We start from the raw sequence: 67,852 nt of genomic DNA, 5'->3' as shown, positions 1-67,852 counted from the left end.
TAGGGATAGTGAATCAGGAAGTTCAGCGGATTAGCAAGGAGGAAGTGAGGGCAGCTATGAAGAGGATGAAGAATGGAAAGGCAGTTGGTCCTGATGACATACCTGTGGAGCATGGAGATGTTTAGGAGAGATGGCAGTGGAGTTTTTAACTAGATTGTTTAACACAATCCTGGAAAGTGAGAGGATGCCTGAGGAGTGGAGAAGAAGCATACTGGTACCGATTCTCAAGAACAAGGGCGATGTGCAGAACTGTAACAACTACAGAGGTATAAAGTTGATCAGCCACAGCATGAAGATTTGGGAAAGAGTAATAGAAGCTAGGTTAAGAGGAGAGGTGACGATCAGTGAGCAGCAGTATGGTTTCATGCCACGAAAGAGCACCACAGATGCGATGTTTGCTTTGAGAATGTTGATTGAGAAGTATAGAGAAGGCCAGAAAGAGTTGCATTGTGTCTTTGTAGATTTAGAGAAAGCTTATGACAGAGTGCCGAGAGAGGAGGTTTGGTATTGTATGAGGAAGTCAGGAGTTGCAGAGAAGTATGTAGGAGTGGTGCAGGATACGTATGAGGGAAGTGTGACAATGGTGAGGTGTGCGGTTGGAATGACAGATGGGTTCAAGGTGGAGGTGGGATTACATCAAGGATCGGCTCTTAGCCCTTTCTTGTTTGCAATGGTGATGGACAGGTTGACGGACAAGATCAGGCAGGAGTCTCCATGGACGATGATGTTCGCGGATGACATTGTGATCTGTAGCGAGAGTAGGGTGCAGGTTGAGGAGAGCCTGGAGAGGTGGAGGTATGCACTGGAGAGAAGAGGAATGAAAGTCAGTAGGAGCAAGACGGAATACCTATGCGTGAATGAGAGGGAGGACAGTGGAATGGTCAGGATGCAAGGAGTGGAGGTGACAAAGGCGTATGAGTTTAAATACTTGGGGTCAACTGTCCAAAGTAACGGGGAGTGCAGTAGAGAGGTGAAAAAGAGAGTGCAGGCAGGTTGGAGTGGGTGGAGAAGTGTGTCAAGAGTGATTTGCGACAGAAGGGTATCAGCAAGAGTTAAAGGGAAAGTTTACAAGATGGTTGTGAGACCAGCTATGTTACATGGTTTGGAGACAGTGGCACTGACGAAAAGACAGGAGGCGGAGCTGGAGGTGGCAGAGTTGAAGATGCTAAGATTTTCACTGGGAGTAACGAAGAAGGACAGGATTAGGAACGATTATATTAGAGGGACCGCTCAGGTTGGACGGTTTGGAGACAAAGCAAGAGAGGCAAGATTGAGATGGCTTGGACATGTGTGGAGGAGAGATGCTGAGTATATTGGGAGAAGGATGCTGAATATGGAGCTGCCAGGGAAGAGGAGAAGAGGAAGGCCAAAGAGGAGGTTTATGGATGTGGTGAGGGAAGACATGCAGGTGGCTGGTGTGACAGAGGAAGACGCAGAAGACAGGAAGAAATGGAAACGGATGATCCGCTGTGGCGACCCCTAACGGGAGCAGCCGAAAGTAGTAGTAGTAGTAGTAGTAGTATTGTTTCCTTATGGGGCCTCACTCAAGATTGCAATGTGCAAGAGTGAGCCATCTCATTATGAACTGCCCAATCCTCAGTATAATTTCTACTCTCAGAAATCACAAAGTTCTTGCCAAATAAATTCTTAACTAGGCTACCCATACCATGGGAATACCAAGAAGGGCTACTCATCAAGGTAGCCTTCGTGGTATTCTCAACCTAATATACACCCTCAACATTGCAATACTTAAAACTCAACTATGCCTGGTCTTTTTTCTGTTTATCCAAAGAAAAACAACATTGCAAGGACATACAATCAGGACAGAACTGAACAGACTGCAAAAAAAAGGGGGGGGGGGCTGGTGAAAAATATAAACTGTCCTAATCATGACTGTCCACTTTGTATTCCACCGCAGCACGGCGCAGGAAAGTCTTCACTGTTTCATCCAAGAGGCTTCCATCCAAGAGGAAGCCTCTTGGATGAGAGGCGAAACGTCTTCACGGATATATACCAAGTCCAGTTGCACTTGATTCAACTCCTTTGGATAACCATACCTGGATGAATGAGAACATTCACAGACATGTATAGTCCTTAGTGCCTGGGTTCTGAATACGCCATACATCAAGTAGATTTAGCTTTCCTATCATGGTGTTCAAAGCAACTGATGCTGATTGTTGTGTGTAAGAGGCCGATAAGGTGGCTCAGTCCAGGTTGCGGTCACAGACCACGTTCATATGCTCTCCTACAATTAACTCATCCTCTGACAGGGATAACAATTCTTTAATGAGTCCAGGGAAAAAAATTAGAATTGGCGACTAGGTCCATATATTGACACAAAAGCTATTTTCTTACCATATAGGTATGCTATACGACCAGATGTTTCTTTACTGGTCTTCTCAACCACTAAAGTCAAGTCCCTTTTGATCAAAATAAGTCCCCCTTGAGTTAGAGCTACCACTAGCTGAAGCAGCAACTTCATACAGCTTGTCCTGGGAATGGGGAACGTCCTCTGCTCGTAAATGCATTTCCTGGATGAATGCAATATCCAGCTTTTTACAACGTAATAAGTCTAGACATTTCACTCATTTGATTTTAGCATTCATAGATACAAATAGATACAAACGGTTGATCTTTGAGTGTCTTCAGCCAGCGAGCAATATCAACACGAAATAGCCTCTGCACTAGCTGGAATAAAGGGAGTTGGAAACATTTCAGACGATGTCATCGTTCATGCACCAGACCAAAAGACACATGACCAACGGCTACACACTGTCACAAAATGTCTGCAGGAGTGTGGACTTACCTTGAATCACACAAAATCCATCTGTCCCATCCATTATCTTAACCACTTATCCCTGGTGGCCTGTCCAGGGTGTCTCCCTGCCTGCCGCCCAATGACTGCTGGAATAGGCTCCAGCATCCACGCGAACCTGAGAGCAGGGTAAGCAGTTAAGGTAATGGATGGATGGATGGAATCACAAAATGTGAATTCAATCTGGATATCTTGATCTTCATGGGAACTTTGCTGAAAAACAAAGCCATTGGACCTACAGAAGAGAGAGTTAGAGCAATAGTGGAATCCAGAGAGCCAGAAAATGCCTCAGAAGTGAGAAGCTTTTTAGGTCTTGTTTGCTATAGCAGCAGATTCATTCCACAATTTGCAACTCTGGCAGAACCGTTAAGACACCTAACCAGAAAAGACACCAAATTTACCTTCAGTCCAGCGCAAAGAAGACCATTCAATGCACTCAAAGATGGACGGGTGAAAGCTGGAACTCTAGCATACTTTGATAAAGACGCTCCAACACAAGTGATGCAGATGCAAGCCCAGTGGGACTAGGTGCTGTGCTCATAGAACGCCAGCAGGGGGAGATGGTTCCTGTGTGCTATGTGAGCAGAAGGTTGAGCGATTGTGAAAGGAGATATTCTCAAACGGAAACGGGAGGCTCTAGCTCTGGTGTGGACCTGTGAAAGACTTCACCCATACGTGTATGGCAGACAGCTCGGTCTGGTCACTGACCACAAGCCTTTGGAGTCAATATACAGCTCATGATCCAAACCCTGTGCCCGCATAGAAAGACGGGTCTTGCGTTTACAGCCTTACGACTTCAAAGTTGTCCATGTGCCGGGATAGCGAACATAGCTGACTCATTGTCATGCCTGTTGGAGAAAACGGCTATGAAAGAACAGTATGCACATGGCTCAGATGAATATGTGTGATTTGTTGCCGTGAATGCCATCCCCAAAGCTCTGACTACAGGGGAGGTGGAGGAAGCATCAAAGACTGATCCAGAGTTGATTGAGGTGAGAAAAGCAATAGAAATTGGACATTTTGAAAAATGTATGGCATATGCACATGTAACTAGTGAGCTGTGTGTAGTTGGCTATATTATCCTACGAGGGACATGTATAGCCTTACGGCCAAGAGCTCTCACATAAGGGACATTTAGGGATTTAAGGAACCAAGAAACATCTGAGAAGCAAAGTATGGTGGCCAGGCATGGATAGGGCCGTAGAAAGACACTATAGAGCATGTCATGGGTGTCAAATTACATCACGACCAGCCGGACACACCAGAACCATTAAGGCCAACGCCATTGCCAGATGGACCATGGCAAGATTTAGCTGTAGACCTACTCGGACCTTTACCTTCAAAACACTCAATGCTAGTTGTGGTAGACTACTACAGCAGATATTCCGAGTATGTTGTGTTTACCTCCACAACAACTGAAAAACTGACTGACAGTCTTTAGTCAATATTAGTTAACATGGATTACCTGTCACATTGAAATCAGATGAGTTCAGAAACTATTGTGCTCAAAATGGAATCACACACATGAAAACAACTCCAAAGTGGGCTCAAGCTAATGGTGAATTGGAGCGCAGAATGCTTCAATTATGACACGCATTTGGATTGCACAGTCAGATGGACTGGACTGGCAGAAAGAGCTTAGGCGATATGTTGCAGTGTACAGAGGAATTACACACAACACAACAGGCAAAAGCCCAGCCAGAACTCTTGTTCAACAGGAAAATTAGAGACAAGTTACTGGAAATCACGTCTGCACACATGGATTTGGATGTATGTGATAAAGATGCAGAACAGAAGGGGAAATACAAGTTGTATGTTGATGAGCAGCGAAAAGCAGAATATTCAGATGTGGATGTTGGAGATCATGTCCTGGTGAGACAAGAGAAGGTGCATAAGTTCAGTACAACTTTTGGCAAGATACCATATACAGTAGTCAGTAAAAATGGAAACAAAGTAACCACTGAATCACCTACCAGAGCTCAGTACAGCTGAAACAATCTGCAAGAAGAAGTACATCACAGAGGGAACAGGAGACCAACACGGGACAGAAAAATTGGAAGATGGGAATGCTGGTTTGAACCCAGGGCAACAAACAGCTATAGACTCTTCCAGATGTCCTGCCACGCAAGCTGAGCAGAGCAGCAATCTTTAACACCTCCTCTTAGGCCTCTGTGGCAGAGGAACCCACCTGAAAGACTGAGGGACTTTGTCCTTACTTAAGTCATATGTTTTCATTGTAGAAAATTTGAAGTAGAAGATAATTCCGGAGATTGTTATTTTGGTTGCATTTGTAATTGGAAACTTTACTCGGTTGAGAAATTTTGGTTATTGCATAAGAGTTTATATCCAAGTAAAAGGGGGATGCCATGTACTGAATGGTGTACTGTACCTTTAAGAGGAACTATGTGATAGAGATGAGTAACCAGAGGGAGACAATTTATGTAACACACATATCCACAGTTGAGACGATCAGTAAAAGCATTGGAGTTCAAAACAGGTGCCCGTGATTTGATTCCAAAAACCTAATTAAAAGAATTAAGGTAAAGGAAGTAGTTACGAGGGAGAAAAAGAAGAGGCATCGATGGTGATGCGTGGTGGTACGGCGGCGGTCTTTCAGACGTCACACAAAGCTGTCAGTGGTCAAAAGTTTACAAGTGAGTAGAACTAGGGAATCATTCGATGAATCTGAGAAGAAACGGAGGTTGACATTGGGAAAGAGGGATTTCTCTGGTAAACATGGGAAGACCTGACAGAGCAGCGTAAACTAGGACGGGTAGGCACAGATATGCTGTGAATGGGCCAGAGTGGTGGAGATTCAGAGGGAGTTGAGAGTGAGGACAGTATGGAAGTTGGCCTGGAATCTGAGAGATCAAGAGAGAAAGCGAGGAAATACCTCTGCCGAAGTTGGTGTGGGGAACCTTAGGAAAGTAAGGACTAGTGCTGAGGGAAGGAGTGGTGAAACGGGGGATGGGGGAAATGAAATCGAGGTGATACTCAGGTTCAGCGAGGGGAATGGTGTTCAATCCATGAGCCCAGTAAACTACGATACTAAGAAATCAGGTTGGTGAGGATAAACTAGCTAAAGTGTTGAGATGGGAATCTGTTGATTTTGTGTAGAAGTGTAGAGCAGAGAGAAAGGGCTTATAGGATGAAAGAGGTAGGGAAGTATAAAGTGATAAGTGCTAGCTGCATTGAGAAGGGAAGCAGATGGGATAAGGGAGTGATATGGGGAATACCAGTTGAAGTCACCACGGACGAAACAAAAGCAAATTTGAAAGGTGGGAAGCTGAAGGAAGCAAGGAGGTTGTGTGTGTTCAGGGAAGGGGTGAGGACAGATAACGAAAGTGTGCTGTTGGAGTTTTGATGAAGCCTCCCACAGAAAGTGGTGCTAGGATACATGACCTACTCTGTCAGGGAGTATGTGCCAAAACCTGTAAGATGCTTTAATTTTCAGAGATTTAGACATACTGCTATGACGTGTAAAGGAAGAAGAAGGTGTGCTAGATGTGGTGAGGATCATGAGTATGGACAATGTGGGAAAGAAAAACAACCAAAATGTTGTAACTGCAGAGGCAATCATAGTGTGGCATATGGAGGATGTGAAGTCATGAAAAGGGAGGTAGAGATTCAACAGGCCAGAGTGCAAAACAAGACCACATATGCAGAAGTGGTCAAAATGGTGAACCAGAGGAGAGGGCAGGAGACACAAATGGTAGCCAACATAACAAACAAAAGAGGGTACAGTGGGGGTTGATCTAAAGAGACTGGTCACTTTCATTGCAGGAGTGATAAATGTTACAATAGAAACAAAATCAAAAACAGAAAGAATACAAATAATAGTAAAAGCTGCAACAAACCACCTGAATATTAGTGAACTGACATGGGAGGAGGTGAGAAATGACCTCAGTGCTCATCAGGCAAGCCAAGGGTCAGCATGGGTTGGTTAAAACAAGTATGATTCTTTTATTACAGAGGAATGCAAGAAGTTTGGTTGCAAACGGACAAAAACTTAAAAACTTTATTGACCAATTACCAAGGACACTGGAAGTTGTGTACAGGAGACATGGTTAAAACCAAATCTTGATTTTAGAATTTTCAGCTATACTGCTGTGAGGTGTGATAGGGAAGAGGGGACAGGTGGAGGGTGTGCGACATTTATTAAGGAAAATGTACCATTTAGGGTTGTTAGAAAAGGGACAGAGGGGGAGTATATAGTAGAGAAATATAGATAAATGAAGGTCAGTTCACCATCATAAATTATTATAACCCTTGCAGAAACAAGTTAAAAGCAGATCCAAGGACAGGTTACATATCATATTTTTGGGTTGGGGGTTTTAATTCACATAGCACGTTATGGGGAGAGAAAAAGACAGATACAAACGGGGAATTAATTGAGCAGCTGGTGGAGGATAACTTGGTGTGTATTAATGATGGGAGAGGGACAAGGATAGATGTACACACAGGTAACAGCTCAGCACTGGACTTGACACTAGTATCACGAGAGGTGACAGGGATATGTGAGTGGGAATTATGGGAAGGCTCAACGGTCGGTAGTGACCGCTATCCAGTATTTAGTAAAATACTGATAGACCAGGAAATAAGGGGAGAGAAAGGAGAGCCAAGGTGGATATTTAGTAAAGCAAAGTGGGATCACTTCGAATATTTATGTGAGAGGGAATGTAATGAAATAGACCCGAGTCAGGATATAGAACAAGTTGATGGAAAGACTAGGGAAATTGTATTAAAAGCAGCAAATCTATCAATTCCCAGAAGCAAAGGGAAAATGGGGAGGAAGGCAGTCCCGTGGTGGACTGAGGAGCCATTAAAGCAAGGAACAGAGCTTTTAAAGTATTAAAAATAACCCATAATTTCCACAAAAAAAACTAATTGAATATAAAAAGGGCACAGGTGCAAGCAAGGAAAAATGTGAAGGAAGCAAAGAAACAAAGTTGGAGGGATTTTTGTAACAAGATAGGCAGATCAACACTTAGAAGTGATGTATGGTGAATGATAAGGAAGAACGAGGGGAATCAGAAGAGAGTGGCAGTACCCAGTACTAATAGAGGGAGATGAAACAGCTGTGTCAAATTAAGATAACGAAATATTAGCTAAGACATAGATAGTTCTCACAATCTAACAGAGGAGGGGAAACGAGGGAGGGAAGCAACTAGAGAAGCATGGTCATGTTTTGCAAGATCGGGAGAGCACAAATTGTGCATTGGATCAAGTTGTGCACTGTGCTTTTGCTATACAGGAAATAAGGAGAGCTATAGCAAAAACTGGCCTAACATCTCCAGGGAAAGACCAAATCTGTTATATAATGTTAAAACATTTATGAATTCAGACAGAAATTAAGCTTTTAGAAATATATAATGACGTTTGGGAAGAGGGAAGCTTACCTACCATCTGGAAAGAGGCTGTCATTATACCCATAATAAAACCAGGAAAGGACCCAACAAGTCCAAGCCACAGACCAATTACACTCACTTCACATTTAGGGGAAATAATGTAAAGGATGATTATAGAGAGAAGGACATTCTGTATAGAAACTAGAGGGTTATTATCCCCTTACCAGAGTGGATTTAGGAAAGGTCGTGGAACAATGGATCCAGTAGTTTGTCTGGAAACTGAAATTAGAAAAGCCCAAGCTAATAATGAATCGGTGATGGCAGTGTTCTTCGGTGTAGAGAAAGCTGATGATATATGGAAAGAGGGATTGTTGATCAAATTAGGAAAAATGGGAATAACTGGAAGAACTTTTAATTGGGTCAAAAAAAATTATTTCATAAGATTTATTCAAGTTAACATTGAAACAGCATTATCTAATAGATACAGGGTAGATAACAGAACTCCTCAGGGCAGTGCTATCAGCCCAATCCTTTTTTTTCCTATTATGATTAATGATGTATTTGCTGATATAAATTATGACATTTGGAAGTCAGCTTGCTGATGATGGTGCTTTATGGAAGAGGGGGAAGAATTTAGCGCTACTTAGAGGGAAGATTCAAGAAGCGATTTTGGTGGTAGAGAAATGGTCACCCTCATGGGGATTTAAGTTTTCTGTAGAAAAGACAAAGGTTGTGGTGTTTAGTAGGAAGAAAATAAGGGAAGCAGGTGTAAAGATGTACAGGGAGCACTTAGAGCAAGTAAAGACTTTTCGGTTTCTGGGGGGTTTATTTGACACAAAGCTGACCTGGAGCGATCATATAAGATAAATAAAAAATGCAAGATGGTGCTCAATGTAATGAGATGTTTGACAGGGTCAGAATGGGGAGCAAATATGAGCACTTTGAGGACTACTACTACTACTACTGCTACTTTTGGCTGCTCCCATTAGGGGTCGCCACAGCGGATCATCCGTTTCTCCCTGTCTTCTGCATCTTCCTCTGTCACACCAGCCACCTGCATGTCCTCCCTCACCACATCCATAAACCTCCTCTTTGGCCTTCCTCTTCTCCTCTTCCCTGGCAGCTCCATATTCAGCATCCTTCCCCCAATATACCCAGCATCTCTCCTCCACACATGTCCAAGCACTTTAAGACTATGTTGCGTTAATAAGATCAGTGTTTGATTATGGAAGTGTAGTGTACAGGTCAGCAGCAAAATCACAATTAAAAAAGTTCGACGTGATACAAACTCAGGCACTGAGATTATGCTGTGGGGCTATTAAGACTTCTCCTAATTTAGCCATTCAAGTGGAAATGGGAGAGATGCCATCTGACTTTAATATAAGCAGATCTGTGAACATGCAAACTCCACACACAAGACGACCCGGGATGACCCCCAAGGTTGGACTACCCCGGGGCTTGAACCCAGGACCTTCTTGCTGTGAGGCGACTGCGCTAACCACTGTGCCACCGTGCCGCCCGCTTCAGTACACTTTAACAACAGATATTAGTGCACTACAGAAAATTACAAATAAACATTTAAACATATAGTATTACATTAGATACACTACCACTGTACCAAACTGAGCTGAGTAAGGCAGCGTGCAGAGCAGGTCTCTATTGCATAGAAGCATAAAAAAAAGAAATAGCCAATTTTTTCTTTGATTGTGGCTGTAATTAAGGGAATCGTGTGAATGAACATATCTTCCTCTGTGTAAACAACAAAGTCACACCATTCAAGTCCAGAAATTAACAGCTGACCCTGGATCTGCCAAAAGTACGGATGGGATTTCCTTGGTGTATGTGTGCCCTCACTGATCTTAATGTATGGGCAGTCCACATAACTCGAAACATTTGTGCATTTAATTTCAACAAGGCCGAACATTGGCTGCCCTTTTGGATCGTACACTATGACATCAGGTGATGAACCCCATCCAAGGTGCGTCAGGGTGGATAAGGAACCCATAAGGATATTGATTGACCTCCCTTGCTCTGCAGTACTCTTCTACTGCTGCAGGCTCCATGTCCAGCCCCCTCCTCATGTCTGCAGTCTGATAGCTCGGTCTCAGAAGCCTTTTCAGCAGAGGTCTGTCGCCTGTTGTGACAGACCTCTCTGAATTTGGTGGAGGTGACGTGGGACCGCCTTAGCTGGTGCCATTCTACACAGGAACTCTGCTGTTTTGTGCTGTTCTCAATTTCGTGAGGGAGCTGCTGATGCTCAGAGCAGACGAGGGAACCGGTAGAGGGTCCAGCCTGCTGCCAGAAAGTGGCAGCTGTGGGGGAGAAGGGGCATCTTGAGTGTGGACGGGTTTTTGGCACTGTCCTTCTTGTACTTTACCGAACTTAGATTCTACCAGAGGCACATTATCGGCTATGGCCATAGTTGTCATGAGAGGAGCCACATCACTAGAAAGGTCACTGTAGACCTCATCCATCCTGAGCGTGGGACGCAGAGGTGAACTGACACCCATATACAAGTTGCTCCTATGAAAAAGACAAAAAAAATATGACTCATTCTCACTCAAAAAGATGAACTCATTGTTTGCATAAAGTAAGATAAAGCATCCATTCAAATGAAACACATGAGAATAAAGAAATACCTTATTTGTATTTAAGGAGTAGTAGAAAGACCTTATTTGTGTGAAAAGCCTGAAAAGGCTGGGTTTGGACTTTATTGCTTGATCGACTGACAGTATGAATACTACCAATAAATGCTAAAATAAGATGTATCCTATTATATAGCAGATGATTATCTAATAGCTTACTGGTAAGATTACTACAAAAAATACATTTTAATAATAATAACCTGATGTGGAAGAGAGTGTACATATAGGCCATTGTTTGCGTGCACCGGTGGATATTTTGCAGGCGAGTTGTGTTGTTTTTTGTTCCTCGACATGTCCACTAATGTTTCTGACTCAGGAAATAAACGTGCTGGGTAGTTAACCTGACTGACCTGCTGAAGTGAGGGATAGCGAGAGCTTCTGAGTCCTCCAACCATTGCACCTGCGGGTCACTTCCGGTCGCTGCTGTATTTGTTTTTATGAAAATAATAAAAATAATTACAATTATACATTTTATTTGTATTGCGCTTGCAAGATTTTGTAATCCTTTAAAGGGGGAAGGGAAAAAGAAACAAAATCCTAAATATCCACACCGATGAGGCGGAATAAGACAAGGATCTTCAAAACGGTACAGAGTGGAAACCCTGTCTAAAAGGATGAGTCTTAATAAATCAGGAACACTACTCAATAAGAGGGCTTCATGAACACTAGGTGGAGGAATAGCCCCAGTAGATCTAAATAACTCTTATATGAAGTCCAGTGGACTGCTGGGTCATGACGACCCATCAAGCCACCTGTCTCTGTGTGTGTGTGTGGGGGGGGGGGTCTGTTAGCATGTCTGTCTGTCAATATGTTTATCTGTCTGTGTCTATTTGTCAGTATATGTGTGTCTATCTGTTAGTATGTCGGTCTGTACACTAGTATGTCTGTCTGTCTAAATGACTGTCTGGCTGTCTGTCTCCATTTATGTTTTGAGCCCATTTATTACGTTTGCCTGAAACTGTAAAATAGAGACGTCCTAAAACGACCACGGTACCTCAACACTCCACACAGCACACCATCGTAGTTTAGATATTCGGAAAATCTTCCTGATTTCCAGGCAGTCGTTGGTTTCCATTCATTTCAGAACGGCCTGAAAATCAACTTGCGGATGCGTAAACATGCCTGGGACAGGTAATCCACCATCACAGCTAACGTTTAATGGCCCTTTTTTTTCCACGATAACGGTTTGTTGTTGTTTTTGCGCCAACGTGTTGCTGCGCTGTTGAAAGCACACCACGCCTTTCTCCAGCCGTCCCGCTGTAATTTCCGCAACCATATCGTCACTTTAATAATAATAATAATAATAATAAGTGTATTTCACAAAAGAATAAAGTTGACCACATGCCCAGCGTGGTCGGTTAACCAGCCCACCTCAAGCAAGACGCAAGTCTCCGCAAGCTGATGTTCAGATCGTGCTGCAATGAATGAAAGCCAATGGGAAAAGCGCGTTGAAAGGAATCGGAAACAATGTAGCGTGTTTGGAGAACGCTCGAGAGCAGGCTCGAGTATTCTCCTTTAAACACAAACGCGCGCACTCCCACGCACAAGTCAATTACTAACCGCACGCCCACCAAACCCAATGCGCACCTGCTCTCAGCCCCCCCCCCACACCACCACCACCGCCACCTCCCCACTACCCCCCGCTAGTGCCACCAGAACCCATTAAATCGCTGAGCTCGGCCGGAGGAGACGGTCGTGTTTCTCGTCGTGTTACTACAGCGGACTCCAGCACGTGCACCGAGCCGCCATGAGTGCGCTGCTTTTCTTTCTCCCGCCGCTCGTCTGCGCTCTGGCCGAGGCGCAGCCGTCCTCTGCCGCCGTGACGGAGTTCTACATAGCCGCTGTGGAGATCGGATGGGACTACATCCACCTGGACCACGATGACCCTGCGTCTGACCAAAGGTGAAGTTTCCACATTTCAGCGACACACGTTTTAAACGCATGGGCCACTGACTCTGGAACAATAATGTCTCACTCGGTTTGGGACTAAACTGTAATGTCTCACTCGGTTTGGGACTAAACTGTAATGTCTCACTCGGTTTGGGACTAAACTGTAATGCCTCAGTTTGGGACTAAACTGTAATGTCTCACTTGGTTTGGGACTAAACTGTAATGTCTCAGTTTGGGACTTTACTGTAATGTCTCACTTGGTTTGGGACTAAACTGTAATGTCTCAGTTTGGGACTAAACTGTAATGTCTCACTTAGTTTGGGACTAAACTGTAATGTCTCACTTGGTTTTCGACTAAACTGTAATGTCTCACTCGGTTTGGGACTAAACTGTAATGTCTCAGTTTGGGACTAAACTGTAATGTCTCACTTGGTTTGGGACTAAACTGTAATGTCTCGGTTTGGGACTAAACTGTAATGTCTCACTCGGTTTGGGACTAAACTGTAATGTCTCAGTTTGGGACTAAACTGTAACGTCTCACTTGGTTTGGGACTAAACTGTAATGTCTCACTTGGTTTGGGACTAAACTGTAATGTCTCACTCGGTTTGGGACTAAACTGTAATGTCTCACTTGGTTTGGGACTAAACTGTCATGTCTCACTTAGTTTGGGACTAAACTGTCATGTCTCACTTGGTTTGGGACTAAACTGTAATGTCTCAGTTTGGGACTAAACTGTAATGTCTCACTTAGTTTGGGACTAAACTGTCATGTCTCACTTGGTTTGGGACTAAACTGTAATGTCTCACTTGGTTTGGGACTAAACTGTCATGTCTCACTTGGTTTGGGACTAAACTGGCCCACTTCTCAGTTTAAAGAAGTGCTCTTACCTTTAAAAGTAATGCTGTTGGGACTTAAGTTTGTTCTTTTAGTTGTAAAGTTTAAGTGTACTGTTCTTAAAGTGACCTTTTGCCAGTGCAGCAAAAGTAAAAAATAAAAGGACCCTTGCTTATCTTAAAAGTGCGTGAAAATAAACATCTTATTTTTTAAGGCTGCTGTTGAGCGTTGTTCACAATGTTGTCTACTTATTTTACCTGTGCCATTATGGAACGATTTTATTTTTTTAGCTGGTGTTACTCTCAACAATAAACGTTTTGACTTAAATCTATGCCAGTTTAAATCTTTTAAATGTGCATCGTGGTTTGTTTTTTTTTTTGTGTTTTTTTTAGGTGGAGGTCCAAAGATGTTCCCCAAAAATACATCAAGGCTGTTTACAGGGAGTACACTGACTCCACCTATACTGTTCCCAAGCCGAGGCCTGCATGGGCAGGTAGGCTCACCACCACCACCACCACCACCACCACCCCCACCCCCCCCTCACTGTGTTACTACAGGCTGATACCACTCGTTTGGAGAACAGCTAGTCTGCAGACATTTCATACCGTGTGTTGATGTGTATACGGATGTTTTGTACTCTGACGCACAAGATTTCCTCTTCTTTTCTTCCCTTCTTTTATTGTTGTTGCTCTAAATTCAAACGGTAACTGAATGACGATATGTAGGGGTGGTAGTGTCCACCCCCCTCCTTTTTTCTTTTTTCTTTTTTTTTGCTTTCCTTTACCTTGGATTAAGTGGCCTTCTCTTCTCTTTCGTTTGTTTGTTGGTGTGTTTTTTAACATGTATGTTCTAAAAGAAAAAGTAAATATACTTTATTAAAAAGAGAAAAGAACAGCTAGCCTGCGTTCACATCAATATTTGTGAACGCGAACTCCGCTTTACCAAAGCTGGAAATAGTGAAACAAATATTCAAACCTGTGGTGTCACTGACACGTAAATTCTCACGTTGTCTCGGCTTTGGGAAACCAGCATAACGCTTTGGTTTTGAAACCACGTGAGACTTTTCTTTCGCTCTCTGAAGTGTTGAACCAGAAAATGTACTCTCATCCTCCTCAAACGACAGCAGATTCATATTGTGGATCCTGATCACATCACGTCACATGTGCAGGTCTCAGTTGTCTGAGATTGCAGGATGGGTTGGATGCCAAGGACAAAATCCGGACATTTGTAAAAATGTACCTGGCTAATGAAGTGTTTCTGTCCCTACCTCCCTTTATAATTAAGACCTAAGGTCCAAAAGACCATCGGAGTAGAACAACAGAATTCCTAAACTGAGTGGCATTAAATCCTGGCTACTTAATAAAAATGTCATGGTTTGTAGATATGAACACACACACACACACACACACACACACACACACACACACACACACACACACACACACACACACACACGAGATAAATCGTGAGATCTGTGTTTTGTTCCAGGTATTCAGGGTCCTGTGATCCATGCCCGGGCTGGTGACAAGGTGGTGGTCCACTTCAAAAACCTGGCCTCCCAGTCCTACAGCATAGGTCCAGTAGGGGTGAGCTACTGGAAACAGTCCGAAGGTGAGAAAACACATTCGACTATGTTAACACAGTGAGGGGAAAATTACCCAGTTTTGCTGTTTTCATCATTTTTACGTCAGGCTGAACAAGACATTGTGAAAGGATGTTAACATGAAATCCACCAGGCCCTGTAGCTGAGTCAAGCACAGTCCACTCTTTTGCTCCTTACTTGAGGCAGTTCAACTCAGACTCACCACAGTTTTTGATGGGAGATCCATATCACACAATAAGTCACTGACAAGAGAAAAAGAAGGGAAAATTACACTTCTATTTCCAATACTTTTGACTGAATGTGGGATCTCAGTGGTAAACTTCAACATGAGTCAAATCTCTTACACCTACTTTACTGAGCTTCGGCTGTTTCAGAAGACTGTAGGATGCAAAGAGACGTTGAGGGACGTTGTTAAGACTCGTGGTCACAGTAGTTGAGGCATTAAATAACAAGATGGAAATAAATTATTTTCGTTTGTTGTGCCAGCTGCCGCTCGGGCACAGCCTGGTTCCACACTCTTGAATCACTACAGGCCACTTACTATTTTCACTTGTCCCACCAACTTTTCAAACTTTGTTCCTAGTTCAGAGGTCTGGTGTTGCCCTCCTCAAAAGCTTGTTCCCAGTTGGAGAAACAACCGAGCCAATCAGCGTCTTTGTGGGCGGGACTTAATTTGGAGACAACACGGTCTCGCTCTCTCTTTCTCGGTCCTTCTTCTGGTCCACTTGCCATGTCTTTAAGTCCGTTTGGTGATATTTGCCACAAATCCTTCTGGAATAGACGAACTCAAACCCTCACCCACAAAAAAATAAGAACCTAGAGAAAACGATAAGTAAGAAGGCAATTTCAGACTGAACAACGGAGTGGTAATGAAATGGCCATTCAGTCTGAAAATCAAGCAAAATCGGACAGGACTCAGTTTTTAAAAAAGCTGTTTACCAGTAGGGAGACATGTGCGGTAGAATACTGACAAAATATGTGTGGTGGTTGACACCAAAGTCAGAAAGAATGTGCCCTCCTGCTTATAAAACTGCAACTAATGAGAACAGTATGTCAATACGTTTTCTTCTGTATTTGTGTTTGGCTCAGTGTTTTGAATAGGAAAGCTGATTTCACAGGTCAAAGGTCACTGTATGAGACGTACTGAGGTGGATGAAAACTCTTTGAACATGGTTTTAGATTATTTGATATCGTACGGGGAGTCCTTGATCCAGCTTCTCGTACAGTAGTCGAGCTCCACAGACCGTAATTGCCATGGTATCATCCTGGTCTTATCTTAAAGGGTCACAAGCGAGCTAAGGAGGTTAACTCCTTTTACAGTAAGAATCAGCTCAGGTGCTGATAGGACTACCCTGCCCTGGTTTAGCAGCTTTAAATCTGTGGCAGTTAATTATCCTAAACAGCTGACGTCCTCTTGCCACAGGGTAATTATTTCTCGTAACTCCGTTTATCACATTATAAAAAACAACAACAACTTCATCTCCAGGGATGTTTCTTGTTGATGCTGAGCTAGTCGGGTTAAAGTGGATTGTGGATGTAAAGTGTGTGTGCATGTGTGCGTGTGTGTAGATGTGACTCAGTGTACATACCCTTGGTATGTACATTCGTTTTGAAGATGCTGGAAAGATTAACTCTGCCTGTCACTCGCTCTCCATATTCCTGTTTTGATGACAAACGAGTCTACGCTGTCACAGTTGATCACATGGTTTCTCAGAGAATGTCTACGGAGACTCTCATATTGGTGAAACGTGGGCTCTCGGCCTGGCAACCCCAAAATGTATTTCTGCTAATTTTCTATATCATCGTATCACTGATATACACTACCGTTCAAAAGTTTGGGATCACCCAAACAATTTCGTGTTTTCCATGAAAAGTCACACTTATTCACCACCATATGTTGTGAAATGAATAGAAAATAGAGTCAAGACATTGACAAGGTTAGAAATAATGATTTTTATTTGAAATAAGATTTTTTTTACATCAAACTTTGCTTTCGTTAAAGAATCCTCCATTTGCAGCAATTACAGCATTGCAGACCTTTGGCATTCTAGCTGTTAATTTGTTGAGGTAATCTGGAGAAATTGCACCCCACGCTTCCAGAAGCAGCTCCCACAAGTTGGATTGGTTGGATGGGCACTTCTTTGAGCAGATTGAGTTTCTGGAGCATCACATTTGTGGGGTCAATTAAACGCTCAAAATGGCCAGAAAAAGAGAACTTTCATCTGAAACTCGACAGTCTATTCTTGTTCTTAGAAATGAAGGCTATTCCATGCGAGAAATTGCTAAGAAATTGAAGATTTCCTACACCGGTGTGTACTACTCCCTTCAGAGGACAGCACAAACAGGCTCTAACAGGTACTATTTAATGAAGATGCCAGTTGGGGACCTGTGAGGCGTCTGTTTCTCAAACTAGAGACTCTAATGTACTTATCTTCTTGCTCAGTTGTGCAACGCGGCCTCCCACTTCTTTTTCTACTCTGGTTAGAGCCTGTTTGTGCTGTCCTCTGAAGGGAGTAGTACACACCGGTGTAGGAAATCTTCAATTTCTTAGCAATTTCTCGCATGGAATAGCCTTCATTTCTAAGAACAAGAATAGACTGTCGAGTTTCAGATGAAAGTTCTCTTTTTCTGGCCATTTTGAGCGTTTAATTGACCCCACAAATGTGATGCTCCAGAAACTCAATCTGCTCAAAGAAGTGCCCATCCAACCAATCCAACTTGTGGGAGCTGCTTCTGGAAGCGTGGGGTGCAATTTCTCCAGATTACCTCAACAAATTAACAGCTAGAATGCCAAAGGTCTGCAATGCTGTAATTGCTGCAAATGGAGGATTCTTTGACGAAAGCAAAGTTTGATGTAAAAAAAATCTTATTTCAAATACAAATCATTATTTCTAACCTTGTCAATGTCTTGACTCTATTTTCTATTCATTTCACAACATATGGTGGTGAATAAGTGTGACTTTTCATGGAAAACACAAAATTGTTTGGGTGATCCCAAACTTTTGAACGGTAGTGTATATATAACATTGGGACACAAGTCATTAACATCGATTAAGTATTTAGGCAACCACGTATAAACCGCTTTATAAAATATACCTTAATCTCGTCATCAAGATGGCGCTGATAACGGTAGCCTCGGTTCTGCGCCCTCTTGTACTTTTTCCGTTTTTTTTTTGTTTGTTTTTTTTTTAGTTTCCAGCGTCCACTCACTGGACAAACGGAACAGACTTTTTTTCTCTCTTTTGTTTTTACTGACTTAAACGAAAGTCTTGCCGAGGTCTTGATTGGTACCGCCCTGTGCGGACTCCTAAAACGGCGTAGGGGCATTCGTTAAACTGCAACAGCGGGGATTTAGAACCACCAATCCGCCCAGCGAATGCTCGCTCTCTGGCCAACAAGGTGGACGAACTGCTACTCATAAACGGGGGGGGGGACTCGGACTTTTACCAGATCTGCCGCCCTGTACCTTACTTGAAACCTAGCTGAGTGAGCGTATCACAGACAGTACCGACACTTCTTCAGCCGCAGTTTCAACTCCTCTGGGCTAACCGCAGTATAGAGCTATGGGGGGGAAGTGGTGGCATATAAACGAAGGTTGGAGTATGGATGTCACAGTGATGAAGAAATAATGCAGCCCTCACTTAGAGACCTTTTTCCATTGACTGTAAACCATTCTATTTCCCGCGGGAATTGTCATCATTTATCCTGGTCGGTGTCTATATCCCACCCCAGGCCTGTGTTAAAGAGGCGTTAAAACACCTGGCTGATCAAATTACAAACATGGAGAGCAAATATCCAGACTCCCTTCTCATGATACTTGGGGATTTTAACAGAGCAAACCTCAGCCACGAACTGCCAAAATACAGACAGCATGTTAAATGTCCCACCAGAGACAAAAATACTCTGGATCATTGCTACACAATATTAAAGGACGCCTATCGCTCTGTCCCCTGTGCAGCCCTGGGACTCTGATCACTGGCTGATTCATCTTATCCTCACCTACAGGCAGAATCTAAAATATGCCAAGCCTGTGGTTAAAACTGTGAGGAGATGGACCGATGAGTCCAGGCCTGCCTCGACTGCACTGACTGGAGTGGTTTTGAGGCTGCATCTACAGACCTAGACAAACTTACTGACGCTGTGACATCTTACGTCAGCTTCTGTGAGGACGTGTGTGCCCACCAAAATCTTCTGAACCTTTAACAACTATAAGCCCAGGTTCACAGCTAAACTCAGGCAGCTTTGTCAGGCCAAAGAGGAAGCTGACAGGAATGGGGATAGGATGCTGTACAGCAAAGCCATAAATATACTCACAAAGGAGATCAGAGTGGCAAAAAGGTTCTTCTCTGAAAAGTTGAAAAACAGGCTTTCTGCCAACGACCCATCACCAGTCTGGAGTGGTTTGAAAGACATTACCAACTACAGGAGACCATCCCCCCACACTGCAGGGAACCATCAACTGGCTGACGATCTAAATGGGTTTTACTGCAGGTATGAAAAGCAAAATTTCACACCCCTCACCCTCTCCAGCTACAACACACAACCAACAGGCGGCATGGTGGCCCAGTGGTTAGTACTGTTGCCACACACCAAGAAGGTCCTGGGTTCGAACCTCAGGCCATCCCAGGTCCTTTCTGTTGGAGTTTGCATGTTCTCCCCATGTCAGGGTGGGTGTCTTTTTTTGTTTTTTTGTTTTTCTCCCCTTTTCTCCCCAATTGTACCTGGCCAATTACCCCACTCTTCTGAGCTATCCCGGTCGCTGTTCAACCCCCTCTGTCAATCCGGGGAGGGCTACAGACTACCACATGCCTCCTCCGATACATGTGGAGTCGCCAGCCGCTTCTTTTCACCTAACTGTGAGGAGTTTTGCCAGGGGGACGTAGTGCATGGGAGGATCACGCTATTCCCTCCAGTTCCCCCTTGCCGTCCGACCAGAGGAGGCGCTAGTGCAGGATCCAGGACACATACCTACAACCCACATCCAGCTTCCCATCCGCAGACACAGCCAATTGTGTCTGTAGGGATGCCTGACCAAGCCGGAGGTAACACGGGGATTCGAACCGCGATCCCCGTGTTGGTAGGCAGCGGAATAGACCACTACGCTACCCAGATGCCCCCAGTGTGGGTTTCCTCATGGTGCTCCTGTTTCCTCCCACCATCAGAAATGCATGTTGGAGCGTCCCGGTGGCTCACCTGGTAGAGCGTGTACCACATATAAGGCTGAGTCCTTACCGCAGTGGCCTGAGTTCGAATCCGGCCCGGGCCTTTTGCTGCTTGTCATCCCCTCTCTTTCCCCTGCCTTTCCTGTCTCTACTGTCGCTATCAAAGAAGGCGGAAAATGCCAAAAAATGGCATGCATGTTAGGGTTAATACTCCTGCTTCTGCCCCTGAGCAAGGCAATGGAAAGAAGAACTGGAGTTGGTCCCCAGGCGCTGCAGCTGCCCACTGCTCCTATACAATAGGATGGGTTAAATGCAGAGAACAAATTCGTTGTAAGAATACAATGACAAAATAAAGTGGCTTTCTTTCTTCTTTCAACTGCACTCCCTGCCAGCCCCTCTCCCCTCCCCACCAAACCCCCACCCACACTCAGGATCTGTGTTGAGGATGTGCACCAGCTCTTCCACAGACAGAAGACCAGGATGGCACCAGGCCCAGATGGCATGTCACCCTCCTGTCTTAAAGTCTGTGCTGACCAGCTGGCCCCCTTTTTCATACTGATCTTTAACAGATCACTGGAGCTGTGTGAAGTCCCCTCCTGCTTCAAGACTTCCACTATCATCCCGGTCCCTAAGAAACCCCGTATCACGGGATTAAATGACTACAGACAGGCCCATTGCCCTAACATCTGTGGTTATGAAATCCTTTGGGAAGACTGGTGTTGGCCCACCTGAAGGACATCACAGGTCCCCTGCTCGACCCCCTGCAGTTTGCCTACCGAGCAAACAGGTCAGTGGAGGATGCAGGTCAGCATGGAATTGCACTAATCTTCCAACACCTTGACTCCGTAGGGTCACATGCAAGGGTTCTGTTTGTGGACGTCAGCTCAGCGTTCAACACCATCAACCCAGATATCCTCCACTCCAAACTCACCCAGCTCACTGTACCAGCCCCCATCTGCCAGTCCATTAAAAACTTCCTGACAGACAGGAGGCAGTTGGTGAGGCTAGGGAAAATCACATCCAGCACATGGGCAATCAGCACTGGCGCCCTCCCATGGATGTGTGCTCTCCCCTCTACTCTTCTCCCGCTACACAAATGACTGCACCTCAGATGACCTGTCTGTTATACCCCTGACGTTTGCGGACGACACAGCCATCATTGGCCTTATTCGGGATGGTAACGTGTCTGCATATAGACGGGAGGTTGATCAGCTGGCCCTCTGGTCCGGCCATAACAACCTGGAGCTGAACACGCTCAAAACAGTGGAAGATGACAGTGGACTTCAGGAGGAGTCCCCCAACACTGCTCCTCCTCACCATAATCAACAGCACGGTGTCTGCGGTGAAAACCTACAGATTTCTGGGTTCCACAATCTCCCAGGACTTAATGTGGATATACAACATAGACACAATCATCAAAAAGGCCCAGCAGAGGATGTACTTTCTCTGCCAGCTCACGAAATTCAACCTGCCTCAGGATCTATTGATTCAGTTCTACACTGCAATATTGCAGTCTGTCCTCTGCACATCCATCACTGTCTGGTTTGGCAGCCACCAAACAGGACCTGTCAGGGACAGACTACAATGGACAACTACGTATTAATTAGTTAGTTAGTTAGTTAGTTAATTAATTAATTAGCTAGTTAATTACTTGTGACATTAAGTCTGCAGAGGAAATCATTGGTGCCAACCTGCCCTCCATTCAGGACTTATACACCGCCAGACTCAGGAAATGGGCAGGCAAAGTCACTGCAGACCCATCACACCCTGGTCACAACCTGTTCCAACTGCTCCCCTCTGGCAGGCGCTACAGAGCACTGTACCCCAAAAAAAAACAGATATAAAAACAGTTTCTTTCCATGAGCTGTCATTCAAATGAACGCTTAACACTGTCAAATAAATCTGACCATTTTGTATATACTGTATGGTACATTGTATGTATACTGGTACACTCTGTCATGTCCATCTACCTCAGACATGTATGTAAGTAACCTGCTAACATCTATGTCAGCATCTTTGATATATTCTCTGCACCATTGAACATTATCACCTCTTATTTCATCTGTATAAGTCAATCCTTGTGTATATATCTGAAGGTTGTTGTGTTGTAGTGTTGTTATTTAAGTTAAGTACACTGAGAAAGCCCCAAAACCGGTGTCAAATTCCACGTATGAGCAAAGCTACATGGCCAATAAACATGCTTCTGATTAATGTAAAGTGGTATGTAAATTTCATAATCTATATACAGATAACAGAGCTCCAAAAGAGTGCCTCCTGGTGCTCGTGTTTGTGGCCATGTCCATGCGGACCACATGAGGGTAGAACTTTCTCAGAGTAAGACTTTGTCCACGTACTGCAGATGAATAGCTACAGGGTTCCTGATGATGGATGACATCAGATATTCCCACTGTGAGGTCCCTTGCAGTACAGTAGTCCACAATGGCATCTAATGGCACAGATAGCATTATTAGTGCTTTAATTTATGATGCACTTTTTCTTATTGTGTTACCTGATCTAGGATGGGGGAAATGATGCAGCTTTTTGGTAATGCACCCTGTGCACACTTTCCACATATGTAATTTGCAGAAGGCATCAAACTGGACCGTGTAGAAGAGATGCTTTCAGGTTTGTTCCCCTCTTGTTGTATGCCAACGATGGCTTTGTGTGAAAGAGGATTCAGGGTCAGTGGACAGGAAGTACCAATGTTTTTGTTTTTTTATTGAGTGTTTCTGAGACCCTTGAATCGAGGAGGTGGTTAAACATTGGGACTTCGGTCTTTTTCACTTCTGAAAATCGTTTTCTTTCGAGATTGTGCACTTTTTGTTCTGCTGCGTTGCACCAGCTAACTGGGAAGCTCCTGCGAGGGAGGTTCGATCCCTTTTCTGTTATGTGGCCGGTGAACCTGTTCCATAAACACACGTACTAGAAAAATGCATTGTCTGGATTTGAGTGTAGATTGGCAAAGTTGGTCAAGTTACATCAGTCACGCGTGTGTGTGTGTGTGTGTGTGTGTGTGTGAGTGAGAGAGAGAGAGAAAGGAGAGTGTTGGATCCATCCTATCCTCTTTTTTATTTTATCTGGACATGGTGGCGGTGATCTTGCTTTGACAGGCCCTGTGACTGAAAGAATGCCTGTCTCATCTTATCTCTCTCGCTTCTCTCTCTCTCTCTCTCTTTTTCCAGGAGCTGGGTATGATGACTCCACAGTGGGCCAGGAGAAGGAGGATGACGCTGTGCCTCCTGGGGGATACTATGAGTATGTGTGGGATATCAGCCCTAAAGACAGTCCCACGGCCGATGACCCCGAGTGCCTGACATATTCCTACTCATCCCAAGTGGACACGGTCCGAGACACCAACTCGGGACTCATTGGAGTTCTGCTCATCTGCAAATCAAGTTAGTGTGTGTGTATTTATATGTGTTCGTCTATTTTGGATAGAATGAACACTGCTAACGTGCTCTACATACGCACACATACATCTGCACAGTCGAAGACATCGTCCAATTTCTGACGTGTCTAACATGTCTCGTCATTTTCGTTTATCTCTTCAGTTGCTGACCTGTTGAAAAGGCTTCATAATAGCTGATTGTTAGACTTACGTTGATGTACTCATAACTCATAAACAGTGGCAGGGGCAAACTCATACACATCTCATCTCCACCCCTCCCTCTCCTTCTCTGCTGCCGAAGCTCTGGCCTTCATCACATCCAGAATGGACTACTGCAACAGCATTCTCTACGGCTCATCATCCAAAGTCCCAAACAAACTCCAGTTCATCCAGAACACACACACACACACACACACACACACACACACACTAAAAGACAGCAGACCAGATAGAAACTAGCTTACTAGGATAAAGGCACAATGATGTTATGAAGGACTTCATAAGGTGTAAGGAAAATTTCTTAATAGAATAGTTTCAGACTTCACCAACAGCTGTCCAAACCCTTTTTCTCTTGCCTTAGCTACTTTACCCTTGTCTTAGCTCATTACAGCATCATTCATCTTGTGTTTCTGCCACTACCAGATATTGTAAATTTGTTTTACATGTGCCAGTTTTTGTACTTGTGTTCTCCAAGGTGCCTTCAGAGAGGACGGCCAGAGGAGGAGCCCATACTTTGTGCTGCTGTTCGCTGTGTTTGATGAGACCCACAGCTGGTATGGCGAGATCGGGGAGAGGAGGAGCAGGGAGAAGTTTAAGAAAAGCAGCAGAAGAAAAGACTATCACACCATCAACGGCTATATTGACTCTACCCTACCAGGTGAAAAATAGTAGATAAACTTATGTCCTTATCTCCAGAGAGCTGTTTATACTGTCCTGAGTTTGTTATATTTGGTCCTCACAAGAATTTAACCTTAACATATGAGCATGTTTGTGAGTGTGTGTTCTTGTATTTCTATCTTTGTGAAGACCAATTTGAGTTTTTAACGATCGGGGGACATTTTTGTAAATTGAGAACATTTGGGCCAGTCCTCACTTCTTTTAAGGGTCTGTTTTCGGGTTTGGACTTGGGTTTAGGGTTAACATTAGATTCAGCGTTAGGTTAAGGTTAGACTCAGGATTAAGGTTAGGAGTTACAATGTAACAATATTACAATTTCATTTAGCAGACGCTTTTATCCAAAGAGACGTGCATCTGAGTTAATACAACACAAGCAAGGATCTAGTCAGGAGGTAACAATGCAAGTAAGAGCCAAAAAACTAGGTTCAACTCCAATAGAACATAAGTGTCAACAGGCAAGGTAATGCATAGGGTGCATAGAAGCATTTTTTTTTATTTCTATACGATCAGATGTGGATGTGCTCATGAAAAAACTGGGTCTTGAGCTTCTTCTTAAAGATGGAGAGGGGCTCAGTGGCGCAAATGGAGTTTGGTAACTCGTTCCACCACCGGGAGAACTACAGAAGAGAAGAGTCTGGCTGGTGACTTAGGGCCCCATTGTGGCAGAAGTGCCAGATGCCTTTCATTGGCAGAGCATAGTGAGCAGGACTGAGTGTAGACCTGAATTAGGGAGTTCAGCTAGGCGGGAGCCATTATAGTTGCTGTTTTGTAAGTGAGCATCAAGGTTTTGAATTTGATGCAGGCAGCAACTGGGGGCCAGTGGAGGGATATTAACAGCAGAGTGACGTGCTGCTTTGGGTTGGTTGGAAACCAGATGCGCTGCTGTGTTCTGGATCATTTGCAGAGGTTTGAAAGTGCATGCGAGGAGACCTGCCAGTAAGGAGTTGCAGTACTCAATGCGTGATATTACAAGACCCTGTACCAGGAGTTGTGCTGCATGCTCAGACAGGTAGGGTCTAATTTTCCTGATGTTGTACAGGGCATATCGGCATGACCGAGCAATCGAAGCCATTTGAATCTTAAAGGATAGTTGGTCAGCATCATGACACCCAGATTTTGGGCAGACTTTGTGGGCATGAGTTGGGTTGATCTGAGCTGGATATTGATCTGTTGTAAGGGTGGACTGGCTGGGATGACAAGGGGCTCAATCTTAGATAGGTTAAGCTGAAGGTGCATTCTTTCATTCATGCAGAAATGTCAGCAAGGCATGACGATATCTGTGCCGAGACTGTGAGGTCATATGGCAGGAATGATAGGAATAGCTGGGTATCATCAGCATAGCAATGATATGAGAAGCCATGGGAGCGGATTATTGTACCAGGTGAGGTGGTGTATATTGAGAAGAGAAGGGGACCGAGCACTGACCCTTGAGGCACCCCTGTGGATAAGCTGTGCGGTTTGAACAGTTCTATCCTGCAAGATACTCTAAAAGATCTTATTGGGAGGTAGGACATGAACCAGCGGAGGGCAGATCCTGAGATACCAAACTCAAGGAGTGTGACGAGGAGGATTTGGTGGTTAACCGTTGTCAAAAGCAGCTGAGATCTAGCAGCAATAAAGCTGGGGACTGACCAGCAGCTCTAGCCAAACGCAGTGTTTCTATTACCAACAGGAGTGCAGTCTCGGAAGAGTGACCCCGCTTAGGGCCAGACTGATTCGGATCGTACAGATTGTTCTCAGAATTAAGAGACTTGGTTAAAGACCGTGCGATCAAGTATTTTTGATAGAAAGGGTAGGAGTGAAACCGGTCTGTAGTTTTCAACCTGGGCTGGGTTGAGTGTAGATTTTTTGAGCAGTGGGGTGACCTGAGCTTGCTTGAATGCAATGGGGAACACACCTATTGTAAAGCGAGGAGTTGATGATGTGTGTGATTGCGGGGTTAAGTGCGGGGGAAATGGTCAGTAGGAGGTTGGATGGTATCAGGTCCAGCGGACAGGTAGTGGGACAAGAGTCCAGCAGAAGCTTGAAGACTTCCTCCTTGGTCAGGGGGGAGAATGAGGTGAGTGAGGCACTGTTAGCTGGCCGCAGCAGACAGAGTTGGTCAGGCTCAGAGAACTGGTTACTGATGGCAGAAACCTAACAGTAAAGTACGAGGCGAACATGTCAGGAGTGAGCAAAGTGGAGGTCAGAGGAGGAAGTGGATTGAGGAGTGAGTTAAAAGCAAAAAACATTTTTCTAGCGTCAGTGGCACCACAGATCTTGTTCTGATAGTAAGTGGTCTTAGCTGTTTTTAAGCTGGATGTGAATGATGCTAGGAGACACTGATAGTCACTGAGGTTAGTGGACTCTGCTGCTCTGAGCCCCGCCCTTTGCTCTCTGATGACCTCAGTGAGTCATGGACGGGGGGAGGGGGGCATTACGAGCAGGTTTGGATACTAGAGGGTAGAGATTGTTAAGAGAGGAGGCTAGTGAGGAAAAGAGTGTGTCTTCTGTAGCCTCGTTGACAGAGATTGAAGAGAATTCATTATGAGGAGGCACGGAAGCCAAGAACTCATTGGAAAGCTGGGTCGGTGTTAGGGACCGGAGGAACTGGGCGGAAGGAGAGCATTTGTGAAAGAACATGAGGATGTTCCAGTAAGGAGGCCATGAATTGAATAAAGAAGTGGTCTGACAGATGTAGGGGGGGTGACGGTCAGATTTGCCGTGGAGCAGTTCCGAGTCAAAATCAGATGTGTGCAGGAGGGGTGGGGACCTGTCTGAGGTCATGAGAGGACAGAGGAGACAGGACGTCAGTCACTTGGGTTTTGTCAATAAGGATATTCATGTCTCCCATGAATATCCTCCCACGTGGTGTATCATTGTCAGGAATGGCTGAGAGTAATATCTCTTTCGACCACAAAGTTCCCCAGCTGACACCCTGGTGGGTGGTATATGACAACCATAAATAGCTTAATAGGAGCAGTAACCATGATTGCATGGTATTCCAAGGAGGATTTGTTGCTTAGAGGAGAAAGCTTAGTGAATTTCCAGTCTTTGGAAATTAGGACACCCATACTGCCCCCACACCCAACAGAACGGGGTGTGTGAGAAAACAGAGTCAACAGAGAGTGCGGCTAGTGTGGCAGTGTTTTTGGACATATCCGGGTTTCGGTCAGACCTAGTACCCGAATGTCTGACAGATTAGCGACTGCTTGGATAAATTCTGTTTTATTTACAGCCGATTGGCAATTCCATAAGCCAAAAGTAAAGGAGGAGTGAGTAGAGCAGGCTTTCCTGAGTGAGCAGAGATTCTCAGGGTTGCATTGTCGGATTTGATTTTTTTTTCAATAACCTTGAATGACAGGGATGTCGTTGTAGCACATGGTGGGTGAAGCAGGGAACGAGAGAAAATAGTAGAAAAGGGAGTTAAGGTTTAGAAAAGGGAGTTAAGGTTAAGTTTAACTTTGGGTTATTTGGGGGTGGGGGGGGTTGTTCATTTTACAGTTAAGATTACAATTATGAATTGGGTTATGTTTAGGGAAGGGGTTAATTTGAGGCTCTGGGGATGGAGAAGTAGGATGTTGATTAATATAAATCTTTGTGTGTGTGTGTGTGTGTGTCTTTACTTTAGGTTTGACCTTGTGTAACGGTCGTGATTATGTGTTCTGGCATCTGATTGGAATGGGCACAGCTCCGGAAATCCATTCCATTCAATTTCAGGATCACACTCTCCAGGTAATGCACACCATCACCATAGTACCACACGTACTAAGACACTATTTTTTAAGGTTTAAGAGAACCGGACTGTAACAAAAAACAAACAAACAAACAAACAAACAATTAACTAATCCATCAAATGGAATCGTCCCTTTAACCCTAAAACAAACTGGAGGAACTAATGAAACTGATTGGACAATATGATTGTTCTTGCTGTGGCTGAAGAGCGCCCTCCAAATTATCTCTCCTTTGGCATACATGTATAATACATCCTAATTTGGCATAATTTCTTCATTATTAATATTGACTAATTACATTTTTTTGGGGGTCTTCAGGTGATGGCTCATCGCAAAGTGAACTTGGAGATGACTCCTATGACCTTCATTACTGCAGAAATGAAACCTGTCAAGCAAGGCCAATTCCTCATCAGCTGTCAGATACATGCCCACCAGCACGGTATGGACGGTCCACTCACATGCCAACACAAATCAATGGTTGTTTGTTGATTTCTGTCATTTGGGGGTGGGGGGGTATTGTTTTAACTTCGTAATCAGATCATGGCATGTAACAAGCCCTTTTTTATACTAACCAGAAGGCAGATGCTGGTATTTGGGCCTTGGCTGACTAGTCTATCAGTTCAACCTGTCGTGGTGTCACACAACCACTATGCATATATTACACAAACAGATGTGCCGTCTACAAACTATGGTGGGATTTAAGACTTTTGTCCAGTAGATAAATTGGAAGTGAGAGGTGAATTTGAAATGTCAATAGTTTTACTCTTTAGTTTACTCTCGATACTCTCGGTCCAAAAATTACCTTCTCCAGCTGGTATGAACGCCATGTTCACGGTGGAGGACTGCCCTAAGCCGGTCCCTCTGCCCGGGCCTGACCTACGTAATGTCAAGCATGAGGACTACGGTGATTACGAAGGGGACTACGATGAGGAATACGCCAATGGGGTCGAGGATAACATGTGGCACTATCAGCCCAGGAAGTCACATGTGGGAGCCAGGTCTGGCAGGGTTCAGCACAACTGGGTGCATTACATCGCTGCTGAGGAGATTACCTGGGACTACGCTCCTCACTTGTCACCCACAGACAGGTGAGAGAGGCTAAGCTGAACTGAAATGAACCGAACTGAGTTGAGTTGAGCTGAAATTCAAATTGAATTGCAGTGAATTGAACTGAAATGAAGGCAATTAAGTACGATTGGAAAAAAAATTGGTGAGGCTGCTATACATTAAAAAAAATCATTTATCTAATTCTATTTCATTTTTATTAATTTTTCTCTTAAGTCATACCAGTACATGTGATTACAAATTTCTGTTTATCTTCAACCACAGTCAAAAAATATTTCACAGTCATCTACACTGAGTCACCGTTGCCTCCTTTTTCCTCTTTTGCTGTGGCTTGTTTTTTTCCATGTCACTTCAGTGAACTGCAATCAGAATACATCCCCTCCGCTCCGCATCGGCTGGGCTATACGTATAAAAAGGTGGTGTATGTGGAGTACACAGACGACACTTTCACCCAAAGGAAAAACCCTGTCATGACACTGATGGGCCCACTTCTGAAAGGAGCGGTCCATGACCAGTTCCAAGTGAGTGAGCCGCAACCACATGTCAATACAAACTCTATGTCAATGCATAGACATACAAGTTAGGGGGTGTGGTTAGGAACTGGTTGTGCTTTGTGTAAATAAGAATACTTAAGACAAACATTTGCATATTATTAGAGGCACACAAAGCTATTGAAAAAAATAAATATGAATATAAACAAATTGTAGTATATGTCAAGGCAGGGTTGACACGTTTGTTTATGGCTCCGATAATGAATTAATTTTGGCCTCATTGTGTTTTCTAGATTACTTTCAGGAACATGGCCAGTCGCCCTTACAATATATACCCCAATGGCCTTGTAAGCATCCATCCACTAAAGCCATCCACAAACGGTAAACACAAACATGAACATAAAATTCAACTTGAATGGGGGATTTCTGAAATAATGGCTTTTCTTACCTTGCTGGCGTTGGCTTTTAAAACTATATATTCTAGGGTGTCTGGGTAGCGTGGCGGTCCCGTTGCCTACCACCACGGAGCTCTCCGGTTCGAATCCCCGTTTTACCTCTGGCTTGGTCGGGCGTCCCTGCAGACACAATTGGCCGTGTCTGCGGGTGGGCAAGCCGGATGTGGGTATGTGTCCCGGTCACTGCACTAGCGCCTTCTCTGGTCGGTTGGGGTGCCTGTTCGGGGGGGGGGGGGAATAGCGTGATTCTCCCATGCGCTACATCCCCCTGGCGAAACTCCTCACTGTCAGGTGAAAAGAAGCGGCTGGCGACTCCACATGTATCGGAGGAGGCATGTGGTAGTCTGCAGCCCTCCCCGGATCGGCAGAGGGGGTGGAGCAGCGACCGGGACAGCTCGGAAGAGTGGGGTGATTGGCCGGGTACAGTTGGGGAGAAAAAGGGGGGAAAAAAGTTGCTAGTTACTATTATGTAACCTGACCCTGTGGATAAAAGAAGTATTTATTCATGGAAGAAAAATCCTGGCTTTCAGCTTTAACATTGATCCGATGGGCAAAATGAGACGTTTAATACGGTGTTATATCCCATTTTGCCTTAAATGTGAATGCGAACCACCAGCAGAGGAAAGGGATCTGCGTTCCATGGGAGTGCCGCCTAACGGGACATTTAGCTACATGTGGAGGCTGACCACTGAAGACGGGCCCCTGGAGGGAGACCCCCAGTGCCTGACCCACCTGTACCAGAGCACCGTTCACCCAGAGAAGGACCTGGCCTCGGGACTAGTGGGCACCCTGCTCATCTGCAAGTATGAGGCCATCGATATGAAGGGACGCCTGGTGAGAAAGAGCCCTTCTTTATTGCTCTCTCATAATATGTATTCGACAGCGAATGTGTTTCAGTGTACAGATAAAGCAGATGTACAAATCCATAGACATTGGGGTGTACGATATAAGGGTCAGCTTATTGGTGTCGGCCAATACATGCTTCAAAAATCTGTTATCCATAACGGAACAGCTATCAAAATCATGTTGGATATGTGATCCCTTGAGTTTGTGTCGATGACAGGTATTGACGCACAGACTACAAAGAAATGTCCACATTGTGGGTTATTTCTCTTTCAGTGTGACAATTACTAGCCCATTTTGAGTGGATTAAGTTGGTATCCAACTTTATGTGCATTTCTCAAAAACTTTTTATGATGATTGGAGGGAGCAAATTTTCGCCCTTTCGATATTTACAAAAAAGTAGTTTTGACTTGAGGCAACAGCACGATAGTCGCATTTTACAGGGAAGCTTTCAAGGATCAACCTGTTGTAGAGCAAATTCAAGAGCAAAGACGTCTGAAAATGGTATGCTAAAGTAAATGTTACATGTTTCCCTCATTTAAATGGAAGTAAACTGTGTTCATATCCTTCAGTGAGACACTTGGAATCAGTGTAGTGTTTAGTAATAAATCAGGACAGGTAAAAGGGTTTTTTTCGGCACCAAGCATCACAGTTACAGTATGACTGCAATCGATAAACTCCAACTGGTGGAATTTAAGACACATGGTCATATTGCAATTACATGAAAAATATTGGTATCGGTATTGATATCAGCCAAAATGACCATGGGACTACTCGGTTATCGGATATCTTCAAAAAACTCAATATCATGCATCTTTACACGAGTGGAGGATTTCGATTAGGAAACTTAAGCTGACTGCTGACCAGTTTGGCCATGGTGAAGTACACACCGATCAAATCGCCCTTTCTTAAGACCGTCTTCTTAACTGGAGGGATCCAGTTTGTGTTGCACACTGATGCCCAGTGATGCTGCTGTAATGTCTTCCTGGCTGCTGCTCACCCGCATCCAGCCCTCCTGACACCGTCTTCAGTACGCATCCATGTACTGTATGGGGGATTTACTCTTCATGTTTATGATAGATCAGTGCTCTCTTAAGTGCAGTCTGTGCATGCAAGAAGATCCGTTCATTACCAAATTAAAAGTCATATTTCCATTCTAATGTAGGGCAGCATGGTGGCACAGTGGTTAGCATGGTCGCCTCACAGCAAGAAGGTCCTGGGTTTGAGCCCCGGGGTAGTCCAACCTTGGGGGTTGTCCCGGGTCGTCCTCTGTGTGAAGTTTGCATGTTCTCCCCGTGTCTGCGTGGGTTTCCTCCGGGGGCTCCGGTTTCCTCCCACAGTCCAAAGACGTGTAGGTGTGTGTGTGTGTGTGTGTGTGTGTGTGTGTGTGTGTGTGTGTGTGTGTGTGTGTGTGTGTGTCGGCCCTGTGATGACCTGGCAGCCTGTCCAGGGTGTCTCCCCGCCTGCTGCCCAGTGACTGCTGGGATAGGCTCCAGCATCCCCGCGACCCTGAGAGCAGGATAAGCTGTTTGGATAATGGATGGATGGATGGATTTCCTTTCTAATGTGATAAAAACGTACTTCACCAGACATATTTACAGTTCACATTTTATTTAGCAGGGGCTTTTATCCAGAGTGACTTAAGAGAGTCAGCAATTAACAGATACATCTGTGTGTCAACCTACAGGCATATTGTAGCGCTGAATGGCCATAATAGTGTGTATTTAATGTCAAGTGTAATTGAGTAAATGTGCAATGGGTATAATCGCCAGTAGTGATGTACAGAATAGGAGATTCAAACTACAGATAGCTAAACAGTCACAAATGTGTGATTTCTCCTTATTGAAATGCTTTTCAATAAGAAAATAAAAGAAATACGAAAATGAAAATAAAAATAGGATTATGAAGCTGGAAATCGAAGGTGTGTTGATGAATGTTATTGGCGCATATACCCCGCAAGTTGGGTGTGAGGTGGAAGAGAAAGAAGAATTCTGGAGTGAGTTGGATGACGTGGTGGAGAGGGTACCCAAGGAGGAGAGAGTGGTGATTGGAGCGGACTTCAATGGGCATGTTGGTGAAGGGAACAGTGGTGATGAGGAGGTGATGGGCAGGTATGGTGTCAAGGAGAGGAATGTGGAAGGACAGATGGTGGTGGATTTTGTGAAAAGGATGGAAATGGCTGTGGTGAATACATATTTCAAGACGAGGGAGGAACACAGGGTGACGTACAAGAGTGGAGGAAAGTGCACACAGGTGGACCATATCTTATGTAGGAGGCGCGATCTGAAAGGGATTGGAGACCGTGAGGTGGTGACAGGGGAGAACGTAGGTAGGCCGCATTGGATGGTGGTCTGTAGGACGACTTTGGAGACCAAGAAGAGGAAGACAGTGAAGGCAGAGCCGAAAATCAAACGGTGGAAGTTGAAGAAGGAAGACTGTTGTGTGGAGTTCAGGCAGGAGTTAAGACAGGCACTGGGTGGTAGTGAAGAGTTGCTGGATGGCTGGGCAACCACTGCAGAAATAGTGAGGGAGACAGCTAGGAAGGTACTTGGTGTGTCATCAGGACAGAGGAAGGAAGACAAGGAGACTTGGTGGTGGAATGAGGAAGTACAGCAAAGTATACAGAGGAAGAAGTGGGATAGTAAGAGAGATGAAGAAAGTAGACAGGAGTACAAGGAGATGCAGCGTAAAGCGAAAAGAGAGGCAGCAAAGGAAAAGGAAAAGGTGTATGGTGAATTGTATGACAGGTTAGACACTAAGGAAGGAGAAAAGGACTTGTACCGATTGGCTAGACAGAGGGACCGACCTGGGAAGGATGTGCAGCAGGTAAGGACGACCAAGGATAGAGATGGAAATGTACTGACAAGCAAGGAGAGTGTGTTGAGAAGGTGGAAGGAGTACTATGAGGGGCTGATGAATGAAGAAAATGAAAGAGAAGTGCAGTGGATTAGCAAGGAGGAAGTGAGGGCAGCTTTGAAGAGGATGAAGAGTAGAAAGGCAGTTGGTCCAGGTGACATACCTGTGGAGGCATGGAGATGTTTAGGAGAGATGGCAGTGGGGTTTTTTAACTAGATTGTTTAACACAATCTCGGGAAATGGGGGGATGCCTGAGGAGTGGAGGAGAAGCATACTGGTACCGATTTTCAAGAATAAGGGCGATGTGCAGAACTGTAGCAACTACAGAGGTATAAAGTTGGATCAGCCACAGCATGAAGATATGGGAAAGAGTAATAGAAGCTAGGTTAAGAGGAGCGAACAGCAGTATGGTTTCATGCCACAAAAGAGCACCAAAGATGCGATGTTTCCTTTAAGAGTGTTGATGGAGAATATGGAGCTGCCAGGGAAGAGGAAAAGAGGAAGGTCAAAGAGGAGGTTTATGGATGTGGTGAGAGAGAACATGCAGAGGACAGGAAGAGATGGAAATGGATGATCTGCCGTGGCGACCCCTAACGGGAGCAGCTGAAAGTAGTAGTAGTAGTGGTAGTAGTAGTAGTAGTAATGCTTTGCTCATCCAAGTGGAATTGTATGGAAAATCCTGTAATACGAGTGCAAATGCAGCTAAACTAATGATTGTTACCATTGTGACAATGTGTCCAATTTTAATGTCCAATTTTAATGACTTTGGGTGAACTATATTTAGCTGTAATGACACTGGTTTACATCATTTGGTCAGAAAATGTATGCTGCTCGGTTCAGTGAATTCAGTATGATCCTGACATACTTCATATCCCGTCTCTTTCGCCACACGGCTGGATCTGTTTTCACAGGTGGGCCCGGATAAAGAGAGGAGCCTGATGTTTGCTGTGTTCGACGAGAACATCAGCTGGTACATCGGAGAAAACATTCAGCTGTACAGTCAGGACCCCTCCCAAATCGACCACACCAATCCTGACTTTTATGACACCAATGTTATTTACAGTGAGTGTGTCATAGTCCATTCTCATAGCAAATGACCGCTGTTGTTAGAAGTGATTGTTTTTCCATTTGTTCTTGTCTGCTGTTTAAGTCCACTGCTATTTTCTGGTTTCAACTGCATTATTTACCACCAGTATAAATACTGAAAATATGATAATTAACAAAAACTAATCCAAGAGACTTCAAATAAATTTAAATGATACGCAGCATCTGTCCTGATGCATGCTCAGTAATCCAGAAAATCAAAGAAGGTTGAATCAGTTCATCTGGATTCAATGTTTATTGACAGATACATTTCATCACTCCTCTAAGTGACCTCTTCAGCCTCAACTGACTGCAGGTGTCCCCACCCTTATAAACAATACAGTGGCATAACGACCGAAACCAACGACCAGTTTCATATGCAAATATGGGCGTGGCCATTAACTAGCGTTTCAGTAGCCATGTGTACTATTCACAGAGGATTAGGGAACGTTGCAATCACAGCGTTGTAAGATGGCGACCATATTTGCACATGAAACCGGTCGTTGGTTTCGGTCATTATGCATCTGTCACCATCTTACATCTTACCTGGACGCTGCTTGACATTCCCCTCGTCACATTTTCTTTTTTATATCTTATAAAGCCATATGATTATTGTTATCCGGGGTTTTTTTTTTTTTTTTTTTTTACATGGTGATGGTGGTTGCGTGGCTCGGGTCCATGGCTTTTCCGGTGGCTTCTGGACACTGCTTGGCATCCTCCTCATCATAGTCTTCAAAATTTTATAATTCCGTTATAATTCTGTTATCCTCTCTCAGTGTTGCGTTCTGTAAATTGTGTAAACACAATATCCATTGCACGTCTGTCCATTTTGGGAGAGAGATCCCTCCTCTGTTGCTCTCCCTGAGGTTTCTTTCTATTTTTCCCCCCGTTAAAAGTTTTTTTTTTTTTTTTTGGGAGTTGTTCCTTATCCGATGCGAGGGTCCAAGGATAGGATGTTGTGTTTCAGTAAAGCCCCTTGAGGCAAATTTGTAATTTGTGATATTGGGCTATACAAATAAAATTGACTTGTCTTGACTTAAATCTGCATGTCTGTTGGCCCTCAGGTGTAAACGGCATCATGTTCAGCAGGCGCCAGTTTGTCATGTGTCAGAGCGATGTCACCTTCTGGCACGTGGCCAACGTGGGCACCCAGAGCCACTTCCTGTCCATCTACTTCACAGGAAACCCCTTTAAATACCACAACGTCTACCAGTCTGTCCTCACTCTCTTCCCAATGACCAGCGAGACCGTTCCGATGGAGGCAGAACTGATCGGTGAGGTCCCGCCGGCGAAACAACCTTGTGTTTTTGTTTTGTTTGTTTGTTTATATGTTGTGCGTTTAGCGATAACATGCATAAACATAACACAAGCACATTAGAGAGGGTTTGCAGCGTAATAGTGTATCAGCACAGTTTCATAATGGTGGAAAAGAAAGAAAAATGAGCAGGAACCCTGTGTTGTAATGATCTGATCAGTGCCCAAGACCCATAGCCTAAAATAGTGCTGGGTATGTGTGTAAGTTCATCTTTATTTATTTATTTGTTTGTTTGTTTTATTTAGATGTAAAGCAGAATATGCTGGTGTGGGGGGGGGGTGAGGCTTCAGGGAGGGTGGTGATGACTCGAGGGGCTGTCAGGGTGTGCAGAGAGCTCGTTATTCTTTCTTATTTATTCATTTTTTGTTCCTCACATTTTAAACTGAACCAACCATATAACACGTATACAGCACGTATCTGAAATGTCTTTCTGGGGCATCCGGGTGGCGTGGCGGTCTATTCCGTTTCCAACCATCACGGGGATCGCGGGTTCAAATCCCCGTGTTACCTCTGGCTTGGTCGGGCGCCCCAACTGGCCGTGTCTGCGAATGGGAAGCCGGATGTGGGTATGTGTCCTGGTCGCTGCACTAGGGCCTCGTCTGGTCGGTCGGGGCGCCAGTTCAGGGGGGAGGGGGAAATGGGGGGAATAGCGTGATCCTCCCACGTGCTACGTCCCCCTGGTGAAAGTCCTCACTGTCAGGTGAAAAGAAGCAGCTGGCGACTCCACATGTATCAGAGGAGGCATGTGGTAGGCTGCAGCCCTCCCCAGATCGGCAGAGGGGGTGGAGCAGCGACCGGGGTATCTCGGAAGAGAGGGGTAATTGGCTGGATACAACTGGGGAGAAAAAGGATGAAACCCCCCCCCCCCCCCAAAAAAAAACTGACATGAAAAAGTCTGATTAGGGAGCAGAATAGAAAGCCAGCAGGGCTGAGTGTTCCTGAGGACCAGGGCTGAGAACCACCATTCTACTCTGAATTAGTGTGGAAAATACTCCACACAATACTCTGTGTTCTTCCTGGCATGGACCCAATCAGATCAACTCAGTCTATTGCTCACACTGTGTATCTGTACATCTACTTTGTCTCAGGTGAGTGGGAGATCAGTGCCTTCGACGGTAGCCTAAGGAGCCGTGGGATGACCATTCACTACTCAGTCCGGCCCTGTGACAACGGCGACCTCTTTTTGGTTGACAGTGAAGTTGACGACGGGGGGCTCGCAGACTATCTTGACCAGATAGTTCCCATAGCACCAAGAGGCAGAAGGCCACAAAATCGCACTGCATCAGTTAGGTTGTGCAAGAAACCCCCCACCAAACAAAATGCAACTGAAACAGCCAACATCACTGGTAGCTTTGCTAATGATGTCACTGCAGGGTCCGGGACTGCAGAGCGAGAGTTAGAATGTGAAGTGGAGGAGGTGGCGGGGACATCATCATCACACGGGGACAAGGTCAGCACGTTCTCCAGCGGACAAATTCCACTAGACATCTTGGATGAACTGGACCGAAATGACGGGGAGCGGACATCGTCTGTGGTCCAGGATGGGGTTGAACCTGGGGGACAAGGGGGAGGGAGACGGAAACGACAGGTGGATGATGACAGCGTAGACAGAGATGAGGAGGTTGGAGAAACAGACAGTGGAGAAGCTGGGATAGATGCAGTGGCAAGGGAAAATAATGGGCCCCTAGCGGAGCTTGCAGAGAGCGATAAGAGCTTAATGGAGATAAAGTTGGAACCATCTGAGACACAAAAACTAGATCAAAATCCAAGTCCGCAAAACCACAAAGACTTTGACGTTCAACCACAAATAATCGAGTCTCCTTATCTGGATTATTTTAACTTTACTGATGACAACGAGACCACTCCAGGGATTGCTCTGTCTTTTGATTATGATGACTACAGCCAAGAGGTATGGTGTGTGTGTGTGTGTGTGTGTGTGTGTGTGTGTGTGTGTGTGTGTGTGTGTGTGTGTGTGTGTTTGTATACACCTCCACATTCAAGTGTTTTTGAATTCACGTCGACCTAAGCGTGATGTTGACCTAGGTTTGATTTTGACCTAAGCACCAAAACGGTGAGTAACCTCCACTTTACCCTCCTGTCAAACTGTTTCACAGCAGAACGACACGTTAAACATGTTTGGTCAGGATGATCTGGACCTGCGTTCCGGAGACACCAAATATCGCAGCTACTACATCGCTGCAGAGGAAGTCATCTGGGACTATGGGATCAGACTGCCACACCAATTCATCAGACCCAGGTCAGATGAACTTTTTACACTTTCTGGTCACTTCTTGCCTTTTCTTTCTTTCTTTCTTTTTTTACACGTTTATTTGGGAAGGGACCACGTACATTAATCAACATTCGAAACAAATGTAAATGTACCTGAGTTAGCTGAGAGGCTAGTTTCCATCGGCAGTCCCTTTGCCTGAAGTTGTTAGGCATCCTAGGATAGTAAGATAGTACAAATAATACAACATGTGCAGTAAATATAATAAATTAATATATCCATCCATCCATTATCCAAACCGCTTATCCTGCTCTCAGGGTCGCGGGGATGCTGGAGCCTATTCCAGCAGTCACTGGGCAGCAGGCGGGGAGACACACCAGACAGGCCGCCAGTCCATCACAAGGCACACACACACACACACACACACACACACACACACACACACACACACACACACACACACACACCTAGGGACAATTTAGTACAGCTGAGTCACCTGACCTACATGTCTTTGGACTGTGGGAGGAAACCGGGGCACCCGGAGGAAACCCACGCAGACACGGGGAGAACATGCAAACCCCACACAGAGGACGACCCGAGACGACCCCCATATTATATATTAAATATATATATAAAATAAATGTTCAACATAGTTAATATACAATACAAGAAAAACGAGCAAACAACAAAATATATACAGCATATACAAATAATGTAGAAAAAGATAAAACAGAAAATAATATAGATAAAAAGCAGACATGATGTCCAATACAGTTAAACAACACATTAAAGGTGTGTGCGACTAGCGTCAGTGTTGACATTGTTGGCTGTTAATAAGCCATTTCTTGACATTACATTTAAATGAATAATAGGATGGGGGCTCTAGTTTATTGTGGTACTGAGATGCTGTACAGGAGAAGACGGCCTGGCTAAATGCAGGTCTCCTGAGTGGGACTGTGCCGTCCCCTCTAGCTGCACCTCCAGCAGCTCTGTTTGTGGTGGGTTTGAAGATGATGAAGCTGGACAGATTGCCAGGTTCACGATGGGGATTTATTTGATGTGTTGAACGCTGTAAAACTGGCAAGGAGTTGGAGCTACTTCAGGGGAAAGACTGGGTACTGATATTGCAGTGGATAATGTACTATGTGGGTTTAAAAACCAGTTGCACGGTTAGTTGGGTGAGATCTGCAGAACAGAAGGAAAAATTATTGCACTCGTCATCACCCAACTTAATGTTATTTTCACCTAATTGTGAGAGTGAATGAATTCATTCAGAAAGTTTTCAACTAATCACTCAAACACAGTCATGCAGTGCATCCATCTGAAACACAGATTTGTTTAATTACCAAAAGTATTTACTTATTGAGGCAGCGGCACAGTGGCGCCGTGGTTAGCACGGTCGCCTCACAGCAAGAAGGTCCTGAGTTCGAACCTCCGGGGTCGTCCAACCTTGGGGGTCATCCAAAGGTCGTCTTCTGTGTGGAGTTTGCATGTTGTCTGCGTGGGTTTCCTCCGGGTGCTCCGGTCTCCTCCCACAGTCCAGAGACATGTAGGTCAGGTGAATCAGCCATCCCAAATTGTCCCTAGGTGTGTGTGTGTGTGTGCGTGTGCGTGTGTGCGTGAGCGTGATGGCCTGGCGGCCTGTCCAGGGTGTCCCCCCCCCCCCTCCCAATGCCCGATGACTTCTGGGATAGGCTCCATCATCCCCGCGACCCTGAGAGCAGGATAAGCGGTTCAGATAACGGATGGAAGCTGGACGGAGGAGGAGGCGCTCAACCATGCGTGATCTTCTAAACTAGGCAGACATTTTTATATTTGATGAGGTTTTCCTAACTAAGTAGATGATACTTTTTTATAATATGGCAGTGATGAAAAGTGAATGGCTTCTTGTGTAAGGTTTAGAGGGCTTGTTTGTATAGTGATCCCAGTGGTTTTGATACTGTAGAGTGTGTGTGTGAGGCCAGCTTATCAGACAATAGATGGTGTAGGAAACAGCCATTGGGTGGAAGTGTATCTTTGCTGGCTCAGTTAAGAGGAAGTGTCTGGTAAACCTGAAATTTTCCAAACTAAACTTTACTTTGTGTGGCTTTTGAAGCCGAGGTTTGACTCTGTGTGTACTCCTCGTGTTTTTATTCTGAGACGACTTGTAGTCTCTCCCCCTGGATGAGAATACCTTGCTCTACATTTACGCGGCTGCCTTGTGAGAAAAACATACAAACTGTTTTCAACACATTCAGCTGCAGACAGCATTGGTTAAGCCTGATTCATTTGGCTGCTTGGTGCACAAAAATTAGATTGCTCATTAGTTTTATTTGCTATTACACAAAACTTCATGTAACAGCAAATAGAACTAATGAGCCAGGGTTGGTTCCAGTTTGGCTGACTTGAGGTAGTACATTGTTAGGAAATTCTGGTTTGTTGGTTCAGACGTGGGCGGCACGGTGGTGCCAGTGGTTAGCGCGGTCGCCTCGCAGCAAGAAGGTCCTGGGTTCGAGCCCCGGGGTAGTCCAACCTTGGGGGTCGTCCCGGGTCGTCCTCTGTGTGGAGTTTGCATGTTCTCTGGTTTCCTCCCACAGTCCAAAGACTTGTAGGTCAGGTGAATTGGCCATCTTAAAATTGTCCCTAGGTGTGAATGTGTGTCGGCCCTGTGATGGCCTGGCAGCCTGTCCGGGGTGTCTCCCCGCCTGTCGCCCAATGACTGCTGGGATAGGCTGCAGCATCGCTGCAACCCTGAGAGCAGGATAAGCAGTGTGGATGATGGATGGATGGATGGATGGATGGATGGATGGATGGATGGATGGATGGTTCAGACATTTATTTATACAAGTATCTCTACTACATAATATTCCGACTTCCAAACATTTCTACACTTGGCTTCAACTGTAGTGCGTTGAAGGTACAAAAATAGGTCAGGCAGTTATCAGTCTTTCACAACCACTAAAGAAAATTGAATACAGAATTCTACTTTAAGCAGTTAAGGCAATTTTTAAAGCCAATGTGCCGACCGACTTGCCGCTTTGTTTTTCTTTAGGGACATGCGGCGCGGGATGAGGAAGTTCCTCCCACAGTATAAGAAGGTGGTGTTCAGGGCGTACACGGACGAGACCTTCCTTAAGCCTGTAACCAGGGGAGAGCTGCAAGAACATCTGGGAATCATGGGGCCGATCGTCAGAGCCGAGATAAATGACCTCCTCACTGTGAGTGGTGTCAATGGAGAAGTATTTCCCTTCCAGACACCGTCAGAGACAAACATCCGGCATTCTTGTTACACCACTTGTGTTGCTCACTGACTTCTGCAGAACAACTGTACAACATCTGCCAGTGTAACTCATTCATTGGGATGTAGTATTTGAGTGATGTTTTCCTTTACCACGCTCAACTTCCAGATCTCAAGGTGTTCATATCAGATTGATCGTTATTTACTCCATGAACAACTCAGTTTGACGTTATAATATTTAAGGAACTTTTTTTCTGTCGGTTTCAAGGTGACCTTCAAGAACATGGCCTCCAGGCCGTACTCTTTCCACCTCCAAGGAGTGTATGACCGGAGTCAGGGTGCCAGCATCATCCAAACCCAGGCCTCCTTTGCACCCGCTGGGGTCCCGGGAGAGGCCGTGCCCCCCGGGGAGACCCAGGTCTACAACTGGAGAATAGCAAGGACACAAGGACCCACCAGTAAAGAGTTTGACTGCAAAGCTGGTGCCTACTACTCCACCGTGGACAAGGTGGGGGAAGAGGCCGTCACCGACGCCTAGCTCTGCTTGTCGTGATGTTTCACAGATGTACTTGTGTTTGTGTGTGCATGCATACCTGCATAACACACGCGTTAGAGTCTACTGTTAAAGTCTGTTTTCCTGTTTGAATTGCTTGATATATATTGTTTCATTTTTATGACTTTGCATCATGAATTGTTTGTATTTGCTTATATAGCTGTTTTTCCCGGTTTTCACACTCACTGTGAAGTACTTCAACATTTCCTTTAACACTTTTGATAAATAGGGTCGTCCAGGTAGCGTGGCGGTCTATTCCGTTGCCTACCAACACGGGGATCGCTGGTTCGAATCCCCACCCCGTGTTACCTCCGGCTTGGTTGGGCGTCCCTACAGACACAACTGACCGTGTCTGCGGGTGGGGAAGCCGGATGTGGGTACGTGCCCTGGTCGCTGCACTAGCGCCTCCTCTGGTCGGTCAGGGCGCCTGTTTGGGTGGGAGGGGGGGGATAGCGTGATCCTCCCACGCGCTACGTCCCCCCGGAGAAACTCCTCACTGTCAGGTGGAAAGAAGCGGCTGGCGACTCCACATGTATCGGAGGAGGCGTGTGGTAGTCTGCAGTCCTCCCCGGATCGGCAGAGGGGGTGGAGCAGCGACCGGGACACAGCTCAGAGAACGGGGCGATTGGCCAGGTACAATTGAGGGCGAAAAAGGGGGGGGGGAACAAACTTACAATAAATAATCATGCCCTGTGACAGTCTGGCGGCCTGTCCAGGGTGTCACCCCGCCTGCCGCCCAATGACTGCTGGGATAGGCTCCAGCATCCCCGCGACCCTGACAGCAGGATAAGCGGCTTGGATAATGGATGGATAAGCATCTAAATAATTCTCTTTATGACTTGCCTGCACTCTTTTATGTAGCGCTCTCTGCATCTACATGTGTTTACAAGGATCTTATAAGACAAGGTGAGATGAGCTTTGCTGCACATTTCAAAGTGTGTTGTGTCTTCTGCTTTTTCATTGGCCTGTATGTGCAGCTGAAAGAAACGGTCCGTTCTCTCTACATACAGTCATGTGACAGTCACTCTGGTCACTTTGCAGGAGAGGGACATTCACTCCGGTCTGATCGGTCCCCTGGTCATCTGTAAAGCCGGGACCCTCAACTGGCGTCTGAACCTGCAGCCTGACATCCAGGAGTATTGCCTGCTCTTTCATACGTTTGACGAAACCAAAAGCTGGTATATAGAGGAGAACCTGCAGCAGTACTGCACCCCACCCTGCCACGCCAACCCCAAAGACCCCTTGTATCAAACCACCAACAAGTTTGCAGGTGGAGAAACTCAAAATGTGTGATAGAATTTGTGTGATATGATGTATGATGGAAGACATAACACGCTGTGTATTATTACCACAAGAACGAGTAGTTAATGAATATGGACAAGGGGTGCCGCTTGAATAGTCATGAAAAGTTTCTTGTAATTCTTGTAATTATTTCAACCACTAATTACAGTGTAGTTAGTATGCAGCATGTAGTATGTAGCGGGCGGCATGGTGGCGCAGTGGTTAGCGCGGTCGCCTCACAGCAAGAATGTCTTGGGTTCGAGCCCCGGACTACTTCAACCTTTGGGATCGTCCCAGGTCGTCCACTGTGTGGAGTTTGCATGTTCTCCCTGTGTCTGCGTGGGTTTCCTCCGGGGGCTCCGGTTTCCTCCCACAGTCCAGAGACATGTAGGTCAAGTGAATCGGCCATACTAAATTGTCCCTAGGTGCGAATGTGTGTGTGTGTGTGTGTGTGTGTGTGTGTGTGTGTGTGTGTGTGTGTCAGCCCTGTGTGATGGCCTGGCGGCTTGTCCAGGGTGTCCCCCCACCTGCCGCCCAATGACTGCTGGGATAGGCTCCAGCATCCCTGCGACCCTGAGAGCAGGATAAGCAGTTCAAAATTGGATGGATGATATATTTTTTTTATATCCCCCCCCCCTTTTTTTTTTAAAATGTATTTCTGATTTTTCCCTTTTTCTCCCAATTTAGTGGCCAATCGATCCCTATCTTAGTGCAAACACCCACCCCCGTACTACATGCGTTCGCAAACTGCATCTCTCTGGCCGGCGGTCTCGAAGGAGACGCCTCGCCACTTCCGTGACAAGGCGACTCCAGGCCGAACCACTGCTTTTTCCGACACACAGAGACGCGTTTATGTGACGAACACAAGCCGACTCCGCCCCCCTCCCGAACACAGCGTTGCCAATTATTGCTGCTTCGTCGAGTCCGGCCATAGTCTCCCCCTTTTTCTCCCTAATTGTGCCCAGCCAATTACCCCACTCTTCTGAGCCGTCCCGGTCTCTGCTCCACCCCCTCTTTTGATCCGGGAAGGGCTGCAGACTACCACATGCTTCCTCCGATACATGTGGAGTCGCCAGCCGCTTCTTATCACCTGACAGTGAGGAGTTTCACCAGGGGGACGTAGCGCATAGGAGGATCACACTATTTCCCCCCCCCCCCCCCCAAAAGGCACCTCGACCGACCAGAAGGAGGCGCTAGTGCAGTGACCAGGACACATACCCACATCCGGCTTCCCACCCGCAGACACAGCCAATTGTGTCTGCAGAGATGCCCGACCAAGCCGGAGGTAACACGGGGATTCGAACCAGTGATCCCCATGTTGGTAGGCAATGGATTAGACCGCTACGCTACCCGGCCGCCCCTGCAAAGTTGATTTTTGCTGAGTTTATAATGCTGCAGTTATTGCTCTTGAAAATAACTTTAACTTTTCTTCCCTATAGCAATAAATGGGTACGTGTCGGAGACACTTGCTGGTCTTCAGGTTGCTCAGCACCAAGTGGTCCGGTGGCACCTCCTAAATGTGGGGAGCGACAAGGAGTACCATGCCGTGCACTTCCACGGCTTGCCGTTCAGCATTCAGAATGAACTAGAACATCGAATGGGGGTCTACAACCTCTACCCTGGTAACAACAAAGTCACATAAATACATATCCTGAATATACACCCCTGCTGTGTGTGTGTGAGTGTGTGTGTCTGTGTGTGTGTGTGTGTGTGTCAGTTCCTCTGTGTCCCTCTGCCGCTTTCCATCTCTTTCTCTCTGTCTCTGTTTCCCTGTCCTTCAGTCTCTCCCTCTCGCCCTCCTCCTCATTTCTTTGTTATAAAGAAATACAGACAAACGCACAGATGCCATGCACACACACACTGTTAGAGCCAGTTTTAATTAGTAAAGAATTGTATGTATCTAATATGAGTATTAACTGGAAGTGTGTATTTAAGATGTGTTGTTCTTTCATCAATTATCTTTGAGAGACTCTCCCTGATCCTTTGCTCCCGTGCAATATGAAACAGGAAACAGGAAATGACAGGTATTTGGTAAAGGCTTTTGACCAACAACTCCTTTTTACTCGGACAGTGGCTTTCATTGTGAGAAGCCATCACACACTCACACAATACACTGCAAAGTGAAATAGTGTGCCAACATTTCTGCAAAAACTTCTATAACCAAAGTGACAGCTGTGTCCGCATTCTTGGCACAAAGTCAAACATGTTTTCGGTGGGTGTTGGACTCCGCTAAGGTTGTCCCTTGTCTCCGATTCTGTTTGTGATATTCATGGACAGGATCTCAAGGTGCAGCCAAGGTGAGGAGTGTGTCTGTTTTGGGAACCTCAGAATTGCATCTCTGCTCTTCGCAGATGATGTGGTTTTGTTGGATTCATCAGAACGTGACCTCCGGCGTGCACTGGGGCGGTTTGCAGCTGAGTGTGAAATGGCCGGGATGAGAGTCAGCACCTCCAAGTCTGAGGCCATGGTTCTCTACCAGAATATAGTGGATTGCTCCCTCCGGGTGGGGGATGAGTTTTTGCCTGAAGTGAAGGAGTTCAAGTATCTCGGGGTCTTATTCACAAGTGAGATTGAAAGGTGGATCGGTGCAGCATCAGCAGTAATGCGGATGTTGCACTGGACCATTGTGGTGAAGAGGGAGCTGAGCCAATAGGCAAAGCTCTCAATTTACCAGTCAATCTTCGTTCCAGTCCTCACCTGTGGTCATGAGCTTTGGGTAGTGACTGAAAGGGTGAGATCATGGATACAAGCGGCTGAAATGAGTTTCCTTCGTAGGGTGTCTGGGCTCAGCCTTAGAGATAGGGTGAGGAGCTCGGACATCCAGAGGGAGCTCGGAGTAGAGCTGCTGCTCCTTCACATCAAAAGGAGCCAGTTGAGATGGTTTGGGCATCTGATCAGGATGCCTCCTGGGCACCTTCGTTTGGAGGTTCACCGGGTACGGCCAACTGGGGGGAGACCCCAGGGTACACCCAGAACTTGCTGGAGGGACTACATGTCCAATCTGGCCTGGGAACGCCTTGGGATCCCCCAGGAGGAGCTGGAGGATGTTGCTGGGGAGAAGGACGTCTGGAGTGCCCTACTTAGCTTGCTGCCACCGCGATCCAATCCCGGAGAAGTGCCTGATGATGAGATGAGATGAGATGAGATGTCTGCAAAAACTCGTTATCCCCCTTTCTTGATGTTACTGTCACATTCATGAAGGGCGTTGGTCTCACCAGTCTTCCTGTTTGCAGGTGTGTTTGGCACGGTGGAGATGAGACCGTCCACGGTGGGCACCTGGTTGGTGGAGTGCACTGTGGGAGAGCACCAGCTGGCTGGCATGAGGGCCAAACTACTGGTCTACAATCCACGTAAGTACACATTTGGCCCCAAACTTTGAGAATTGAACTATCAGCTGATGTAACACAGGCTTTTAAATGGTCAACTTAAAATGGAGTTGTGATACTGAATTTCCTTGAAGGCATCAAACGCTATATTTACCCCACCAAAAAACAAAACAGAGGACCAGTGGCTGTAAATACTATATGCACTAGACTAGACAGAATTTCAGACAGTTACCGAGTTCAAGTTTGTCATACGCATTAAAAAAATACATAGTGCAGGCGTCCGGGTAGCGTAGCGGTCTATTCCGTTGCCTACGAACACAGGGATCGGCGGTTCAAATCCCCGTGTTACCTCCAGCTTGGTCGGGCGTCCCTACAGACACAGTTGGCCGTGTCTGCAGGTGGGAAGCCAGATGTGGGTATGTGTCCCGGTTGCTGCAGTAGTGCCTCCTCTGGTCGGTCAGGGCGCCTGTTCAGGGGTAAGGGGGAACTGGGGGGAATAGCGTGATCCTCCCACGCGCTACGTCCCCCTGGTGAAACTCCTCACTGTCAGGTGAAAAGAAGCGGCTGGCAACTCCACATGTATCGGAGGAGGCATGTGGTAGTCTGCAGCCCTCCCCGGATCGGCAGAGGGGGTGGAGCAGTGACCGGGATGGCTCGGATGAGTGGGGTACTTGGCCGGATACAATTGGGGAGAAAAAGGGGGGGAGGGGGTCCTCGGTTTTATCCTAGCCCTCCCCTATGGTAGTCTTCCAAGTAGTTCTGGTTTTCTCCACAGCCCATAGAAATGCAGGTTATGTTGAAGGATAATTTACAACCTTGGTCTTCCTCTTGGTTTCGCTATCGTGCATATCGGTTATGATATTGTTTTATACACCGCTAGACACAACTTAACCACAGCGACGTTTGGGGTCAGACGTGTTTGAAAAAGTCCAAATTAACCCAATTATCTAAACCACATACCTGTATTTCAAAGTAAAAACACTGCTCCACCCCCTTTGCCAATCCGGGGAGGGCTGCAGACTACCACATGCCTCCTCCGATACATGTGGAGTCGCCAGCCGCTTCTTTTCACCTGACAGTGAGGAGTTTCGCCAGGGGGACATAGCGCGTGGGAGGATCACACTATTCCCGTCAGTTACCCCTCCCCCCTGAACAGGTACCCAGACTGACCAGAGGAGGCACTAGTGCAGCGACCAGGACATACACCCACATCTGGCTTCCCACCCGCAGACACGGCCAATTGTGTCTGAAGGGACGCCCGACCAAGCCGGAGGTAACACGGGGATTCGACCTGGCGAGCCCCGTGTTGGTAGGCAATGGAATAGACCACCATGCTACCCAGACACTTGAAAGTGATCTTTTTTCCCTGAAGTGTCCAGTATCATCAGTTGCATTGCTGAGCTGCTACTCTCTGGTTCAGCTTGCAGGAATGACCAGCTATACTTCCCACACACATCCTTGTGCGCACATGCAGTTTTGTATATAGTGTACGTGAATCCCCTTTACACAAGCTAATGTGTAAAATCCAAACCCCAGTAAACCTGCTGCCAATGCTGAATATTCGCCTGACTATTACGAGGACAGCTGGGTTGAACCGCACTTGCTGAAACATGTCTACCACTCATGTTCGGCTGCCCCGTGAGACCCCGCTGGAAACCGTGATCTCATGTCCAAAATCTCTAAAATGAAGCCGGTGAGGTAAGCGATAGAATAACCGATGCGCCCAATGGCAAAAAGTACAAAAATGAGACTCAGCTCGTTAAAAAGCCCGAATTGTCCGTTGACACGGAGCTCTAAGTTGTCCTGCGGCTGTGAATGTGAAGAAGAAGAATGTCGGTCATTGATACCTTGCTATTTTCTGGCCAGTGCTTGCTTAGACAGGCTCCAGCACCCCGCAGCTCTGAATCAAGTGGGTGTAGAGGGTGAATCAAAGACCGACCGCACACACACACACACACACACACACACACACACACACATACAACAAAATTACGAGGGGAAAAAGCGATGCATTGTCATGTTTCATCCTGAATTTCTAAAAATATCAGCCCTCTCATGCAGTGGGTTAGTCATCTCTGGGTGACTTTCCCTTCTTAGTATGCTGGTGAACACACGCCACAAGACTCCCTGAGAGACGCTTTGGCCTTTCCCCGAGCTTAGGGCCATTTTCTGGACAGCTGTAATTGTTTTATCGGCTTTTATGGAGCTTTTTAAGCGTCTGAGTAATGTGTGTTTGTTTTCCCGTGTGTTGTTTCTACACAGCTCTCAGTTTATAGTCCTGCTGACTCTCCTACCAGGCCGCACTCGCAAAAGAGGTGGTCAGCCTCAAGGGTTTTCTTTTTTTAGGGGGGATTTTTTTCTCCCAATTGTACTTGGCCAATTACACCACTCTTCCAAGCTGCTCCACCCCCTCTGCTGATCCGGGGAGGGCTGCAGACTACCACGTGCCTCCTCCGATACATGTGGAGTCGCCAGCCGCTTCTTGTCACTTGACAGGGAGGATCACGCGATTCCCTCCAGTTCCCCCTCCCCCCTGAACAGGCGCCCCGGCCAACCAAAGGAGGTACTAGTGCAGCGACCAGGACACATACCCACATCCAGCTTCCCACCCGCAGACACGGCCAGTTGTGTCTGTAGGGACGCCCATTCGAGCCGGAGGTAACACGGGGATTCGAACCAGCGATCCTCATGTTGGTAGGCAATGGAATACACCACCACACTACCCGGACGCCCCCTCCTCAAGAGTTTTCTCACTGGTTAAATAAGCCTAAATAACAAAAAAATGAATGATATCCCTGAATCAGATTCAAAATATCAACCAGGCTGATTGATATTTTGATCACAGTATTGATCAGCTGCTGATTTGTGTTGAGGTGCAATTTTGTATAAAACCACCACCGCAGTGCGACACAGGTAGCATGTACAGGACACAAAGCTAGTTTGACATGAAGATTGTGCTCTGCTGGAATTTCAGTGTGGAACTTCTGATCGGAATTTCCTTGTGCTGATTTACAGGATGTGTTTTGCCTCTGGGCATGCAGTCGGGAAGGATCAAGGATTCCCAGATTACTGCATCGGATCACATCGGTACGGTAGCTGTTTTACATTAACCTTATTCAACTTGACGAGCTGTCCCAGATTAAATTTTTCTTTAGAGAGTTAAATGCATTTAATCAGCTGGGTGCCTACACAGAATAATCCCAGCCTTCAAAATGGTACGGCCTTGAAATATGACTAACATCGAAACATCTTGACAGATTTCTTACCTGGAAATGCTTGTTTTGTTTGTTTTTGTGATTGTGTGTGTGTGTGTTGCACTCATAACCAGGTAACTGGGAGCCAAGACTAGCTAGGCTGGAGCTGTCCGGTTCTATCAATGCCTGGATGGGCAGAAACAGGAAGCCATGGATCCAGGTCAGTCTCTCTGCACCATTATCCAATTGTTCCCTATGTCTTGTCCTCAGCGGTTAGCTTGTCTTATGCACGTGTTTGTTGGAATGTGTGTGCTTGTCTGGTTGTATTGTGTGCATGTGTATAGTACATGCAGTATCGCTCTGTGTTTGTGTCCAGGTGGACCTCGAGAAGCCCACCCTGGTGCATGGAATCCAGACCCAGGGAGCCAGGGTCACGCTACGAGACCGTTTCATCACCCACTTCACCATCTCCTACAGCCTGGACATGCTGAGCTGGAAAACCTATCGAGCCAACAGCACCAGGCAGGCCTATGTAGTAGGTCACCAAGTTTGGGGGGGGGGGGGGGTCTTAACTGGTAGTTGTGCCCATAGTTTGTGTGTTTGTTTGAGAAATTCATTTGAATAGTTGTGTAAATCGTTCCTGGATGGATGGATGGATTGATGGATGGATAGAGGCTGACACACAATGTAGGTGTGACTAGACAGAGACAGATAGATAGATAGATAGATAGATAGATAGATAGATAGATAGATAGATAGATAGATCAAATTTGTCTATACAAGGTAGGGGCGTATCGATCCGGATCGATTCAGTGATACAGTATCTTCGATGCAGTCAAAACATTGATCCATATCATACAAGCTTGCAAATCCAGGAGGGTGAAGCAGAGATGTGCATGGTCTATATTCATAACTGAAAGGTCATCAAGGGCTCTTTAAGTTAACTGATAAAAATATCAACATGAGAAATGTGGCACTTTATAGTGAGCAACAAGTTTATTTTTATTCTTTTCATAAAAAGAATAGCTTGTTTTTCATTTAAAAGTCTGGAAGAGCTCAGTAATACAGCTGCCAAATCATATTTTAGCTGCTTTGTGCGAGTTGATGTAACTCATTTTGTGATACCAGCAAATATTGTATCGATGTCCAGAGAACTGATATAATATCGTATCGTGGGTGTCTGGGGGGGTGCAGTGGTGTGTTCCGTTGCCTACCAACACGGCAATCGCCGGTTCAAATCCCCGTGTTTCCTCCAGTTTGGTCGGGCGTCCCTACAGACACACAATTGGCCGTGTCTGCGGGTGAGAAGCCGGACTTGGGTATGTGTCCTGGTCGCTGCACTAGCGCCTCCTCTGGTCGGTCGGGGCACCTATTCAGGGGAGAGGGGGAACTGGGGGGAATAGTGTGATCCTCCCATGCGTTACGTCCCCCTGGCGAAACTCCTCACTGTCAGGTGAAAAGAAGCAGCTGGTGACTCCACATGTACCGCAGGAGACATGTGGTAGTCTGCAGAGAGGGGGCGGAGCAGCAGCCGGGACGGCGTGGAAGAGTGGGGTAATTGGCCGGATACAACTGGGGAGAAAACGGGGGGAATACAAAGTAGCTCACCGATGTATGGAGAAAACGTATTCTGTTGGTGTGCAATTCATTTTGCATTCTGTTACCTTGAAGTCTGTGCCAATCTTTCTTTGTATCCATTTTGAGATCTTTAATGGAAACATGGACGGGTCCAGGGTGAAAGAGAACCGGCTTATTCCACCAATCGTGGGTCGCTACATCAGGATTCACCCATTGAACAGCGGCAAAAAATCTGCCCTTCGGCTTGAGCTGCTGGGCTGTGACCTCAACAGTGAGTTACAACAGAAAACGAATCACGGTATTTTCTGTCCTGGCTCCAAAATGTGAGAGTACAGTGAGTTTGTGTGTGTGTGTGTGTGTGTGTGTGTGTGTGTGTGTGTGTGTGTGTGTGTGTTTTGTGTCGCACCAGGCTGCTCTCTCCCTTTTGGACTCCAGAGAAGACTCATGATTCCTGATAGCAGATTTGATGCCTCCTCCCACCTGAAGACATGGCTTCACGAGTGGAGTGCCTCCCTCGCCCGCCTACACCAGGAAGGACGCTCCAATGCCTGGAGGCCCAAGGTGTGAAAACACACACACACACACACACACACACACACACACACACACACACACACACACACACACACACACACACACACACACACACAGGGAACCAGGAGGGAGGAACCAGTTTGCAGAAAACCTTTGCGAAGTTGTGTGTGTGTGTGTGTGTGTGTGGCTGTAAGACAAGCAAAGACTCCTCACTCCCCTACTTGCAGAAAGTTTCAAATTCCAATTCTCGACTTCAGAACAGGGGCTCGGTGGCACTTGGTTGTGGTTCAAACAGTGTAAAACAACTGGTGTCAAGGTGTTGTAAATAATAATGTATTTATATGGCACTACATGAAACTTCCGCTTTTGCTTCCGGCGTGGGAAGATGGCGGCGCGAATTCACATTTGCAGCAGCCTCGCCCAGTACTGTCCAAGCGGTGTGTTTGTCCATGTCTGCACTTAAGTTGTGTCTTCGTTTGATGGCTGGGAGAGCTGGGACTGGATCGGCTGGGAAAGTTTGGTCTGCTGTGTCCTGTGGGCCCAGGGACCACGGCCCTGCCCGGAGCTGCACCCGAGGAGGAAACACGGAGGACCGTCTGACAGGACACGGAACCGGGGCAGGCTAAGCTAACTGCTAGCCCATGCAGACTTGCAGCTCCGGTAACACCGAGGGTGGTCAGGCAGAGGCATTGCCTGGTGTTGTGTTGGCTGTGGTGTTTTTGGTGTCATCGTGTGGAGTGCGGGGAGGTGTGTCGAGGGTGTCTGGCTGGGAGAGCTGGCGCTGGATCGGCTGGGAGAGCTGAGACTGGATCGGCTGGGAAAGTTTGGTCTGCTGCATCCGGTGGGCCCAAGGACCACGGCCCTGCCTTGAGCTGCACCCGAAGAGGAAACACTGAGGGCGGTCTGACAGGACATGGACGCAGGGCAGGCTAAGCTAACTGCTAGCCCATGCAGACCGGCAGTTCCGACAGTCATCCTGGCTGGCGTTCGCTCTCTTGGACAGTGATTTTTTTTTGTTTAGTTTGGATATATGTGTTAGGCTGGATATGTGTGTTCTTGTAGTTCTTGGGTATGTGTTTTTGTCTTTGTGTTGTACTGCTGTGGACTGGGGGAAACGACGTTTTGTTTCATTTCATGTACACAAGTACATGAAATGAAACGACAAAGTGTTCCTGATTCCTGATGAAACCCAGCTCAAAGTCCTTTACAACAGAAAGAAGCACACAAATTTTAACGGGATACAAAAAGTATTAAAAATTGTAAAAGTTTTTTTAAAAGTTCTTTAGAACAAAAGATAATTGAAAATCATATAAGATGCATCACAGAGGTGGATGTAAATAAGAAAAATTATCAACTGGATAAGATAACCATAACCATTGAGTAAAACATATTGGAAACTGACAGAATAGAAAGGAGGTTTAATTAAAACCTCGATTCAAAAGACGCGTTCGAAGATGACCACCGAGCTCACCTCTCTGGTATCTTTAGGTAGTGTATTCCACAGTTTGTGTCGTATGTGTCGATCAGTTGTCCAGTAGCAATACGTTTTTATGGTTTTGGTAAACAGTACTGCATATATACAGATGGGTGACAAATTTTACAAATTACAGGGAAAACCAACATAAAGTGTGTTAGTAAGGTGCTGGTCCACCAGGAGCCTCCAGCACAGCCTCAGTGCTCCTTGTCAGATTCTACAAGTCTCTGAACTCTACTGGAGGGATGGACACCTCCAACAGATATTCCCTCATTTGGTGTTGGGATTGATGGTGGTGGTGGAGAGCGCTGTCTAACATGTTGGTCCAAATTCTCCCATAGGTGTTCAGGTCTGGCAGCATGGTCACCCAGTAGTTAGCACTGTTGCCTCACAGTAAGACGGTCCTGGGTTTGAACCCCAGGCCATCCCAAATACCTTTCTGTGTGGAGTTTGCATGTTCTCCTCGTGTCTGCGTGGGTTTCCTCCGGGTGCTCCAGTTTCCTCCCACCATCAAAAAGACATGCATGTTAGGGTCAATACTCCTGCCTGTGCCCCTGAGCAAGGCAACTGAAAGAAGAACTGGAGTTGGTCTGCGGGTGCTGCAGCTACCCACTGCTCCTATACAACAGGATAGGTTACATGCAGAGAACACATTCATTGTAAGAATACAATGTCAAATACAGCTGCTTTCATTCTCATTTTCAACAGGGTTGAGATCTAGTGACTGTGAAGGTCATACAGGGGCGGAGCAGCGATTTTAAAAGTGTGGGTGTTCTAGGGGTGGGACATGAGCCCCCATTCCAGTCTCCACAACATGCCAAATCAAAATAAATGCCATGCATTTCTACATTTTCTTCTCCACCATATGCAAATGATACTGAGTTCAAAATGTACGTTGTAGCACCACCCGCTTCAGCCCAAGATACTATATTCACCAGCATTCACATACCATAGTATTAAGCAATGACTTAAGAGTTTTTAGTGTCTGTTAAAAAACACACTTTTCACAAAATATGAAGAATAAGTCTTTAATTCCCTTTTTTCTTATTTCATCCATGATACACAAGAAGATGAAAACTGAGCTACATTGTCCCACTCGACCATACCCAAACCAGTGTCAGTGGGTAAAATTGGCAAGAACACAGCACTTTTCACATTACAAAAACACTCAAGGGGCGTCCGTGTAGCATAGCAGTCTATTCTGTTGCCTACCAACACGGGGATCGCCGGTTCAAATCCCCGTGTTACCTCCGGCTTGGTCGGGCGTCCCTACAGACACAATTGGCCGTGTCTGCGGGTGGGAAGCTGGTTTTGGGTATGTGTCTTGGTCGCTGTACTAGTGCCTCCTCTGGTCAGTCGGGGCACCTGTTCAGGGGGGAGGGGGAACTGGGGGGGGGGGGGGGGATAGCGTGATCCTCCCACACGCTACGTCCCCCTGGGAAAACTCCTGTCAGGTGAAAAGAAGCAGCTGGCGACTCCACATGTATCGCAGGAGGCATGTGGTAGTCTGCAGCCCTCCCCGGATCGGCAGTGGGGGTGGAGCAGCGACCGGGATGGCTCGGAAGAGTGGGGTAATTGGCCCAGTACAATTGGGGAGAAAAAGGGGGGAAATTTAAAAAAGCAAACACTCAAAACCAGTGTCAGAAATAACAAAGGGAAAAGTGTCCTTTTTGGCTAGTATTGTTGCCCTTAAAACACAATTATGGTAGAAAATGTCTTGAGTATGAACATGCCCCTGAATTTTGTAGTAAACAAAGGCAAAAACTGCCCAAATTGCCTACATCTGCTCAAAACATCCAAAGGTGATCTTTCTTTTTCCTCTACGAGAAACAAATTCTTTGGCAATTGTCTTCCTGTCCAACATGTCAAGCTCTTCCTTGTGAATATGGCACACAGCCACACTGTTCAGGCATGCTTGTCTTATTGCTGTGGAGCCATGTCTTCAGCCTCCGTAGCCCACCGGACCCTCTCTCCGCTCCAGCTGACGACACCGGGACAACAATAAGCAATCTCCCAAGTGTTTCAACTTGATCACAAGAGGCCATGGACCCCTGGACACAAACCCTCTTGAGAATACCAACAATATCACTGCTGGACTGAAGATTATACTGGGTTCTGAATCATGTTCCTGTGGAAGTGCGGGTGTCACAACACCCGTAAGACCCATGGCTGCGACACCCGAGAGGTCATAGCATATGATTTACATCATTTTCATCCTCATCAGACCGTTCAGTGACCCCCTCTTGCCCTGCAGATGGATGGGGGCATTGTCATCCTGGAAGAGACCGCCCCCATCAGGATAGAATGCCTCATCATAGGATAAAGGTCATCATTCAGAATAACTTTGTATTGATTTACAGTGACCCTTCCCTCTAAGGGGTCAAATGGACCCAAACTATGCCAGGAAAATACCCCACAGCATAACAGAGTGCTGTGGTACTACAGAGTAGTAGTGGTGGTAGTAGTAGTAGGAGTAGTTGTAGTATTTTAGTCCTAGATGTACATACAACTTTCACACTCATTTTCATTCTTCTACCATAAGTTTCTTACTCAATACCCAGTTTTCCTCTCTTGCTTTACTCTCTCAAGCTATTCTCCTTCACTGCCCTGCTCTCCTCTTTATCAGTCCGCCACCTCCCTGCCCTGATCCGCGGAGGTGTGATTTCCTCTCATATCACTGCCTGTTGACTTGTCACTAAAGGTTACAAGCAAAGCCAGACCACTTGTGACCGGACACAGCTCAGTGACAGCGGGGCTAACTGTGTCAGTCAGGAGTTTTCTGAAGGCCGAAACAAGGTGACCACGTCAGATAGACAATCACTGGTTAATCAGACTGAAAGTACAGGTTTTGAAAGCCTTACTATTGAGTCCTGTCTACAGTTCTAGCTGTAACACAGCCGTGTACATCTGAGAGTTAATACAACACAAGCAAGGCTCTAGTCAGGAGACAACAACGCAAGTAAGTGCCAAAAAAACAGGTTCAAGTCTTATAGGACATAGGTGTCAACAGGCAGTGCACAAAGGCAATGCGTAGGGTGCATTGCAGCAAAAAAAGAAAAAATTAAGAAATTTTAAATATATTAATACCATCATGTGGAGGTGTTTGAGAAAAAAGGCAAAATTTCAGTCAGGAATCTTTAGAGATTGATCGCCTCCTCACCGTACATATGTTCATGTTTTGGGACATTTCCATAAATACATGTAAGCATCATCAAAGGGCAAGCATCATTTCCCCTAAGTCAGTGTATTATGAAGTAAATAATATTCATATATATATCTATGTATATATTTCCTCGAGTAGCCTTGGGGGTCATCCCAGGTTGTCCTCCGTGTGGAGTTTGCATGCTCTCCCCGTGTCTGTGTGGGTTTCCTCTGGGTGCTCTGGTTTCTTCCCATAGTCCAAAGACATGTAGGTCAGGTGAATCGGCCGTACTAAATTGTCCCTAGGCATGAGTGTGTGTGTGTCAGCCCTGTGATGGACTGGCGGCCTGTCCAGGGTGTCTCCCCGCCTTCCACCCAATGATTGCTGGGATAGGCTCCAGCATCCCACGACCCAAATTGGGGTAGGCAGCTTGGATAATGGATGAATGGATATATATTATCCAGGGCACAGCATGAAATAAAATATTAACTACATTGCAATTCTTGCTTGCTTAGAGCATTACAAGTGTTTCTTTTAAAATGAAAGCAAAGAGAAGAACCGACCGTCTTTCAAAGAAATGAAATGACCAAATAACCCTGTACCTTTTTTAATGGTTAGGGTTTGGTCATTTTTTACATCGGCTCTGCAGGTCCCACTTCTGTATTTGGGGATTTTTACTTTTTCCCATGCAGTGAAGTAAGGAAACCTGATGGAACAGGAGCAGAAATACTCTAAATCCATATCATAGCTTGAATAAACAATATATCATTCCCTTATGCAAAGAGCTTCCAGTTGTTTTTTAAAATTTCTTGCTTTATTTGCCATGGTATCGAGCTGGGTAACCACAATTGTGGAATTTTGCTCACTTTTTTTTTTTTGTTGGATTTGTCCCTTTTTCTCCCCAATTGTACTTGGCCAATTACCCCACTCTTCCCTTCCAAGCCGCCCCGGTCGCTGCGCCACCCCCTCTGACGATCCGGGGAGGGCTGCAGACTACCACATGCCTCCTCCGATACATGTGGAGTCGCCAGCCGGTTCTTGTCACCTGACCGTGAACAGTTTCGCCAGGGGGATGTAGCGCATGGGAGGATCACGCTATTCCCCCCAGTTCTACCTCCCCCCTCAAACAGGTGCTCTGACCGGCGCTAGTGTAGTGACCAGGACACATACCCACATCCGGCTTCCCACCCACAGACACAGCCAATTGTGTCTGAAGGGACACCCGACCAAGCCAGAGGTAACACGGGGATTCGAACCGGTGAGCCACGTATTGGTGGGCAACGGACTAGACCACTTTGCCACCCAGACGCCCTTTTTGTTGATTTCTGTGTATACTAACTACACTGCTCAAAAAAATAAAGGGAACACATAAGCAATGCAATGTAGCTCCAAGTCAATCACACTTTTGAGATATCAACCTGTCCTTTTAGGAAGCAACACTGACTTGTGAATCAATTTCACCTGTTGGTAAATTGTCTAATTTCGACCAGGTGGAAATTAGACAATTTGCAAGACAACCCCTATAAAAGGAATGGATTTGCAGGTGGTGGCCACAGACCATTTGCCTGCCCTCATCTTTTCTGGCCGATCTTTGGTTAGTTTTTCATTTTGCTAGTGCCCTCACCACTAGAGGTGGCATGAGGCGGTATCTGCAACCTACAGAAGTTGCTCAGGTAGTGCAGCTCATCCAGGATGGCACATCAATGCGTGCTGTGGCAAGAAGATTTGATCTGTCTCCCAGCACAGTGTCCAGAGCATGGAGGAGGTACCAGGAGACAGGCCAGTACACCAGGAGACGTGGAGGGGGCCGCAGGAGGACAACAACCCCGCAGCAGGACCGCTATCTGGTCCTTTGTGCAAGGAGGAACAGGAGGAGCACTGCCGGAGCCCTACAAAACGACCTTCAACAGGCCACTAATGTGCAGGTTTCTGCTCAAACAGTGAGAAACAGAATGCATGAGGATTGTATGAGGGCCCGACGTCCACAATTGGGGCCTGTGCTCACAGCCCAACACCGTGCAGCCTGATTGACCTTTGCCAGAGAACATCTTGGTTGGCAGATTCGCCATTGGCGCCCTGTGCTCTTCACAGATGAGAGCAGGTTCACACTGAACACATGTGACAGACGTGAGAGAGTCTGGAGACGCTGTGGAGAACGTTCTGCTGCCTGCAACATCCTCCAGCATGACCGGTTTGGCGGTGGGTCAGTGATGGTCTGGGGAGGCATATCCTTGGAGGGCCGCACAGACCTCTACGTGCTAGCCAGAGGTACCATGACTGCCATTAGGTACCGGGATGAGATCCTCAGACCCATTGTCAGACCATATGCTGGTGCAGTGGGCCCTGGGTTCCTGCTCATGCATGACAATGCTCGTCCTCATGTGGCCAGAGTGTGTCAGCAGTTCCTGTATGTCGAGGGCATTGATGCTATGGACTGGCCTGCACGTTCCCCAGACCTGAATCCAATCGAGCACCTCTGGGACATCATGTCTCGTACCATCCGCCAACGCGATGTCGCACCACAGACTGTCCAGGAGTTGACCGATGCCCTGATCCAGATCTGGGAGGAGATCCCTCAGGAGACCATCCGTCGTCTCATCAGGAGCATGCCCAGACGTTGTAGGGAGTGCATACAGGCACGTGGAGGCCACACACACTACTGAGCCTCATTTTGAATCGTCTTGAAGAATTTCCACAGAAGTTGGATCAGCCTATGTTCTCATTTTCCACTTTGATTTTGAGTATGATTCTGAATCCAGACCTTAATGGGCTAATGATTTTGATTTCCATTGATCATTCTTAAGTTATTTTGCTCTAAACACATTCCTCTGTCTAATAAATAAACATTTTCAGCTGAAATATTTCATTCATCGAGGTCTATATTGTGTTTTTAGGTGTTCCCTTTATTTTTTTGAGCAGTATATATTATGGAAGGTTACTTCATTTGCTGGAACAGTTCAGTCCTGCTCCAATTATTGGGGCATCACACTGCTCAGCCTCCCTTGGAAAGTCTACGCTAGGGTGCTCGAAAGGAGGCTCCAACCGATTGTTGAACCTCGGATCTAGGTGGAACAATGCAGATTCCGTTCTGGCCATCGAACAACGGACCAACTCTTTACCCTTACGGAAGTGCTGAGGGGGGCATGGGAGTTTGACCAACCAGTCAACATGTGTTTTGTGGACTTGGAGAAGGCTTACGACTGTGTACCCTGGGGTACCCTGTGGGGGGGTACTGCGGGAGTATGGGGTACCGGGGCAGTTGCTACAAGCCATCCAGTCCTTGTATAACCAAAGTGACAGCTGTGTCTGCATTCTTGGCACAAAGTCAAACACGTTTTTGGTGGGTGTCGGACTCCACCAAGGTTGTCCCTTGTCTCCGATTCTGTTTGTGATATTCATGGACAGGATCTCAAGGTGCAGCCAGGGTGAGGAGTGTGTCTGTTTTGGAAACCTCAGAATTGCATCTCTGCTCTTCGCAGATGCAGTGGTTTTGTTGGTTTCACCAGAACGCGACCTCCAGCACGCACTGGGGCGGTTTGCAGCTGAGTGTGAAACGGCCGGGATGAGAGTCAGCACCTCCAAGTCTGAGGCCATGGTTCTCTACCGGAAAATGGTGGATTGCTCCCTCCGGGTTGGGGATGAGTTGTTGCCTCAAGTGAAGGAGTTCAAGTATCTCGGGGTCTTATATTATTCACGAGTGAGGGTAGGATGGAGCGGGAAATTGGTGCAGCATCAGCAGTAATGCGGATGTTGTACCGGACCGTTGTGGTTAAGAGGGAGCTGAGCTCGAAGGCAAAGCTCTCAATTTACCAGTCAGTCGTCGTTCCAAACCTCATCTATGGTCATGAACTTTAGGTAGTGACCGAAAGGGTGAGATCGTGGATACAAGCGGCTGAAATGAGTTTCCTCCATAGGGTGCCTGGGCTCAGCCTTAGAGATAGGGTGAGGAGCTCGTACATCTGGAGGGAGCTTGGAGTAGAGCCGCTGCTCCTTCGCGTCGAAAGAGGCCAGTTGAGGTGGTTTGGGCATCGGATTAGGATGCCTTCTGGGCACCTTCCTTTGTATGTTTACCGGGCACGGCCAACTGGGAGGAAACCCCAGGGTAGACCCAGAACTCGCTGGAGGGACTACATGTCCAATCTTGCTTGGGAATGCCTTGGGATCCCCCAGGAGGAGCTGGAGGGTGTGGGGAGAAGGACGTCTGGAGTGCCCTACTTAGCTTGCTGCCACCGCGACCCGACCCCGGAGAAGCGGCTGATGATGAATGAATGAGTTCAGTTATGAACATCGATGTAGCGTACATGGTATTCTCAACCATAACACCCTCAGCAATCTCACATTCACATTCACACTCACACTGACACACACACACACACACACACACACACACACACACACACACACACACACACACACAGTGCTTCTTTATACTAGTGAGGACCCTCATTGACTACATTCATTCCCTAACCCTTTACCCTAACCTTAACCATCATGACTACATGCCTAACCTTAATAACCCTTATCCTAACCTTAACCTAATTCTACGCTTAACCCTTACCCTAACTTTAACCCTAACCCTTACCCTAACCTTAACCTAATCCTAATTCTAACCTTAACCCTAAAACCAAGTCCTAACCCTTGAATGTAAAATAGACCCTTTTCCTTCTGGGGACCCATGAAATGTCCCCACAAGGTAGGTGGTTAGTATAGAAAAATAAGGACACACACACACACACACACACACACACACACACACACACACACACACACACACACACAAATTGTTGACATAACATAAAATGAGATGGAAAAAGGTCCATGTATTTATAAATCCATACATCTTGCTATTCCTTCTGTAGCTGCATTCTTTAAATTAAGAAAGTTTAAAGTGGCCTTGTGAGGTAAGATGTGGTTTCCATTTCCAGTGAAAGAGTAGGTCTTAATTTGTTGCAGGATTTTGTCTTGTTTAGACAAAAACAAACATGATGTAATTTTCAGTGTCTCTAGTGTAGCGTATTCACCCTCTTGTCTTCCATCACTTCCAGATAACAGGAAACAGTTGTGTAACATCCTTTCCTGTCCTTCACCTCTGGTTCTGAATTTGCAAATTGCTTCTGTAGCTCTCAGAGGAATGCGTTGTTTGTTGGGGAATGCACAAATGAACTCACATGTGGTCAAGTCCCATCAGTCATAGCATAGTAGATATATTTCCTTGTACAAACAAGTGAAGTTACGTAAAACGTAAAAACTTGAACTAAAGCAATAAAAATATCCTTTTTGGTGCTATTGTTTGTTGTGTTTGTTAATTGTTTTATCAATTTTATTACCATGTCTTATTCAAAATTGATAACATGAGAGCTCATCATAAATAATTGAAAGGGGTATTACTACTACTACTACTACTACTACTATTAGCAGTAGTACACATAGGTGGCAAAACCTGGTACAGAAGATACAAGTCTGAACCATGTTTGCTCTACCCATGTATAACTAAATAACTGTGCTGGTGCTAGTCACCACTCTTAGCCAGGTAGGGGAAAATAATTAAATGAATCCGCAGAGCTGGTTAGTAATGTGTTACATTTACTCAGTTACATGTACTTGAGTAATTTTTCAGAGCGCAGGGTGTTGAAATCATTATAGCCTGGGGGCGTCCAGGTAGCATGGTGGTCTATTCTGTTGCCTACAACACGGGGATTGCCGGATCGAGTCCCTGTGTTACTTCCGGCTTGGTCGGGCGTCCCTATACAGACACAATTTTTCATGTCTGCCGTTGGGAAGCCGGATGTGGGTATGTGTCCTGGTCGCTGCACTAGCATCTCCTCTGGTCGGTTGGGGCGCCTTTTCAGGGGGGAAGGGGAACTGGGGGAATAGCGTGACCCCTCCACATGCTACATCCTCCTGGTGAAACTCCTCCCTGTCAGGTGAAAAGAAGCAGCTGGCGACTCCAAATGTATCGGGGGAGGCATGTGGTAGTCTGCAGCCCTCCCCAGATCGGCAGAGGGGGTGGAGCAGCGACCAGGACAGCTCAGAAAATAGGGTAATTCGCCGGATACAATTAGGGAGAAAAACCGGGAAAAAAAAGAAATACAGTTGCCTACTAATGTTGCATGCACATACCCTATTAAACATAAATGAAAAGTTACTGAGAAAATTACTGTCTTACATTGTTAATGAGGACCTACTGTTCTTTCTTTTTGAAGGACTCGTTTGTTAACGGTTTTGCACTTTCACATTGACGTAATAAATCACAGCTAATGAAGTTACCCACTACTTGAGTAATTTTTAACAAGATACTTTACTTTTACTCAAGTAGCTATTTGTATATACTACTTGATTAAACATTTTTGTAAAGTAACTATACTTGAGTACCATTTTTGTTTACTCTACCCACCACTGGAAATCAGCTGATCTCCTACAGAAGTGGAGGGAATACCTGACTTTTACTTTCTACTCCTGGTTTTTCCATCTCTGCACTATTACTACTAATAATAAACTGAAAAAAATCCTTATCATAGTTTATGTTCTACCTTTCTCTGTCCTTGTACCCCCAGAACAACAATCCCCATGAGTGGCTCCAGGTGGATTTGGGGAAAATACGCCGCATCACAGGAGTGGTGACGCAGGGCGCGTGGTCGGTGCTGACTCAGATGATGGTTACGGAGTTCTCCATCACCATCAGTGATGACGGACACTCCTGGAGCAGCGTACTAGAGGAAGAATCACAGAGAGAGAAGGTAGACGGCTCATTCACATTACACATAGTACACACACCCCATCTTTCAAGGAGAGGTGCAAATGATATGTCACATGTCTCTTCCTCTTTTTTTCCACCTCTTCTTTTTTCCATCTCCTTTTTTTCACCTCACTTGTGGGAATCCCGGCTCTACTCCGTGAGCCGGCTCCTCAGCTCACCTATGAGTCGACTCTTTGGTTTCCAAACCAAAAACTAGTCACTTTTCAGTGATATTTTAACTGTGTTGTTGTCATGGCAAAGCCTCCATCAGCATGTTCAACAGCAGGAACACATGCTTGTCGGACCTCTGTAGGCTGAACTGTTGGACCCTTCCTGATATGAAATTTCCATTTTGCAGTTTTGACATTCTGCTCTGGCATTGTCTAAGTTGTTGAGATGCATCAAAAATGCAGTTTCATTTGCACATTTCGCTCACCTTATTCTGTCTTCTTTGTCGCAGGACTCCACATAGCTGCCATAGCGCATGCCATCACGGCTTGTACCTTTAACATAAGATAACAATTCTAACACACACGTCATAAGAACTTACTGCAGAGTAGTCGCTTTCACTCACTGACAACACACACACACTCTCTCTCACACACACACACACACACACACACACACACACACACAGGACGGGGGCAGATATACATTATCCTTCCAGTTTTATCTGGGATAAAAAAGAAAAGTCAGCTCTTCAGATGCGCCAAGACGACTCGACAGTCACCAAAGCTGGAGAATGACGACGAGTCATTCACTCGTCATTCATTAAAATGTTTAAAACCTTACTCTAAAAGAAACACTTGTAATGTTCTAAGCAAGCAAGAATTACAATGTAGTTAATAATAACGACTGACAAGAGCTGACTCATTCGCAAATGACAACACGACTCACTTATCCTCTCCTCATCACTCTTTGCCACACCACTTCTTTTGTCTCCTGTCTCGAAACTCCTCTCTACTTATATTTTCCTTTCTCTGTCCTCCACCGTTCTCCTCTCCTCTTGTGAGCTCCCTGACCCTTTTATTCCTGACCCATCCAGATCTTTACTGGAAATAGTGACCCAGATGATGAGGCCTTCAACCTGTTTGATCCTCCTCTGTTTGGACGCTACCTCCGTATCCATCCGCGGGGATGGATGAATGACATCGCCCTGCGTCTGGAGGTTCTGGGCTGTGAAACACTGCAGCGCCTCTGAGACCAACGGGCCATGTGGCGCAGCTCTGAAATCAGGCCGAACAAGACATGGAATGTGGAATATTTTTTTTTTGTATCTAAAGGATATTTAACACAAGCTTTTGGAAATGAATATCATCACTACAAGGAGCAATGTAGCTGGCTCCATATGTACTCTGTGGTGTCGTTTCTTTTTCCCTGTTGTACGTTTTAGAGGTTTTTACATGTTGAAGAACCAGTCCATTGAAAATCACGTTTTCCAATCTCGTATTTTTTGACAGATGGTTTGTTCATGTAAAGTTACCCTAAATGTAAGAACTCCTGTTGTGAAAATCTGACTAAAGCCCCTCTAGAAACTTTCCTGGTTGTCAGCATAATCAAACTGTTTCAGAAAAAAAGTCCACTTCTGGTATCCTCATACCCTGATTTGATTGGACAGTCAACAAATAGACGGGTTTCCTGTTTACAAACATTACTGGGTGCGTGCGCAGCCAGGAGGCAAAACCACTTTGGTAGCACTCAAAAGATTAAGAGATGCATAATCTTTTGAGAGCTACCAAAGTGGTTCAACAATGAAAATGTTCAACATTCCAAAGCTTTGGAAAGTTGAACATTTTCCACCCATCCTTTTGGCAGTTTGTGCAGTTTATTGCACCACAACTGCGTGTCATCTCTGCTGTATCTGAGCTCTATCTTGGTTAAAATCTCTGTGCTGGAGCTGCTTTCTGCCCCCTAGCTGTGCACGCATCTCTGTTATGACGTTGCACGGAAACCCTCCTATTGTCATCACTGTGAGTTGCTAGCTACCTACTGTCAGCTAGCTAACAGTAGGTAGCTAGCTAGCGGACAGTTGGTAGCTAGCTAATAGTAGCCACGCCCACGCAACCTCCTGAGAATTGGCTGTGTTCAGGGAGAGTGTGCTGAAACAATTCTTACAAATCAAATGGGATACTTTTGAAACTGGAAAGAAAATGACATCCCTAACTTAAATATTCCACATTAAATATTTTCTGACTAATGTGAAATTATTGAACTGGATCTTTAAACACATATGGCTAATATGTAATATATAAACTCTTAAATTGTATATCAGGGAACTTTTTGGCCGCAGTATTGTTTCCTTGTTGAATCACAAAGGCTTTTTTTTCACATTGTGGAATTGAATCTTTATATCGCTCTCCACCCAGAAAGAATGTATGATTTTTTTCCCCTTTTGACAGGAAAGAGTAAATGTCATGTTTTAATGGAGGAAAGTCTGCTTACAGTGGCCATATAAAACAGCTGATCCACTGTATTTCCTTTACCAAGTCTTGTTAAACCCCCCCGACAGAACAGACCTTTCCAAATGTGACCGTTTGTAAATATTCAGTTTTGTCTCTTTGATGGATGTATAGAGTTTGAAAGATTATTGTGTCATTGAGAGAGTTTGTTACTTTTTATTGCTGGTTTGTTGTAATTTTAATAAACTTTGAATTCTGTAACGTTTCAGAGACTTTCATTTGATGCCACATAAAACACAAATGAACCCCCCCCCCCACTGAGGATTTTACCCTGCTACAGGATCCTCTTTATTTATCTAACCTTATTTCTCACCTTTCAGAACAATGTTAGAAAGTGTCTTACATAAACTCCTGATAGAAACAAACAAAATGAGATGAAAACAGTAAAATGAACAAAAGATATAAAGACTACAATACAGTTGGCAAATGAAACAAAGATAAGATAAAATAGTAATTGTCGAAATGATCAGGAATGAAAGCAAGTCTATCAAAGTGAGTTTTGAGAAATGATTATTTGAACTGGTTAATGAGAATGATTAATTGAAATATACATTTTCCTTTAAAGTACAAGTCAACAACTTATAAAATGCTTAATGTTCTTACACTAAAAATATGTCGGTCTTCACTGACAGGGCGATTTACCGCTCCTACTCCACCCACACATAGAGAGAGCGATGGAGGGAGGGAAAAAGAGAGAGAGAGAACTTCCTTTCAGTCCCTGGCAAATACACAGCTGTTTTGTAAAAGCTTTCAAATCTTGCGTGTTTTCTTTCCAGACACTTGAACAGGTTCAAGTCAAGTCAAATTTTATTTGTATAGCTTGATATCACAAATTACAAATCCACCTCAGTAGGCTTCATCACAAAACAAGATCCTGTCCTTAGACCCTCACATTGGATAAGGAACAACTCCCTACAAAAAAATCCTTTAACAGGGGGAAAAAATAGGAAGAAACCTCAGGGAGAGCAACAGAGGAGGGATCTCTCTTCCAAGACGGACAGAAGTGCAATGGATGTTGTGTTTACACAATTTACAGAACACAACATTGAAAGAGGATAACAGAATTATAATGGAATTATAAAATATATCAAGAATATGATGAGGAGGATGCCAAGCAGTGTCCAGATGCCACCTGAACAGCCCAGGACTTGAGCCACATGACCATCATCACCATGTGAAACATGGCTGAAACCAAATGTTTTCTTTCCCTAAAATGAAGCTTCCCCACCTGACTATACTTATGCCCATGTAGCTCGGGCAAATAAACAAGGTGGGGGTGTTGCCTTAATATATAAATCTATTTCAATCTGACTTCTAGACTTGAATCTAAACTCCAGTTTTTTGAGTCTCTTATTCTTGGTCCATCTCTCCCATGAATAGACTCGGCTCAGTCCAAATTGTGATACTCTACCGGCCTCCTGGCTGTTACTCGTTATTTCTTGAAGAATTTGGGGAATTTGTCTCAGGCCTTGTTACCCACTCTGATGAGATTCTAATTCTAGGTGATTTCAATATTCATCTGAATAAGGCTGCTGATCCTCTAAGTAAAGCCTTTCTGGCACTAGTTGATACTTTTGGGTTCACTCAGTTTGTTAAAGAGTTGACTCATTGCAGTGGTAACACCCTTGATTTGGTTCTATCTAGGAATAGCTGTTTCCGATCTGAATGTCTTACCAACCACATCTGCTGGGTCAGATCATTTTCTCATCAAATTTGAAGCATTATTG

At 45.6% G+C, this 67,852-nt stretch overlaps 1 protein-coding gene across 3 annotated transcripts; it reads left to right on the top strand.

Annotated features, from left to right (window-relative positions):
- Positions 1 to 12,435: 12,435 nt before the first annotated feature.
- Positions 12,436 to 66,330, top strand: f8 (coagulation factor VIII, procoagulant component). Of its 3 annotated transcripts, none has more exons than XM_056274937.1 (27): positions 12,436 to 12,710; positions 13,926 to 14,026; positions 15,022 to 15,144; positions 23,481 to 23,693; positions 24,381 to 24,563; positions 28,194 to 28,297; positions 28,615 to 28,735; positions 29,108 to 29,384; positions 29,717 to 29,882; positions 30,146 to 30,233; positions 30,924 to 31,141; positions 34,918 to 35,068; positions 36,154 to 36,368; positions 37,498 to 38,313; positions 38,519 to 38,661; positions 41,663 to 41,828; positions 42,117 to 42,356; positions 43,443 to 43,671; positions 45,122 to 45,304; positions 46,916 to 47,032; positions 50,024 to 50,095; positions 50,337 to 50,422; positions 50,579 to 50,734; positions 51,907 to 52,051; positions 52,190 to 52,341; positions 63,485 to 63,667; positions 64,712 to 66,330. In XM_056274937.1, exons 1-27 carry the CDS (start codon positions 12,556 to 12,558, stop codon positions 64,865 to 64,867), a joined length of 4,959 nt encoding a protein of 1,652 aa, XP_056130912.1. In that variant the 5' UTR covers positions 12,436 to 12,555; the 3' UTR covers positions 64,868 to 66,330. The 3 variants fall into 3 exon arrangements, with proteins under 3 accessions (XP_056130912.1, XP_056130919.1, XP_056130903.1); XM_056274944.1 differs by having other exon boundaries at positions 12,438 to 12,710; positions 38,522 to 38,661; positions 50,579 to 50,737; XM_056274928.1 differs by having other exon boundaries at positions 12,438 to 12,710; positions 50,579 to 50,737.
- The last annotated feature ends 1,522 nt before the right edge of the window (positions 66,331 to 67,852 follow it).

The sequence above is a fragment of the Lampris incognitus genome, chromosome 1, assembly GCF_029633865.1.
Source record: "Lampris incognitus isolate fLamInc1 chromosome 1, fLamInc1.hap2, whole genome shotgun sequence".
Taxonomy (NCBI): domain Eukaryota; kingdom Metazoa; phylum Chordata; class Actinopteri; order Lampriformes; family Lampridae; genus Lampris; species Lampris incognitus.
The sequence above is the reverse complement of the archived record's forward strand: the minus strand, read 5'-3'. Positions and strand labels throughout refer to the sequence as shown.

Coding starts and splice junctions, on each gene's coding strand:
- f8 (XM_056274928.1), top strand. CDS start 12,556: ATGAGTGCGCTGCTTTTCTTTCTCCCGCCGCTCGTCTGCGCTCTGGCC. Junction 14,027..15,021: donor GCCGAGGCCTGCATGGGCAG/GTAGGCTCACCA, acceptor GTTTTGTTCCAG/GTATTCAGGGTCCTGTGATC. Junction 24,564..28,193: donor TATTGACTCTACCCTACCAG/GTGAAAAATAGT, acceptor TCTTTACTTTAG/GTTTGACCTTGTGTAACGGT.